The sequence below is a fragment of the Heterodontus francisci genome, unplaced genomic scaffold (genome assembly GCF_036365525.1).
Source record: "Heterodontus francisci isolate sHetFra1 unplaced genomic scaffold, sHetFra1.hap1 HAP1_SCAFFOLD_51_2, whole genome shotgun sequence".
NCBI lineage: Eukaryota > Metazoa > Chordata > Chondrichthyes > Heterodontiformes > Heterodontidae > Heterodontus > Heterodontus francisci.
In genome coordinates this window covers 32,427-104,515 of record NW_027141369.1, presented here as the reverse complement: position 1 = coordinate 104,515, position 72,089 = coordinate 32,427, and the positions used below count along the sequence as shown (strand labels likewise).

The 72,089-nt window shown below is 45.5% G+C and overlaps 3 non-coding genes across 3 annotated transcripts; all 3 read right to left on the bottom strand.

Moving 5' to 3' along the window:
- Nucleotides 1–28,702: 28,702 nt before the first annotated feature.
- On the bottom strand, nucleotides 28,703–28,774 carry trnat-cgu (transfer RNA threonine (anticodon CGU)). Its single transcript has one exon. It is a non-coding gene; the product is annotated as a tRNA-Thr (tRNA).
- A 6,948-nt stretch (nucleotides 28,775–35,722) lies between these two features.
- Nucleotides 35,723–35,811, bottom strand: trnar-ucg (transfer RNA arginine (anticodon UCG)). The gene is given in 2 exon segments: nucleotides 35,723–35,758; nucleotides 35,775–35,811. It is a non-coding gene; the product is annotated as a tRNA-Arg (tRNA).
- Nucleotides 35,812–59,610: 23,799 nt separating this feature from the next.
- Nucleotides 59,611–59,682, bottom strand: trnat-ugu (transfer RNA threonine (anticodon UGU)). Its single transcript has one exon. It is a non-coding gene; the product is annotated as a tRNA-Thr (tRNA).
- Between the last annotated feature and the right edge of the window lie 12,407 nt (nucleotides 59,683–72,089).

Sequence of the window (72,089 nt, the reverse complement as noted above, 5' to 3'; positions counted from 1 at the left end):
TCACATTTCCCCATATTATGCTCCATCTGCCAAATGTTTTCCCACTGACTTAACCTATCTATATCTCTTTGCAGACACATTTTGTCCTCCTCACAACTTTCTTTCCTACCTATCTTTGTACCATCTACAAATTTGGCAACAATATACTTGGTCCCTTCACTCAAGTTATTAATATAGACCATAAATAGTTGAGGCCCCAGCACTGTACCTGTGGCATTCCATTAGTTACAGTTTGCCAATCTGAATATGCTCCATTTATCCCCACTCTCTGTTTTCTGTGAGTTAGCCAATCCCATATCCATGTGTGGATAGTTTTCAGTTTGTATCTGTCAGTGCCTGGTACTACATGTGAGTTTTGGACTATTTCTCAATCTCTCAGTGCTACTATTTGTGTGTTAGGTTGCTTTAGATGACTCAGGCTGAGGTACTGTGAGTGAGTGCAATAATCAACCTATAGTTTTCAGCATCTGGCACTGAGCATGTGTTTCAGCATCACTTTATCTGTCAATATCTGGTCAATATCTATATATCATTATATAACCTTCCATCCCTGGGACTGTTTGCAAGTCTGGATTCATTCTACATAAAATGTCAGCACAGCAACAGGCCACTGATGTGGTTGGTTTTAAGCAGACAATATGTTTGAAGTTTTGCCAAGTATTAAATATCTGTCACTGTGAACATAATAGTGAAAGATAATGTGTCTTTCAATGTGATACAGGATTGATGTGCAAATGTAACTCAGGCTGTACTAATCAATTTGATCAGTGCCATTCAGTCTGAGGGAGACTCTTGGACTTGTGTGTAAAATGAGCTCAGTCTGGAATTGTACAGTATCTTCCATCTGACACTATGAGGTTTTAGGACTGGTATGTAATTTATAGCTCAGACTAAACTCATCAAATTTATAATGTATCTTTTAGTTTCACAATCCGGATGAGTTTTAAACTGGAATCTGAGTTTGTATCTCAGGTTATACTATATTTCAGAATCTCTCAATCTGATTATGCACTTGAGATTTTGACTTGTATCTAATGGATATGTCTGGACACATTATGGGAATTAATACTGATAATAAACTCATCATGACCTGTGTAAATATTGGATCTCAGAAGATGTTTTTTTTTAGAATTAGAATTAGAATTAGAATTAGAACATTACAGCGCAGTACAGGCCCTTCGGCCCTCGATGTTGCGCCGACCTGTGAAACCATCTGACCTACACTATTCCATTTTCATCCATATGTCTATCCAATGACCACTTAAATGCCCTTAAAGTTGGTGAATCTACTACTGCTGCAGGCAGGGCGTTCCATGCCCCTACTACTCTCTGAGTAAAGAAACTACCTCTCACATCTGTCCTATATTTATCACCCCTCAACTTGAAGCTATGTCCCCTCGTGTTTGCCATCACCATCCGAGGAAAAAGACGCTCACTTTCCACCCTAACTAACCCTCTGATTATCTTATATGTCTCTATTAAGTCACCTCTCCTCCTCCTTCTCTCCAACGAAAACAATCTCAAGTCCCTCAGCCTTTCCTCGTAAGACCTTCCCTCCATACCAGGCAACATCCTAGTAAATCTCCTCTGCACCCTTTCCATAGCTTCCACATCCTTCCTATAATGCGGTGACCAGAACTGCACGCAATACTCCAGGTGCGGTCTCACCAGAGTTTTGTACAGCTGCAGCATGACCTCGTGGCTCCGAAACTCGATCCCCCTACTAATAAAAGCTAACACACCATATGCCTTCTTAACAGCCCTATTAACCTGGGTAGCAACCTTCAGGGATTTATGCACCTGGACACCAAGATCTCTCTGTTCATCTACACTGCCAAGAATCTTCCCATTAGCCCAGTACTCTGCATTCCTGTTACTCCTTCCAAAGTGAATCACCTCGCACTTTTCTGCATTAAACTCCATTTGCCATCTCTCAGCCCAGCTCTGCAGCCTATCTATGTCCCTCTGTACCCGACAACATCCTTTGGCACTATCCACAACTCCACCGACCTTAAAGTCATCTGCAAATTTACTAACCCACCCTTCTACATCCTCTTCCAGGTCATTTATAAAAATGACAAACAGCAGTGGCCCCAAAACAGATCCTTGCAGTACACCACTAGTAATTAAACTCCAGGATGAACATTTGCCATCAACCACCACCCTCTGTCTTCTTTCAGCTAGCCAATTTCTGATCCAAAGCTCTAAATCACCTTCAACCCCATACTTCCGTATTTTCTGCAATAGCCTACCGTGGGGAACCTTATCAAACGCCTTACTGAAATCCATATACACCACATCCACTGCTTTACCCTCATCCACCTGTTTGGTCACCTTCTCAAAAAACTCAATAAGGTTTGTGAGGCACGACCTACCCGTCACAAAACCGTGCTGACTATCTCTAATGAACTTATTCTTTTCAAGATGATTATAAATCCTGTCTCTTATAACCCTTTCCAACATTTTACCCACAACCGAAGGAAGGCTCACAGGTCTATAATTACCAGGGCTGTCTCTACACCCCTTCTTGAACAAGGGGACAACATTTGCTATCCTCCAGTCTTCCGGCACTATTCCTGTCGACAATGACGACATAAAGGTCAAGGACAAAGGCTCTGCAATCTCCTCCCTAGCTTCCCAGACAATCCTAGGGTAAATCCCATCTGGCCCAGGGGACTTATCTATTTTCCAAAATTGCTAACACCTCCTCCTTGTGAACCTCAATCCCATCTAGCCTAGTAGCCTGAATCTCAGTATTCTCCTCAACAACATTTTCTTTCTCTACTGTAAATACTGACACAAAATATTCATTTAGCACTTCCCTATCTCCTCTGATTCCACACACAACTTCCCATTACTATCCTTGATTGGCCCTAATCTAACTCTCATCATTCTTTTATTCCTAATATACCTTTCGAAAGCCTTAGGGTTTTCCCTGATCCTATGCGCCAATGACTTCTCGTGTCCACTCCTTGCTGATCTTAGCTCTCCCTTTAGATCCTTCCTGGCCAGCTTGTAGCTCTCAAGCGCCCTCACTGAGCCTTCACGTCTCATCCTAACATAAGCCTTCTTCTTCCTCTTGACAAGCGCTTCAACTTCTTTAGTAAACCACGGCTCCCTCGCTCGACAACTTCCTCCCTGCCTCACAGGTACATACTTATCAAGGACACGCAGTAGCTGTTCCTTGAATGTTATTGAGGTTAATTCTGTAACTTTGAAACAGGAACAATGTGTCAGTTCTATGTGTGTTTAATTTGTAGCTGAGGTTGCACTATTGTTCGATTGACACACTGATAATTTGATAGTGGGTGAGAATTTGGACTGGGATTTGTGTATCTACCTGTCAGTGGTACTGAGTTGGGGTGACATGGAAACAACGTCTGTCTCTCCTGCTCTATTTGATTGATGGATTGAAAATGTGTCTCTGGAACTATTTCTGCCGTCTGAGACTGTGGAACTGATGACCTGTCTGTGTCTCTGCGCTCTGTGAGTGATAATGTACGGACTGTGTGTGAGAAGGAGCTGGTGACTCTCTTCCTTGTAACTTGGTGGAGGAAACATCACATTTATTCTGGTTCATTCAATTATTTGTCTGTTTGAACAAAAGTATGTTTGTAACTAAAATACAGGTGAGATCAAAGATACAGAGTTTTAATGAATTTAATCTCTCAAATAATAATGAGCCCCCACAAAGGAAGCCCAGTCATACAAATATTATCATTGTTTGACTGCATTGCAGTAACAGGTTCATCCCATTCTGTCTCCATCCCCCATCGACACAAAACCCGAGAATGGCCTCTCCCTTCCCCCACTCACTCCATGTTCCGGGACCAGTTCCAGCTCCAATCCGCCTCTTACAAACAGCCCCCGCCTGCCCCTGAACTTGCCCCGTACTCGATGCTGATCTCTGAGTCAATCTGCGGACACGCTCCCAAAGCGATGTGCTGCTGGAAGGAGGCTGCTGTTTGCTCCCTTTCCCAGGGACTGGGATCTCTCCATTCGCGGCTGTTTTAAACCATCTTCTTCCGCTCACAGGCAGTGCTGGGGGAGGGGAGCGCTGGCGTCGATTTCTGCAACAATTCCGCAAACAGAAACATGGAAAATTTCCGGCGCAGAATGAGGCCATTCGGCCCATCGTGTCCGCGCCAGCTCAAAGAGAGCGATCCAGCCTGGTCCCGCAGTTTATTGTTATTGGACAGTGAAGTGTGGAAACAGAAACGGACAGTCAGAATGTGGGGAGTTACACAAAGAGAATCTATTATAGGCACCAGGTGAGAAGTGTGAAGGACACATTTTAAACAGCGGCTGTTTGGTTTCGCTTGAATGGTTAGACCATGAGAGCGAGAACTGGAAATCTGACCTGTGTAAAAGTCCCTGCTCCGTCGGTCAGTCCCATTCATGGCCCAGTAGATTGTTTCTGGATGTCATTTAATTGTTGTAAAACGGCCAAAGCCTCTGGTATGCAGTAGCTGGGGGCTGAAGGACTGCAGTGGAATCAGACACTGACTGTTTGTATTGCTGGGTTTCCTTTGTGATTGTTCACAATGATTATTCATTGAATAATTATTTTGGTCTCTCTTGTAACTTCCACCACACCTCTTCCTGAATTATAATAAATACTTTTTCTTTCTACAGGCAAATACTTGAAGGAAGCAGAATTAATATGCAGCCGGCTTCTCACACACAGTAAGTACAGTATCATTCAGAGAAAAAAGAGACTTCAGTCCCACAATCACTGCCAGCAGTACTAGTCAGACTGGCACTGATCCCAAGTTCCAGAGACTAACAGTCAATCCAACAGTCACACAGAGCATGACAGACTGAAGTTGTTTCCATTTCACCCCAACTCTGTCCCACTGACAGGTAGATACATCAATCCCAGTCCAAAATCACATCCACTGTCAGATTGCAAGGCACTGTGTCACTCTCACAAGACAGCAGCCTGAACTACAAATTCAATGTCAGATAGAACAGACAAACATTACCCGATTGTAAAGTACAGAATTAATCTCAATAATGTAACCAGACTGCAGACTGAGCTACATGTTACACACCACTCCACAAATCTCACAAATAGTCAGGCTGGAAGACACAGTATTAATTCCATTACTGCAAACTGAATGCACTGTTATCTACCAGGACATAAAACATATTGTAAAATGAAAGGACACAGACCTGAAATGTTAATTGTGTTTCTCCCTCCACAAATGCTGCCTAAACTGCTGAGTATTTCCAGCATTTTTGTTTATTTCAGATTTCCAGCATCTACAGCCTTTTGATTTTATTTTAGAGTTAAAGAAACATTGCATTTTTTTATTTATTTAGAGATACAGCACTGAAACAGGCTCTTCGGCCCACCGTGTCTGTGCCGACCAACAACCACCCATTTATACTAACCCGACAGTAATCCCTTATTCCCTATCACCTACCTGCACTTGGGGCAATTTACAATGGCCAATTTACTTATCACCTGCAAGTCTTTGGCTGTGGGAGGAAACCGGAGCACCCGGGGAAAACCCACACAGACACAGTGAGAACTTGCAAACTCCACACAGGCAGTACCCAGAATCGAATCGGGGTCTCTGGAGCTGTGAGGCTGCGGTGCTAACCACTGCGCCACTGTGTCTTCTCGAGACACCCCTTGAGAAGTGAGACTTTTTGCCCAGAGATGGGGCTCTGTGAGGTGAGAGTGACTGCCCTTGACATCAAGGCAGCCTTTGACGTGCATGGCAACAAGGCAGCCCTAGCAAAACCAGTGTAAATAGAAATCAGGGCAAAATGCTCTGCTGTTTGCAGTCATACCTGGCACTAAGGAAGATGGCTGTGGTTGTTCAGGTTAATCATCTCAGTCTCCGGCCATTACAGCTGGAATTCCTCAGAGAGGTGTTCTAGGCCCAACCATCTTCAGCAGCTTCATCAACAACCTTCCCTCCATCACAAGGCCAGAAGTGTGGATGTTTTCTGATGATTGCACAATGTTCAGCACCATTCATGACTCCTCAGATACTGAAGCAGCCCGTGTCCAGATGCAGCAAGACCTGGACAACGTCCAGGCTTGGGTTGATATGTGGCAAGTAACATTGGCATCAGATAAGTGCCAGGCAATGACCATCTCAAACAAGAGAGAATCTAATCATCTCCCCTTGATGTTCAATGGCATTACCATCACTGAATCCCCCACCATTAACATTGACCATTGGTTACCATAGATCAGAAACTGAACTGGACCAGCCATATAAATGCTGTGACTGCAAGAGCAGGTCAGAGGCTACGAATTCTGCGGCGATTAACTGACCTCCTGTTTCCCCACATCCGTCCACCATTCACAAGACACAAGTCAGGATTGTGATGGAATACTGTCCACTTGCCTGGATGAAGGCAGCTCCAACAACACTCAAGTAGCCTGTTTGATTGCCCACATCCACCACCTTCAATCTTCACTCCATTCACCACTGATGCACAGTGGCAGCAGTGCGTACCAGCTAAAAGATGCACTGCAGCATCACACCAAGGCTTCTTCGACAGTACCTTCCAAACCCAGAACCTCCACCACCAACAAGGACAAGGGCAGCAGATGCATGGGAACACTACCACCTGCAAGTTCCCCTCCAAGCCACACACCATCCTGACTTGGAACTATATCACCATTCCTTCACTGTCGCTGGGTAAAAATCCTGGAACTCCCTTCCAAACAGCACTGCTGGAATTCCTGCAGCTCAAGGACTGCAGCGGCTTAAGAAGGCAGCTCACCACCACTTTGTCAAGGGCAATTTGGAATGGGCAATAAATGCTGGCATAGCCAGTGATGCCTGCATCACACTAACAAATGAAAAAAGTGAGGAAATAGTGAAGGGCTTTTATAGAATACACAGAGACACGTTTCCACTTGTGGTGTCTGAAACGAGCCAAAAATATAAAATCGACATTCATAAAACCAATGAGGAATTCATAAAAAATGTATTTACGTAGTGAGTGGTTAGAATCTGGAATTTGCAACCACAGGGAGAGGTCGAGGCAAATAGTATTGATGCATTTAAGGGGAGGTGGAACAACTGTATGGGAAGAAAGGAATTGAGGGACATGCAGAGTGGGCTTTATTTTTGTTTATTTGTGCATATGAAGCAGGGTGGCTGGAAATATGTGTAGAGCATAGAGAAGTTGGGACGATCCCAGTGCAGTGTTTTGTCTAGATGGATCTGCCCAGAATACTTGTGATGCAGGAGCTGGGAGCTTCAGTACTTCAGTGGAGACAGATACTGACACTGGTTTTCATTTGTGGGTGTTTTTAATGATTATTAATTGCGAAATTAAATTCACCTCTTTGATATTTTGCACCTCCCCTGTTCTTGAGTTAAGACATATTTTTTCTTCATGCAGGCAAATACTTGAAGGAATAGTGATGAATGTGATGGTTGCTGCACTCGAGGCACAAGGAACAGTGCAGCCAGCTCCTCTCACACACAGTAGGTACATTATCACTCAGAGTACAGAGGGATAGACAGTTCATCAGTTCCCTAGTCTCAGACTGCAGAAGTAGTCAGGCCCACATTGATCCCGAGTTCCAGAGACACATTTTCAATCCAACAATCAAACAAAGCAGGAGAAAAATAAGTTGTTTCCATTTCACCCCAATTCAGTCCCATTGACAGTCAGATACATCAATCCCAGGTCAAAGTCACCCTCATTAACAGATTGAAATACAATGTGTCAATCTAAATATAATGCAGACTTCGCTATCAATTAAATATCAGATAGAATTGGCACACGGTATTGATTGAATGGCACAGAATCTCTTGTAATGCTGTACCCTGAGATTTAAATTAAATACCATACTCAAAGCTCACATCCATTCATGATAAAGGATGTTTAAACATCCCCATAGTGTCCCCTGAGATACAAGTTACATACAAGTCCAACATTCATTACAGTGAAAGTTTCTAAGGTGCTGAAAGATATTGTAACCTGAGACACAAATTAGATACCAGTTCAGAACTCACCCACACTGTGAAATGGAAAGATACAGAATCAATTCCATTAGTGTAGATTGATCTAAATATTATATACCATTCTAAAAACTCATACAATATCAAACAGAAATACAGTATCAATTCCATGAGTGTAGATTGATCTAAACATTGCCAGTCCAAAAATAAAACAGTATTAGATTAAGTAATGCTGATAGAAAGTGCAAACTGTGATGTAAATTAGATGCCTGAACTCACCCAGACTGCGGAATTTAAAAATACAGTCGACTGAGATACACATTATTTACCAGCCAAAAACATCTCAAACATTATCAGAGTGAAATAGATTATCAATTCCATTTGTGTAGACTGAAATCCACAGAACAAACCAGTAAAAAATCTCATACAGCGGTATGGTGGTTTTGTGGTGACATTACAGGACGAGTAATCCTGAAGCCTCCACTAATGGTCCAGAGAAACAAGTTCAATTTCCATTACAACAGCTGGGTAATTATAGTATCATAGAATCAAAGAAAGTTTAAGGCACAGAAAGAGGCCACTTGGCCCATCGTGTCTGTGCCAGTTGAAAAACTTTCCACCCATTCTAATTCCACCTTCTAGCATTTGGTCTGCAGCCCTGCAGATTACAGCACTTGAATGTATATCCAAACTTCTTTTGAATGAATTGAGGCAGTGAGTTCCAGACCCCCACCACCCTCTGGCTGAAAAAAACTTTTCCTCATCTCCCCCGTAATCTTTCTACCAATCACTTTAAATCTATTTCCCCTAGTCACTGACCTCTCTGCTAAGGTAAATAGGCCCTTCACTTCAACTCTATCCAGGCACCTCAAAATGTTGTATGTTTCAATGAGATTTCTCCTCAGCCTTCTCTGTGCCAAGGAGAACAGCCTCAGCCTATCCAGTCTTTCCTCATAGCTGCATTTTTCCAATCCCGGCAACATTCTCGTGAATCTCCTCTGTACCCTCTCTAGTGCAATTACATCCTTTCTGTAATAAGGTGATCAGAACTGCATACAGTATTCATTGTGGCCTGACTAATGATTTATACAGTTCCAGCATAACCTCCCTGCTCTTAAATCTATACCTCGGCTAATAAAGGAAAGGATTCCATATGCCTTCTTACCACCTTATCCACCTGTCCTGCGACCTTCAGGGATCTGTGGGCATTTACTCCAAGGTCCCTCACTTCCTCTACACCTCTCAGTACTCTCCCATTAATTGTGTATTCCTTTGCCTTGTTTGACCTCCCCCAATGCAGCAACTCACACTTCTGAATTGAATTCTATTTGCCATTTATCTGCCCATCTGACCAGACCATGAAGATCTTCCTGCAGCCTGCAGCTATCCTCCTTGCTATTTACCACACAGCCAATCTTTGTGCCATCTGCAAACTCATACCCCCTACATTTACATCCATGTAGACTACATCAACTGCACTACCCTCATCTATCTTCCTTCTTAATTCTTCAAACTTTCGATCAAGTTGGGCAGACAAGATCTTCCCTTAACAAATCCATGCTGACTATCCTTGATTAATCTGTGCCTTTCGAAGTAACATTTTATTCTGTCTCACAGAATAGATTCCAATAATTTGCCCAATACTGATGTTAGACTGACTGGCCTGTAATTATTTGGTCTCCCTCACTCCCTTTTTAAACAAAGGTACAACGTTAGCAGTCCTCCAATCCTCCATCACCACACCTGTATCCAGTGAGGTCTGGAAAATGATGATCAGTTCTTCTGCTATTTCCTCTCTTGCTTCTTTTTAACAGCCTGAGGTGCATTCCATCCGGCGCTCGTGATTTATCAACTTTCATATACACTAATCCCATTAATATGTCCTCTCTCCCTCTGTATGAATCACATCCATACTTCACACCCCTCTTCCTTATCTACAATATATGCATCTTCCCCCTCTTTTGTGAAGACAGATGCAAAGCATTTATTCAGAACAATGTCAGCATCTGCTGCTCTACACATAGGTTACCTTTTTGGTCTTTTCTGTGCCCTACTCTTTCCTTATTTATCCTTTTACTCTCAATGTATTGATAAAACATCTTTGGGTTCACCATGATTTTGATTGCCAATATTCTTTAATGCTCACGCTTAACTTTCCTAATTTCAATGTTGATTTCCCCCCTCCACATTCTATACTCCTCTCGGCTTTCTGTAGTATTCAGTTCTCTGTGTTGGGCATAAACTTTCCTTTACTGCCTTATTATACCCGTAAACTGCTTGACATCCATGGGGCTCTAGATTTGGCCTTCCCACCCTTTTTCTTTGTGGGAACATGTTGACTCCGAACCCCTTGAATCTCCCCTTTGAATTCTTCCCACTGCTGTGACACTGATTTACCGTCAAGTACCTGTTTCCAGTCCACTTTCGGTAAATCACTCTCCAGCTTAGTAAAGTTGGTCTTGCCCCAACTGAGAACTCTAACTCCTGTTCTGTCCCTGTCCTTTCCATAATTATATTAAAACTGACTGAATTATGATCACTACCACCAAAATGCTGTCCCACTGCCACTCCTTCCACCTGCCCCTCTTCATTTCCTAAAACTAAGTCCAAAACTTCACCCTCTCTTGTTGGACTTGCTACATATTGGCTAAAAAAGTACTCCTGAATGCACCTCAAGAATTCTGCTCCCTCAATTCCCTCTACACAAAAAGTATCCCAGTTAATGTTTGGGTGGTACAAATCCCCCACTGTTACTGCCCTATTGTTCTTGCACTTCTCAGCGATTTGCCCACATATCTGCTCTTCCATCTCCCTCTGACTGTTTAGGGGTCTATAGTACACTCCCAGCAGTGTGATTGCCACTTTTTTGTTCCTCAGCTCAATCTATACGGTCTCATTTGATAAACCTTCCAACATATCATCCCTCCTCACAGCTGTAATAGTTTCTTTGACCAAAATTGCCACTCCCCCTCCTTTTTTATCCCCTTCCCTCTCACGTCTGAAAACCCTGTAACCAGGAAAATTGAGATTCCATGCCTGTCCCTCCTTTAGCCATGTTTCTGAAATAGCTATGATATCATACTGCCATGTGTCTAACTGTGCCCTGAGCTCATCTGCTTCATTTGCTATACTCCTTGCATTGATTTAGATATCGTTGAGCACTGCCAACATTTTTTGTTTTGAATTTTCTAATCAGTGTTTCCTCTCTCTTCCAGACTCCATTAATTTTCTGCCTGCCATTTTTATTTCTGATTTTGTCCCATCTGACTCTACCTTCCAGTCCCCATCTCCCTGCCAAACTAGCTTAAACCCTTCCCAACAGCACTAGCAAAACATCCTGCAAGGAACTCCGTCCTGGCTCGGTTCAGGTGCAACCCGTCCAACCTGTCCCAAAAATCTAAAGTCCTCCCTCCTGCACCATTTTTCCAGCCACACGTTCATCTGTCTTATCCATCTATTCCTGTACATTCATCTGTCTTATCCATCTATTCCTGTACTCACTTGCACGTGGCACTGGGAGTAATCCGGAGATTATTACTTTTGATGTCCTGCTTGCTAATTTCTTACCTCACTCCCTAAGTTCTGACTGCAGCACAACATCCTTATATCTACCTATGTTGTTGGTTCTGATGTGGACGACCACTGCTGGCTGTTCACCCTCCCCCTTCAGGACGCTCTGTAACTGCTCAATGACATCCTTGACCCTGGCACCAGGGAGCCAACACTCCATTCCTGGATTCACGTCTCTGGCCATAGAAACACCTGATTGTTCCCTTGACGATTGAATCACCTATCACTATGGCTTTTCCAGTCTTCCCTGTACTCCCCTTTGCAGCTGAGTCACCCATGGTGTCATGGACTTGGCTCCGGCTGCACTCCCCAGGTGAAGCATCATTGTCCTCTGTATTCAGAACTGAATACCTGCTGGAGAGTGAGACGCACTCGGGGTGTCCTGCACTACCTGCCTGATTCTTTTTGACTGCCTGGTGGTCACCCATTCCCTCTCTCCCTGCATACACTTAAGCTGTGAGGTGACCACATCTATAAACAAAGAACAGTACAGCACAGGAACAGGCCATTCGGCCCTCCAAGCCCGCGCCGATCTTGATGCCTGTCTAAACTAAAACCTTCTGCACTTCAGGGGACCGTATCCCTCTCTTCCCATCCTATTCATGTATTTGTCAAGATGCCTCTTAAACATCGCTATCTTCCCTGCTTCCACCACCTTCCCCGGCAGCAAGTTCCAGGCACTCACCACCCTCTGTGTAAAGAACTTGGCTCGCATATCCCCTCGAAACTTTGCCACTCTCGCCTTAAACCTATGTCCCCTCGTAACTGACTCTGCCACCCTGTGAAAAAGCTTCTGACTGTCCACTCTGTCTCTGCCACTCAGAACTTTGTCAACCTCTATCATGTCGCCCCTCCACCTCCATTCTCAGTTTTGGGAAAAATAGATGACTGTATCAGTAAGTAGAAAAAGTTAAAATATGTTGTGACCAGTGGAGAAGTGTGATGAGAATAAACAGATGCTCCTCTGATTTCAACTACGCAAGCATTTGTGATCTGGCTCTGTAGCTTAGTTGGTTAAAACACCTGTATAATAAACAGAAGAGACTGGGTTCAACTCCCAGCAGAGCCTTATTTCACATTTGTGATATGCTTTAGAAGTTTCCTTATCAATCATTTATATCTCTGTTTTGTGAACTTGAACTTGGAATTCAAATTACATGATGAATTTCAGTCACAGGAGAAAACAGCCTTTGTGAAGGATGTGAGTTGGGAATGGCTGTTCCTCCTTGTCCAGCAATTCAGTGCTGATACGCCAAAGGCAACTTCTTTGATACAAATTTGTTCACGGTTACATTCAATCTGGAAAACAGCTCGACATTAATCTCACTGAAGGAAAGTGTGACTGCGTTGTATATTTCAGAGTGTTTGTGTCGTTATGTGTTGCTTTTAACCGAGACTGGGGACATGACGCAAGTGGGAGGGTTGATCCGAGGTTTGGAATATTTGTCAATCAGGAACAAGAAAAATCAAAGGAACCAAATAAGAAAACCTATGTCTCGTGGGTATTGAGAGACGGTGAGAAGATATTAAACTTTGTTCCATTCAATCCGGCTGCGATGAACTTTGAATTTTTCCGCCTTTTATAAACATTATTTGAAGGGTCTCTGTAACAATGTTCAGTGTTGATGAGAGTGGGGTCTGGGTGAGCAGCTGCTGAGTGTGACAGGGTCAGGACTGGATGCAGGAAGTGCTCTGACTCTCTCTCTCTCTCTCTCTCTCTCTCTCTGATGGCTTTGAGTTGATTTTCAAGTGTTTGAATAAATGAAGGAAGTTCCCTCCACCCATTTGTTTGGACAGACAGTGTAGTATAAGGATGTAAAGGGTTAATGCTGAAGACAGTGGGATCAACCCCTCCCACTGTCAGAGTGGTGATGTAACAGTCACATGAGATGAGGTTTGGGAGAAGAGAGAGCAGCACCAAGGATACTAGCTTAAGAGGTTTGATGAATGTGTATATAGTATTGTGTAAATTAGAAAAGAGTTCTTCGTTCTTTCAGCAGGAAATGTGTCCACAAAATATTCAGGAGTCGGAATGCAGATATTAACTCCAAGTGACAGTTCTGGGTTCATTTAACAAAAAAAAGGTAGAGAATAATATTGCTCACTGATTGAAATCCCCCAGTGAGGAGACAGTGAAACAGGTGATCTGTTGGGGCATCCTTCGATCCAAGGTTTCGGCAGCATTTAATCTCCCTTTTTGGTGAAATTCTCTGTTATTTGCATCTTTTTTTAATCAGCTTTCATGGGTGAGTGAAAAACTCAAAAAAACTGAACCGTTCCATTCTTCCTTCTTCCCATCAGTTTCTCTTTTCTGTCTCAGATCAATATAATGATGAGAATCCCAATTTAATCTGCTGTTTCTGGTGTTTTATCCATTCCAATCAAAATTCAACATTCCAATCAAATCTATTTGTTATTCCACAATGTCTCTCCATGTGTTTTATTCTGTTGTATTCTCTCACAGTTTGTTTGATGATCAATGTTACATCTCACTCTCTGTTCTGGTGAAGATCAGAAGCAGTGTTATCTGTTTGCAACACCCGACAAGTCGGCCTGAGGCTGTGTCTCGCCGATCATGTGGAATTAGGAACATCGAAACATAGGAGCAGGAGTCGGCCATTCAGCCCATCGAGCCTACCCCACCATTCAATATGATCATGGCTGATCATCCACTTCAATGCCCTTTTCCCCACACTTTCCTCACATTCCCTTATGTCATTTGTATTTAGAAATCTATCAATCTCTGCTTTAAACATACTCAATGACTGAGCTTCCACAGCCCTCTGGTGTACAGAATTCCAAAGATTCACAACCCTCCGAGTAAAGAAATTTCTCCTCATCTCTGTCCTAAGGAGCTTCCCCCTTATTTTGAAATTGCGTCCCCTGGTTCTCGACTCCCCAACCAGGGGAAACAACATAGCTGCATCTACCCTCACTGTCCTTTCAATATTTTGTGGGTTTCAATGGGATCACCTCTCATTCTTCAAAACGCTAGAGAATACAGCCCCAGTTTCCCCAATCTCTCTTCATAGGACAATCCCACCATCCCAGGAACAAGTTTGATGAACCTTCATTGAACTCCCTCCATGGCAATAATATCCTGCGTAAGGTAAGGAGACCAAAACTGTACACAGTACTCCAAGTGCAGTCTAACCAAGGTTCTATACAATTGAAGCAAGAATTCACTACTCCTGTACTCAAATCCTCTTGTGATAAAGGCTAACATACTATTAGCCTTCCTAATTGCTTGCTGCACCTGCATGTTAGCTGTCAGTGACTTATTGACATGGACACCCAGGTCACCCTTATATTCTATACCTCAGTTAATAAAGGAAAGGATTCCATATACCTGCTGAACCACCTTATTGACCTGTACTGCTACTTCAGGGATCTGTGGACATTCACTCCAAAGTCCCTCACTTTCTCTGCACCATTCAGTGTTCTCCCATTAATTGTGGATTCCTTTGCCTTTTTTGACGCGTGCTCTCACTGTTCCCTGCTCTCCGAGTGAACTCATGCTCCCTCTCCTGGGCTCTTTATGCTCCACTCTGCTCTCACTGTTTCCAGCTCTCTTAATGTATCAATATTTATTTGCCTTGTGTTTAATTCAAAATATGGATTAACTGTATTTTACAGTTGTAGGTTTTATTTGGTAGTCCTGTACAAGTTGTGGATTGGTATTTAATATTTAGCTCTGTGAAAACGATTGTGAATGAAAATATAACTTTCAATCTTATACATGGGCTGGCCTGCAAGCTCCAAGTCCTTCATTTTGTAGTAATGGAATTGATACTGTATCTTTCAGTCTTAATCTCTGTGGGATTTTTGAACTGGTATGTAATGCATAACTTGGTCTAACGTTCTGATGTACATTATTGGGATTCAAAGGATGATAGGAAATTGGGGCATTAGACCATTCAGCCCATCAAGCCTGCTCCAATATTCAAACAGATCGTGACTGATCATCTATCTCTACGCCATTTTTCCCTGCTATCTCCATATCCCTTGATCCCGTTAGTATTTAGAAATCTATCGATTTCTGTCTTGAATATGTTCAATGATTGATCTTCCACAGCCCACTGGGATAAAGAATTCCACAGATTTCTCACCCTCTGAGTAAAGAAATTCCTGCTCATCTCAGTCTCAAATGGCCTGCCCTTATTCTGAGACTGTGTCCCCTTGTTCTGGACTCACTAGACAGAGGAAACATCCTATCCATATCTACCCTGTCACACCCCATAAGAATTTTGTAAGTTTCAATGAGATCACCTTTCATTCTTCGAAACTCCAGAGAATTTCGGCCCAGTTTCTGCAGTCTCTCATCATAAGACAATCCCACCATCCCAGGGGATTAGTCTGGTGAATCTCTGTTGCACTCCCTCTGTGACAAGTCTATCCTTCCTTCAATAAGGAAACCAAAATAGTACAGAATACTCCAGGTGCAGTCTCAGCTAGACTTTATACAATTGAAGCAATACATGTTTAACCATGTACTCAAATACGCTTTCAATGAAGCCATCATACCATTTGCCTTCCTAATTGCTTGCTGCACCTGCACACCAGCTTTTAGTGTCTCATGAACAAGGACACCCAGGTCCCTTTGGACATCGACACTTCTCAACCTCTCACCATTTAAGAAATACTCTGTCTTTCTGTTTATTCTACCAAAGTGGAGAACTTCACACTTATTTACATTATATTCCATCTGCCATGTTCTTGCCCATTCACTTACCCTGTCCAAATCCCCTTGAAGCCTCCTTGCATTCATTCTGTACCTTTCAATGAGGTAAATTGTGTCTGTTCTGTTTCAAGTTTTATATTTAAAATGTAACCATGGTGACAGACTTTATTTAGATCTGATAGTGAGTTTGTTTTTATACTGTGATTGATGTATCAACCTGTCAGCTGTACTGAATTGGAGTGAAATGGAAACAACTTCTGTCTGTCCTGCTGTTGTTTGACTGTTGGATTGAAAATGTGTCTCTCGATTTTGGGATCAGTGTCTGTCTGACTACTTTTATTTGTTCCAGTGGAACTGATGAGCTGGCAGTATCTCTGTGCTTTGGGAGTGATCCTGTACCGACTGTGTGTTGGAACGAGCTCGCTGCACTTTTCTTTGTGTCCAAGAATCACCACATCCAGTCAGGTTCCTTCATGTATTTTCCTGCAGGAATGAAAGAATTGATGAGGTAGAAGATACAAAAACGATCAATGTAATCGTCCCAATTATAATCATTATGAACAATCGCAAAATGAAAACCAGGAACACAAACAGTGTCAGTGTCTGACTCCACTGCAGTACTACAGTATTCAGCTTCTGTTTACCAGGTGTTTGCAGTGGTTTTACAAGGTGTTCGTGACATTCAGAAACAACACAAGCCCTGAACTGCTCAATGACTGGGACTGTCCGATAGAGCAGTGACCTTCACACAGTCACATTTCTATTTCAACGAAAAAACCAGCAGCCACTATTTAAAATGTGCCTTTCACACTTCTCACCTGTTATCTGCAATATATGTTCTTTGTCTAACTGTCCACATCGTTATTTTGCAGCTATTTTCCCCCCACTGTTCACAATCCAACAAACAGTGAGAGACTGGAACTAAAGCAGGAAAATTCCCTCTCCTTTGGGTGGTGAAATTGTCAGTGATTTTCAATCGTGATTTCTTCCCATTGTGTCTCCCTGAGCCTGTACAGACACTGTCCGAGAATGAACTCTCCCTTCCCCGTGTCCCCGGCTTACTCCATGTTCCGGGAGCAGCTCCTGCTCCACAGTGTCTGTTACAAACACTCCCCGACTCCCCCTCAACTTCCCACCACTCAATGCTAATCTCTGAGCACATCTGCGGACACGCTCCCAAAGCAGTGGCTGCTGGAAGCAGATGCTGTTTGTTCCCTTCCCCCGGGCCCGGGAAGTCTCCATTCGCAGCTGATTTAAAGCATCTTCCCCTGATTGAGTGAATGGCCTCACAGACTGGGTTGGGGAAGGATGCGCATGCGCTCCACTCCTCATTGTGACGTCCCACTGGGGGGCGGGGTTATGTCGCGCGTGCGCAGACCTTTGCAGCAATTCAGCATTCAAACATCAATGGGAACTTTCCCCATTTCACCCTCATCAAAGTCCCAAAGAAAGTGAAGAGGGGCTTGGACTGGAGGGAGGGAGGGGCGGGGTAGGGGGAACCTAGAACCCAGAAAGCTGCCCACTTGCCCCATTTGGATGCTCAATTTGCGGTCATTCCCTGCAGGGGGTTTGTTATTATTGAGCCCCTCCTGGTAAAACAATCCGATAGAAAGAGGGGAGAAAGGAGGGAGCCGGTGTGTGTGCTGGGACCTTGCAGAATTCATTTCAGCAGCAAAAGTCCCGGGTTATATTAACCCGAGTGAAACACGCTGTCAGTGAGAGGAAAACCGAACGGCCCTTTTCATCTTTTCATTGGAAACAAAGTAGATCCGGAAGTGCGGCGAGCAGAGCAGACACACAAGCTCAATGACAGGAGAGCTCGGCCGTCCCTGAGTTTCAGCTCCCAGCTCTTACATTTCCTCATCCACACTGTCTTTACTGTGGATGTTCAGGGGTTCCTTGTCGGATCTGAGGACTGTATCCATGAAACATTCTGAGTCAGGAGATCCACACACTCTCTGTTATTAAGATTTATGGGCAGGAATGTTTCAAAACTTTGTCTATTAAATCATTGTATTATTCACAGAACGAATGAGGCAATCGGTTCATGATTCAGACCTTGAACTTGGTTTGGGTAGACCGAAAACTGAGAGGTTCAGCACCTTTTTACTTCTTCAGTATTGGCTGTGTGGCCTAATGGATAAGGCGTCTGACTTCGGTGTATTTAACAAGGTTATCAGAAGATTGTCGGTTCGGGTCCTGCCGCGGTCATTTTGGGCGATCAGTGTTTAGCACCGCAGCCTCACAGCTCCAGCGACCCGTGTTCAGTACCTGTGCGCAGTTTGAGTTCTCCCTGTGACTGCGTGGGTTTCTTCGCACAGCCAAAGACTTGCAGATTGATAGGTAAATTGGCCATTGTAAATTGCCCCCAGTGCAGGGAGGTGGGAGAAGAATGGTGGGGCTGTGATCGGGAATATGGGATTCATGTCAGATTAGTATAAATGGGTGGTTGTTGGTCGGCACAGACTTGATGGGCCGAAGGGCCTGTTTCAGTACTGCATCTATTGATAAATAACTGATTTTTTTGATGAAGTAACAGAATGGTTGATGAAGGGAAAGCAATGGATGTTGTCGATATGGATTTTAAGAAAGCGTTTGACAAACTACCACATAAAAGGCTGGGTAACAAAACTCAGGCTCCTGGAATAGGAGGGTCAGTATCTGCTTAGATTAAAAAATGTATGAAATATCAAGAAAAGCGAGTTGTGGCATTTAGTTGTTTTTCAGAATGGAAGATGGTGAACAGTGATGTCCACAAGTGTCAGTGTCAGGACCACCATATATATAAATGACTTGAATATTGGAATCAAAGAATCACAGAATTGTTACTACAAATTCACAATGCTTCCAATTTTCGTATCATCCATAAACTTTGAAATTCTGCCCTGTACACCAAGGTTTAGGTCATTAATATATATCAGGAAAGGCAAGGGTCCCAACACTGACTCCTGGGGAACTCCACAACAAACCTTCCTCTCGCCCGAAGAACATCCATTGATCACTACTCTTTGTTTCCTGTCACTCAGCCAATTCCATGTCCATGTTACTACTGTCCCTTTTATTCCATGAGTTATAACTTTGTTCACAAGTCTGTTGTGTTGCATTGTATCAAACTCCTTTTGAAAGTCAATAAAAGCAAAATACTGCAGATGCTAGAAATCTGAAATGTAAACAAAAACTGCTGGAAATACTCAGCAGGTCTGGCAACATCTGTGGAGAGAGAAACAGAGTTAATGTTTCAGGTCAGTGACCATTCAGATGCTGCCAGACCTTTTGAAAGTCCATGTAGACCACATCAACAGCATTGCCCTCATCATCCCTCTCTGTTACCTCATCAAAAAGCTCCAGCAGGACAGTTAAACATGATTTTCCCTGAAGAAATCCATGCTGTCTTTCCTGAATTAACCCACATTTGTCCATGGGACTATTAATTTTGTCCCGAATTATTCTTTCGAGAAGTTTTCCCACCACCGACATTGAACTGACTGGGGAGTGAGACGAGGTGAGTTGCTTTCGCAGAGAGCCAACATGGGTTCGTCAGGCCGAATGGGCTCCTTCTGTGCTTTAGCCATTCTATGATTGTATGATTCTAGCAGCAACTGTTGGTGGAGAGGCAGTGATGCAGGAATGGGTTGACAGAAAGGGGAAAGTCTGGGCTGGTGTGTGTTTGCAGCATTTGCAGCTTGTGTTCGGGTTTGTGAATAAAGGTGATTTGGAAGCTGTGTTCCAAATTGAAGTGTTTATTGGAAGCAAGAAGTTGATGTCAATGAAGAATAAAACGTGTTAAGATGAAGGGTGGTGTGATTGAGGATCGCAGTAAATATATTGTTGGTGAATTATTTGTGTTAATAAACTTCCACTGCACCCTCTGCTGCAGGCTGCTGTTTATATCCAGCTGTGTATTAGTGCTGTGTGTTAACTAGATACATGTTTGTTTCAACGCTGTTTATAAAGCAATAGCATTGCACTCAAACAGTCCCAGACATAGCAACACACGTACAAAAGCAAAATACTGCAGATGCTGGAAATCTGAAACATAAACAGAAAATGCTTGAAATAGTCAGCAGGTCTGGCAGCATCTGTGGAGAAAGAAACAAAGTTAATGTGAGCGAAGGAAACAGACCTGAACTGTTAACTGTTTCTCTCTGCACAGATGCTGCCAGACCTACTGAGCATTTCCAGCATTTTCTGTTTTTATTACAGCAACACCTTTGATCAGCAGGAGCGGTGATAGTGCGAGCCAGGGGGCAGCCGGGAAGGTACGTTTCACTATCAAGTACTTACCTGGCAATTCGGCGGACGCGGACACGGGGACTGCTGGGTAAGTGAACTTCTATATTCGGGCAGTGGCTAAACCCGAAACACTACACGTGTCGTGTCTCCCACCCATCCTCCTCCTCCAACCAAAAAAAAGGACTCTTGTGTGGAGGGTTTGGTAAGGTAAGGTTTTCCTTTATATTTTTTTATTCTCTGTCGTCAATTTGGAGCAGAGGGGATGGAAGCTAGGGCAGTTGCATACTCCTCTTGCAGGATGTGGGAGGTAAGGGTCACCACTTGTGTCCCTGCTGACTTCACCTGTGAGAAGTGCACCCAACTCCAGCTCCTCACAGACCGCGTTAGGGAACGGGAGCTGGAGCTGGATGAACTTCGGATCATGCGGGAGGCAGAGGGGATGATAGAGAGCAGTTATAGGGAAGTCCTGACACCCAAGTCACAGGATAAAGGTTGCTGGGTGACCGTCAGGGGAGGGAAAGTGAATAGGCACACAGTGCAGGGATCCCCTGTGGCCGTTCCCCTCAAGAATAAGTATACCGTTTTGTATACGGTTGTGGGGGGGGACTTACCAGGGGAAAGCCACAGCGGCCAGGTCTCTGGCACTGAGCCTGGCTCTGCGGCTCAGAAGGGAAGGGTGGAGAATAGGAGAGCGATAGTGATAGGAGATTCAATGGTTAGAGGAACAGACAGGAGATTCTGTGGTCACGAACGAGACTCCCGGATGGTATGTTGCCTCCTGGGTGCCAGGGTCAGGGATGTCTCAGATCGAGTCTTTCGGATTCTTAAAGGGGAGGGGGAGCAGCCAGAAGTCGTGGTACATATGACATAGCTAGGAAAAGGGATGAGGACCTGAAAAGCGAATATAGGAGTTAGGTTGGAAGCTAAAAGGCAAGACGAGCAGAGTAGTAATCTCAGGATTGATACCGGTGCCACGTGCTAGTGAGGCTAGAAACAGAGAGCGAGTGCAGCTGAACACGTGGCTACAGAGCTGGTGTAGCAGGGAGGGCTTCAGTTATGTGGATCATTGGGATACCTTCTGGGGAAGGTGGGACCTGGACAAGAAGGACGGGTTGCATCTGAACTGGAGGGACACCAATATCCTGGGCGGGAGGTTTGCTAGAGCTCTTCGGGAGGGTTTAAACTAGTTTGGCAGAGGTATGGGAACCGGAACTACGGATCAGTGGATGGGGTAGCTGTTGAACAGGCAGATACAGAGTGCAGAGAGTCTGTGAGGAAGGTTAGACAGTTGACAGGGCAAAGTTTCAGCCAGTATGATGGGTTGAAGTGTGTCTATTTTAATGCAAGAAGTGTCAGGAATAAGGGTGATGAACTTAGAGCATGGATCAGTACTTCGAGCTACGATGTTGTGGCCATTACGGACACTTGGAGATCACAGGGGCAGAAATGGATGTTGGATGTTCCCGGGTTTGGATGTTTCAAAAGGAATAGGGAGGGAGGTAAAAGAAGTGGAGGAGTTGCATTGTTAATCAGGGATAGTATCACAGCTGCAGAAAGGGAGGTCATCGAGGAGGGTTTGTCTACTGAGTCATTATGGGTGGAAGTCAGAAACAGGAAAGGAGCAGTCACTTTATTGGGAGTTTTCTATAGACCCCCCAATAGCAACAGAGACACGGAGGAACAGATTGGGAGGCAGATTTTGGAAAGGTGCAGAAGTAACAGGGTTGTTGTCATGGGTGACTTCAACTTCCCTAATATTGATTGGAACCTCCTTCGTGCAAATAGTTTGGATGGAGCAGTTTTTGTCAGGTGTGTCCAGGAAGGTTTCCTGACTCAATATGTAGATAAGCCGACTAGAGGGGAGGCTATGTTGGATTTGGTGCTTGGCAACGAACCAGGCCAGGTGGCAGATCTCTCGGTGGGAGAATATTTCGGTGATAGTGATCACAACTCCCGGACCTTTACTGTAGTCATGGAGAGGGACAGGAGTGGACGGGATGGGAAAATATTTAATTGGGGGAGGGGGAATTACAATGCTATTAGGCAGGAACTGGGGTGCATAAATTGGGAACAGATGTTCTCAGGGAAATGCACGACAGAAATGTGGAGGTTGTTTAGGGAGCACTTGCTGCGACTGCTGGATAGGTTTGTCCCGATGAGGCAAGGAAGGGATGGTAGGGTGAAGGAACCTTGGATGACAAGAAATGTGGAACAGCTAGTCAAGAGGAAGAAGGAAGCTTACTTAAGGTTGAGGAAGCAAGGATCAGACAGGGCTCCAGAGGGTTACAAGGTAGCCAGGAAGGAACTGAAGAATGGACTTAGGAGAGCTAGAAGGGGACATGAAAAAGTCTTGGCGGGTAGGATTAAGGAAAATCCCAATGCGTTCTACACTTATGTGAGGAAAAAGAGGATGGCCAGACTGAGGGTAGGGCCGATCAGGGATAGTGGAGGGAACTTGTGCCTGGAGTCGGAGGAGGTAGGGGAGGTCCTAAATGAATACTTTGCTTCAGTATTCACTAGTGAGAGGGACCTGGACGTTTGTGAGGACAGCGTGGAACAGGCTGATATGCTCGAACAGGTTGATGTTAAGAGGGAGGATGTGCTGGAAATTTTGAAAGACATGAGGACAGATAAGTCCCTGGGGCCAGCCGGGATATACCCAAGGATATTACGGGAAGCGAGGGAAGAGATTGCCGCTCCTTTGCCGATGATCTTTGCGTCCTCACTGTCCACTGGAGTAGTACCACATGATTGGAGGGTGGCAAATGTTATTCCCTTGTTCAAGAAAGGGAATAGGGATAACCCTGGGATTTATAGACCAGTCAGTCTTATGTCGGTAGGGGGCAAATTATTGGAGAGGATTCTGAGAGACAGGATTTATGATTAGTTGGAAAAGCACAGTTTGATTAGAGACAGTCAGCATGGCTTTGTGAGGGGCAGGTCATGCCTCACAAGCCTTATTGAATTCTTTGAAGATGTGACAAAACACATCGATGAAGGAAGAGCAGTGGATGTGGTGTATATGGATTTTAGGAAGGAGTTTGATAAGGTTCCCCATGGTAGGCTCATTCAGAAAGTAAGGAGGCATGGGATGCAGGGAAAGTTGGCTGTCTGGATACAGAATTGGCTGGCCCATAGAAGACAGAGGGTGGTAGTAGATGGAAAGTATTCAGCCTGGAGCTCGGTGACCAGTGGTGTTCCGCAGGGATCTGTTCTGGGACCTCTGCGCTTTGTGATTTTTATAAATGACTTGGATGAGGAAGTGGAAGTCTGGGTTAGCAAGTTTGCCGATGACACGAAGGTTGCTGGAGTTGTGGATAGTGTGGAAGGCTGTTGTAGGTTGCAACGGGACATTGACAGGGTGCAGAGCTGGGCTGAGCAGTGGCAGATGGAGTTCAACCTGGAAAAGTGTGAAGTGATTAATTTTGGAAGGTCGAATTTGAATGCAGAATACAGGCTAAAAAACAGGATTCTTGGTAGTGTGGAGGAACAGAGGGATCTTGGGGTCCATGTCCATAGATCGCTCAAAGTTGCCACCCAAGTTTGATAGGGTTGTTAAGAAGGCGTATGGTGTGTTGGCTTTCATGAACAGGGGGATTGAGTTTAAGAGCCGCGAGGTTATGCTGCAGCTCTATAAAGCCCTGGTTAGACCACACTTGGAATATTGTGTTCAGTTCTGGTCGTCTCATTATAGGAAGGATGTGGAAGCTTTAGAGAGGGTGCAGAGGAGATTTATCAGGATGCTGTCTGGACTGGAGGGCATGTCTTACGAAGAAAGGTTGAGGGTGCTGGGGCTTTTCCCATTGGAACGAAGAAGGATGAGAGGTGACTTGATAGAGGGGTACAAGATGATGATAGGCATAGATAGAGTGGATAGCCAGAGACTTTTTCCCAGGGTGGAAAGGGCTATCACCAGGGGGCATAATTTTAAGGTGATGGAGGAAGGTTTCAGGGAGATGTCAGAGGTAGGTTCTTTACACAGAGAGTGGTGGGTGCGTGGAATGCACTGCCAGCGGTGGTAGTAGAAGCAGATACATTAGGGACATTTAAGCGTCTCTTGGATAGGTACATGGATGATAGTAGAATGAAAGGTATGTAGGTAGTTTTGATCTTAGAGTAGGTTAAAGGTTCGGCACAACATCGTGGGCCGAAGGGCATGTCCTGTGCTGTACTGTTCTATATTCTAGGTTCTCTAACACAGGTGTTGGGAGGCTCAGCCTGGCTACGCAATGTTACAAGGACGCTGAGTGACACCATCGACAACGGGACAGAGAGAAAAACACACAGAAAACTAATAGACTGTGAGGAAATAAAAGTGAGGAACGGAGAGAGAGAGACAGACAACGAAACTGAGATGGAGAAACAAGGCATTTGTATGATTGTGTTCTCCCTGTTGTGTAACGGTATTTCCTGTTGTGTAAATATGTTTTCTGTTGTGTAAAGATGTCCCCTGTTGTTGTGCAAAGGTTTTCCCTGTTATTGTTTTATTTTCTGTTGCTGACCGTCTCCTCACTGTGACCATTTGTCCTGGTTTTATTGTGGCCAACATCACCATCTGGTGGTGGAGAGGAGGCTCTGCAGGAAGGGGGTTGACAAAGTGGGAGAGACTCGGCTGGTCCGTGTTTGCAGCTTGTGTTCGTGTGAGCAAAAGTGGGTTGTTACTGATTGATGTGTTCACGAGAAGGAAAAAGCTGATCGCAATCGAGCGCATCTTGTTATTATGGGGAAACACTTGATGTTTTGAAAGTGAACTGTTTGTCTTCCGACCAAACATAAATAGCAGAGAATGGTTTCGATCCATCGACCCAGCACGCTTCCGCTGCGCCACTCTGCAAACTGCTGGTTTAAATTTTAGCTGCCTGTTCGTGAAATATGTTCATTTCCCCAATGTTTTTATAAAAATAGGATTGGAGTCGGATTTCTCAAGAATCCCGGACTCAGCAACACACGTGCTGACGGACTCACCCTCACTGCCCAATGACACAAGGACACAGAGTAACAGCACCGACAATGAGGCAGGCAGAGAAAGACACACAGAAAACCGGGTTGAGATCATTCGGACCCAGAAGGGAACAGACAGAGAAAGACACACATAAAACCAGGAAGAGATTATCAGGACGCAGAAAGGAACAGACAGAGAAAGACACACAGAAAACCAGGAAGATATTATCAGGACTCAGAAAGGAACAGACAGAGAAAGGTACTGAGCAAACCAGCAAGAGACAGCGAAAGACTGATGACTTATGTAATTGTGTTCTCTGTTGTGTAAAGATGTTCCCTGTGTTCTTTTAAAGATATTTCCTGCTGTGTAATATGTTCTCTGTTGTGTCACTGTATTCGCTGTTGTGCAAAGATGTTCTCTGTTATTGTGTAAAATGGGTCCCTGTTGGGTAAAGATCTTCTCAGTTGTGTAAATATTATCCATCTTGTGTAAAAGTGTTCCCGGTTGTTTAAATATGTTCCCTGCTCTGTAATGTAGAGCTGAGTCTGCACTAATGGAATTGCTACAGTATCTTCCAGTCTGATACTGTATGAGGGCTGGAATATGATCCAAAGCACAGTCTATACAAATTGAATTGCTATTGTATCTTTTAGTTTCACAATCCAGGGGAGTTTTAAACTGAAATTTCAGTTTGTATCTCAGGTTATGCTATCTTTCAGATTCTCTCAATCTGATGACGCACTGGAGATTTAGACTTAAGAAAGGATGTACTGGCATTGGAGGAGTTCAAAAGCGATTCACTCAGCTGATTCCTGGGATGAAGGGGTTGACTTATGAAGAACGGCTAAACAGGTTATTCATTCGTGTTTAGAAGAATGAGGGGTGATCTTTTTGAAACGTACAAGATTCTGAGGGTGCTTAACAGGGTGAAGAAGGGTCTCTGACCTGAAACATTAACTCTGCTTCTCTCTTCACAGATGCTGCCAGACCTGCTGAGTATTTCCAGCATTTCTTGTTTTTATTAACAGGGTCGATGTTGAGAAGATGTTTCCACTAGTGGGGGAATCTCAAAATAGGCGACATAGTTACAGAATAAGGGGACACTCATTTAAACTGAGATGCAAAGGAATTTCTTCTCTCAGAGGGTAGTGAATGTCTGGAATTATCTACCCCAGACAGTATTGGAGGCTAAATCACTGAAAGTATTTAAAGAGGATGTAAATAGATTTTTGAAATATTGGAGAGTTGAGGTCTATGAAGAGCTGGCATGAAAGAGGAGTTGAGGTCTGGGGCAGATCAGCCATGATCTTACTGAATGGCAGGGCAGGCTTGAGGGGCCGAATGGCCTACTCCTGCTCCTATTTCTTCTGTTCTTATGTTATGTTATATCTAATGTATATGTCAGGATGCACTATGGGAATTAATACTGAAACTTATAAACTTATGTGTGTAAATATTGGGCTGATATTTAACTTGAATCTCAGAGTACACTATTGTGGTTAATTCTGTAAGTTTGAAAAGGGAACTCTGTGCCATAATGAAAACAAGAAATGCTGGAAATACTCAGCAGGTCAGGCAGCATCTGTACAGAGAGAAGCAAAGTTAACGTTTCAGGTCAGTGACCTTTCAGATGCTGCCAGACCTTTTGAAAGTCCATGTAGACCACATCAACAGCATTGCCCTCATCAACCCTCTCTGTTACCTCATCAAAATCTCCAGCAGGACAGTTAAACATGATTTTCCCTTAAGAAATCCATGCTGGCTTTCTTGAATTAACCCACATTTGTCCATGGGACTATTAATTTTGTCCCGAATCATTCTTTCGAGAAGTTTTCCCACCTCCAAAATTGAACTGACTGGGGAGTGAAATGAGGTGAGTTGCTCTGACAGAGACCAAAACAAGAAATGCTGGATTCACTCAGCAGGTCTGGCAGCATCTGTGGAAAGAGAAGCAGAGTTAACGTTTCGGGTCAGTGACCCTTCCGCAGATGCTGCCAGACCTGCTGAGTGAATCCAGCATTTCCTGTTTTTGTTTCAGATTTCCAGCATCCGCAGTATTTTGCTTTTATTTTAGTGCACTAACAGAGAGCCAGCACGGGTTCGACAGGCTGAATGGCCTCCTTCTGTGCTGTCGCCATTCTATGATTGTATGATTCTAGCAACAATTGTTGGTGGAGAGGCAGTGATGCAGGAATGGGTTGACAGGAAGGGGAAAGTCTGGGCTGGTGTGTGTTCGGGTTTGTGAATAAAGGTGATTTGGAAGCTGTGTTCCAAATTGAAGTGTTTAATGGAAGGAAGATGTTGATGCAAATAAAGAGTAAAACGTGTTAAGACGAAGCGTGGTGTGATTGGGGATAGCAGTAAATATAGTGTTGGTGAATTATTTGTGTTAATAAACTTCCACTGCGCCCTCTGCTGCAGGCTGCTGTTTATATCCAGCTGTGCATTAGTGCTGTGTGTTAACGAGATAAATGTTTGTTTCAACGCTGTTTATAAAGCAATAGCATTGCACTCAAACAGTCCCAGACATAGCAACACACGTACAAAAGCAAAATACTGCGGATGCTGGAAATCTGAAACATAAACAGAAAATGCTTGAAATATTCAGCAGGTCTGGCGGCATCTGTGGAGAGAGAACAAAGTTAATGTGAGCTAAGGAAACAGATCTGAACTGTTAACTGTTTCTTTCTCCACAGATGCTGCCAGACCTACTGAGCATTTCCAGCATTTTCTGTTTTTATTACAGCAATACAGGTGTTGGGAGGCTCAGCCTGGCTACACAATGTTACAAGGACGCTGAGTAACACCATCGACAACGGGACAGAGAGAAAAACACACAGAAAACCAATAGACAGTGAGGAAGCAAAACTGAGGGACAGAGAGAGAGACAACGAGACTGAGACGGAGAAACAAGGCATTTGTATGATTGTGTTCTCCCTGTTGTCTAAAGGTATTTCCTGGTGTGTAAATATGTTTTCTGTTGTGTAAAGATGTCCCCTGTTGTTGTGTAAAGGTTTTCCCTGTTATTGTTTTATTTTCTGTGACTGACCGTCTCCTCACTGTGACCATTTGTCCTGGTTTTATTGTGGCCAACATCACCATCTGGTGGTGGAGAGGAGGCTCTGCAGGAAGGGGTTGACAAAGTGGGAGAGACTCGGCTGCTCCGTGTTTGCAGCTTGTGTTCGTGTGAGCAAATGAGATTTGTTACTGATTGATGTGTTCACTGGAAGGAAGAAGCTGATTGCAATAGAGTGCCTTTGGAAGCATCTTGTTATTATGGGGAAATACTTGATGTTTTGAAAGTGAACAGTTTGCATTATTACGAAGCATAAATAGCAGAAAATGGTTTCGATCCATTGACCTCTGGGTTACGGGCCCAGCACGCTTCCGCTGCGCCACTCTGCTAACTGCTGTTTTAAATTTTGGCTGCCCGTTAGTGAAATATGTTCATTTCCCCAATGTTTTTCTAAAAATAGGATTGTGGTCGGATTTCTCAAGAATCCCGGACTCAGCAACACACATGCTGACGGACTCACCCTCACTGCGCAATGACACAAGGACACGGAGTAACAGCACCGACAATGAGGCAGGCAGAGAAAGACACACAGAAAACCAGGAAGATATTATCAGGACTCAGAAAGGAACAGACAGAGAACGGTACTGAGCAAACCAGCAAGAGACAGCGAAAGACTGATGAACACCACTTGGAGGGAGCACTGAGGGTGGCAAGGGTCCAGAATGTAGTCTGGCTGGGGGATTTCAATGTCTATCACCATGAGTGGCTCGGTAGCACCACTACTGACCATGCTGGCCGAGTCCTAACGGACATAGCTGCTCGATTGGGTCTGCGGTAGGTGGTGAGGGAACGAACAAGAGGGAAAAACATACTTGAACTCATCCTCACCAATCTGCCTGCCGCAGATGCATCAGTCCATGACAGTATTGGTAGGAGTGACCACTGCACAGTCCTTGTGGAGATGAAGTCCCGTCTTCACCTTGAGGATACCCTCTATCGTGTTGTGTGCCACTACCACTGTGCTAAATGGGATAGATTTTGAACAGAACCAGCAATGTATAACTGGGCATCCATGAGGTGCTGTGGACCATTAGCAGCAGCAGAATTGTAGTCAACCACATTCTATAACCTCATGGCCCGGCATATTCCCCCACTCTAACATTACCAACAATCTGGGGGATCAACCCTAATTCAATGAAGAGTGCAGGAGGGCATGCCAGGAGCAGCACCAGGCATACCTTGAAATGAGGCATCAGCCTGATGAAGCTACAACCCAGGACTACTTTCATGCCAAACAGCAGAAGCAGCATGTAATAGACAGGGCTAAGTGATCCCACAACCAATGGATCAGATCTACACCCTGCCACATCCAATGATGAATGGTGGTGGACAATTAAACAACCAACAGGAGGAGGTGGCTCCACAAATATCCCCAACCTCAATGATGGGGGAGCCCAGCACATCAGTGCAAAAGATAAGGATGAAGAATTTGAAACAATCTGCAGCCAGAAGTGCTGGGTTGATGATCCATCTCGGCCTCCTTCTGAAGTCCCCAGCATCACAGATGCCAGTCTTCAGCCAATTCGATTCACTCAATGTGATATCAAGAAACGACTGAAGGCACTGGATACAGCAAAGGCTACGTGCCCTGACAATATTCCAGCAATAGTACTGAAGACTTGTGCTCCAGAACGTGCCGCGCCCCTAGCCAAGCTGTTCCAGTACAGGTACAATACTGGCATCTACCCGGCAATGTGGAAAATTGCCCAGGTATGTCCTGTACACAAATAGCAGGACAATTCCAACCCAGCCAATTGCTGCCAAATCAGTCTACTCTCAATCATCAGTATCGTGATGGAAGATGTCATCGACGGGGCACTTGCTTTGCAATAACCTGTTCAGTGACTCTCAGTTGGGTTCCGCCAGGGCCATTCAGCTCCTGACCTCATTACAGCCTTGGTTCAAACAAGGACAAAAGAGCTGAACTCAAGAGGTGAGGTGAGAGTATCTGCCCTTGACATCAAGGTAGCATTTGACTGAGTATGGCATCAAGGAGCCAGAGCAAAACTGGAGTCAATGGGAATCAAGAGGAAAACTCTGCACTGGTTGGAATCGTACCTAGCACAAAGGAAAATGGTTGTGATTGTTGGAGGTCAATCATCTCTGCACCAGGACATTACTGCTGGAGTTCCTCAGGGTAGTATCCTCGGACCAACCTTCTTCACTACTTCATCAGTGACCTTCCTTCAATCATAAGGTCAGAAGTGGGGATGTTCACTGATGATTGCAAAATTTAGCACCATTCGCGACTCCTCAGATACTGAAGCAGTCCATGTAGAAATGCAGCAAGACCTGGACAATATCCAGGCTTGGGCTGATAAGTGGCAAGTAACATTCGCGCCACACAAGTGCCAGGCAATGACCATCTCGAACAAGAGAGAATCTAACGATCTCCCATTGACATTCAACGGCATTACGATCGCTGAATCCCCCACTATCAACTTCCTGGGGGTTCCCATTGACCAGAAACTGAACTGGAGTAGCCTTATAAATAGTGTGACTACATGAGCTGGTCAGAGGGTAGGAATCATGCGGTGAGTAACTCACCTCCTGACTCCCCAAGCCTGTCCACCATTTACAAGGCACAAGTCTGGAGTGTGATGGAATACTATCCACTTGCCCGGATGGGTGCAGCTCCAACAACATTCAAGAAGCTCGACACCATCCAGGACAAAGCAACACGCTTGATTGGCACCCCGTCCACAACATTCACTCCCTTCACCACTGACGTACAGTGGCAGCAGTGTGTACCATCTACAAGATGCACTGCAGCAATGCACCAAGGCTAGTCCTTCCAAACCTGCATCCTCTACTGCCTAGAAGGACAAGGGCAGCAGATGCATGGGAATACCACCACCTGAAAGTTCTCCTCCAAGCTACACATCATCCTGACTTGGAACTATATCGCCATTCCTTCCTTCACTGTCGCTGGGTAAAAATCCTGGAACTCCCTTCCTAATAGCACTGTGGGTGTACCTACCCCACATGGACTGCAGTGGTTCAAGAAGGAAGCTCATCACCACCTTCTCATGGGCAATTAGGGATGGACAATAAATGCTGGCCTGGCTGGCGACGTCCACATCCCATGAAACAAATAATTAAATACAATAACAGCTCATCTCAATTCCTAGTATTTCTAAATCCCACCAGTCCAACATAAGCTGAACAATTATTGCATGTTGTGATTGACGGTCTGGTCTGTAAACTGCACTGGATCACAGATTGCTGACATTTGCTAACTGGAAGTGAAAACTGCAAAATCGGGACAGTAGTTCACATAGTCTGTCAGTGTGAAAGAATCAGGCAATGTGAGGTAATAGAATTTGTCTGTAAATGTTACACTCATATTGCTTTATATTTTTATATTGAAAATAAAAGTAATCATTTCGTGAAAATGGTGACATGTTGTCCAAACTTTGGTAGCCAGTTGTTTTCGTCTTGCACTCAGCAGGGCAATCCACAAGAATACCAATTTAAGGGAAAACAACAACTTTCTTCTGTATGAGAAGAGAGTGCTGATTGGTTGGCAAGTGAACTCTGATTGGTCGAGGCATTGCCATTCAGAATGCATCAGTTTATGGTAACTGACAGATAACTGCCCAGCTTTGTCTGAAATTTAAACCAGGCAGCTTGACTCTGATTGGTCACGGCATTGCCCTGTAGAATGAGCCAGTGAATGGATGTCACTTATTTTGTTTAGCTGAAACTGGCACAACATGTGTGCATGTTCTTTCTGTCTGCAAAGAACAGGGCCCGGTGTATTAATATATGTAGCTTACAGTACACACCAGTGCACCACACTGCGAGCCCTACTGACAGTCTTAAATCGGTTGTCAGTGTAATTCTTAGCACACTGAGAATTATTTAGCAAATGTTGTCCTTTTGTGGAATCACATCTCATGTTGGATACTGTGTTTTGAGTTTTGCAAGCACGGGTTGGTTGGGTTGGGCACATTGCGAACAGCGGAAGGGACATGTTATTTGATACAATCCACCAGTTTTGGGATGTACGGTCTAGAAACCTAGCATCACACTGGTATTCAAATTCATATATCACGTTACCTATTTGTGTGATAGGCAGGATGTCTCTTTTGCTTGACAGCAGCATCCTGTTAGTGGCGAACACCACACTTGTTGCTCCTGCATAGTAACAGCAGGAAACAGCTCGCTTCACCTGTTACTCAAATACTGGGGATATATTACCCTTCCAGGGTAATTTGAGGGAGACTGGGCACTTTTCAGGGCTCAAAATGACGTCCTTCAGCCCGTTTTATATGTTTGTGTGATATACAGTGAGAAATGATCTGATCAGTGTAGCCATTGTAATGCAGGATGTCTTTGATTCGCCCTATTTCAGCATCAAGCTTGCATGGTGAGCAAATGGCTCAGCCCTATTTATGACGTTGTCGATAAGACCAATTTTATAGCGCGTGGAACTGTAATAATCCCAACGCGTGTATTGACCAGTGAAGGTAGGTTTGCGGTAGACCGTGGAAGAAAACCCCTTAGCAGATTTCTCAACTAGTACATCAAGGAAAGGGAGCTCATTTGACTGCTCCATTCCAAAGGTGAATTTGAGTGTCGGATGGAGCCCATGAAGACGTGCAAGGAAATTATTTCATGCAGCTGCGGATTCAAATTTAGCAAACGTATCATCTACATATTGGAAATATGCAAGCGGTCGGAGGTTAGGTGTCATTCCCTTAAAAACAGTTTTGTCATGGAATCCAACAAAGATGTTTGTGAGAGCTGGGCCTCGAGGGGATCCCATGGCAACACCAGCAATGCATGGTGTCAATAAAACTGAACTCAACTGTGCAAGTTGCCGAGTTCATAAGTTCAATGAATACAGATTCACACAATGGTGACGGGTATAGATCACCATGATATAGCACTGCAGTGCAAATATCTATGGCTTCCTGAAGTGGTACATTGGTGAATGGGCTAGCAATGTCGAATGACACATGGACACGGCATTGCTATCGATATGCAAGTCCTGTATGGTCTTCGCAAATGTGAAGGAATCCTTCACTGTGCATGTGGAGAACTTGCTCAAAAACTGGTTGGAACAATTTGCCCAACCATTTGGCAAATTCATTTCAGGAAACTATTTACATTACTTCAAATAAAGGAAACACAACGACACAAAGAATTGAGCACAACGCTGAAAGTTTCACAGCAAATAGTCAAGTGGGAAAAGGATGAAATACAGAAAGAAAAAGCCTAAAATACTGAAAACACTCAGCCAGTCCGGAAACAACTGTGGAGAAGAGAAGCTCGGGTTAGTGGTCCAGTTCTGTGACCCTTCTATAGACCTGAAACATTGCTCCTACCTTCCTCTCTCCACAGATACTGCTGGAACTGCTGAGTGTTTCCAGAATCTTCTGTTATTATTTAGATTTCCAGTGTGTGCAGTATTTCTCTTTTTGAAAATAAAATATTCCCTGAGAGGAATGGAACTTTACATAAAAAATTGGAGTAGGCCATTCGGCCCATCGAAATAGCTCTGCCATTCAATAAGATCACAGCTGATTTCCTACATCAACTCCATCTTACCACACTAGCACAGATCCCTTGATTCCCTTAGTATCCAAAAACCTATCGATCTCTCTCTTGGATATACCCAACGAGCATCCGCATCTCCAGAGTCACAGAGAGATACAAACACTGAAAAAGGCCCTTCGGCCCACCGAGTCTGTGCCGACCAACAACCACCCATTTATACTAATCCTATACTAATCCCATATTCCTACCACATCCCCACCGACCCTATATTTCCCTCCCACCTACCGAAACCAGGGACAATTTAGCATGGCCAATTTACCTACCAACAAGTCTTTTGGCTTGTGGGAAGAAACCGGAGCACCTGGAGAAAACCCACACAGACACAGGGAGAACTTGCAAACTCCACCTAGGCAGTACCCAGAATTGAACCCGGGTTGCTGGAGCTGTGAGGCTGCGGTGCTAACCACTGCGCCACTGTGCCGCCCATAATGTGTGATCTCACCAAGGCTCTGTCTAATTGCAGTCAAACGTCTTTATTCTTATAAAAACTCTTCACAATGTTGAACACAACTATTAACTGCCATTCTGCTCTAAGAAGAAGGACCCCAGCTTCACACACCCCAGACCCCTATTCTTTCCACATTAGCTGAATTCCTGCATTTCTGATACCATTCCAGTAAATCTCCTCTGCACCCTCTCTAAGGCCTTGACATTCCTGCTAAAGTGTGGAGCATGGAATTAGACACAACGCTCTAACTGAGGCCTATAACCAGTGAGATTTCTAAAGGTCCAGCATAAATTCCTTGTCTGTGTCCCGTACTCCCATTTCTGGTTTCTGACTCAATGTCGGCTCTGAGCTGTTGAAACTGCCTGAATAAATATTTCCACCCAACAAAGCGCTCGGAATGTGAGAAGGGACAAAGTGAGTGACCAAGTACATCAACTCCAAGTAAAACTCCACCATGTAGTGAAAACACTCGAAACACAACGGCTCTTTTAAGAGCCACCCACAATCGCTCTGAAAAAACTGCACCAACATCTATCTAGAATTGGTTTATTTCATTGGTTTTAATGCTCAGTAACTCTCTGGAACTTTCTCACTGTCTTTGTGTTTTCTGTTTCAATCTGGTATGGAGATTCTGGGAAGATGAGTTTCACTGCCTGGGAGGATCTTTGTGGTTTTCCTGCAGAAACACAAAACTAAGTCTCTTTTCAGAGTCACCCACCGCCTCATAGGGACAGCAGTGACCTGGGAACGGGAGCTGGGGTGTGTTTTATGCCGGAAATATCAGTTAATGATTTATGTTGTGCTCTCGTTATATTCCAATCTCTGAATTGAGCCTTTCCACCACACCAGGGTTATGGGGAGAGTTTTCATCGTTTCTTTTCTAAACGTACAGACGATGTTATAAAGTTGCTGATTTACCCAGATGGCGGATTCTCCCCTCACAGTGAAAAGTAACATCACACCTTCACATTGTTTTATAATTGAATAATTAGTCAAATGGAATTATTTGTGATGTTATTTCCCCCGAGACGGTGTTTCCTGCAGTGAAACTGAGCAGTTTCAGCTCAGTCATTCAGGGACCTGGAATTCCTGCAGTTTGAACCCGCTGTTACCCCAGCCCACTTCTGATTGGTCACCCTCTTCTCATAAAGTCAGTGACAGCACATGAGGAGGCCATTCGCCCCATTGAGTCCATGTCGGGTTTCCAATCTGTTCAGTCCCCGACTCAATCCCCAAATCCCTGCATAATCCCTTTGGGTCAAAATGACCGTGGCAGGACTCGAACCTGCAATCTTCTGATAACATCATAGAATAGACCGAAGTCAGACGCCTTATCCATTAGGCCACACAGCCATTAGCTTACATGAATGATTCGATCAGAGAATCTCGAAGCACAAAATACAAAAAATCATTGGTTGAACCTGTCAACCTGGCAGAATATTTGAATTTGTGAAAGCCGCCAATTTCACTGTGGAAAAGAAGTGATCGACTGGAAAAGTACATAAAAATCTATTTTCCCGTAGCGGTTTAAATAAACTTTTAAAACACAATTTTGCTTTTACCGACTCAAATTGCTGGTGCTATTTTATGAACAGCTTTATGTTGCCAATTTTTGTCAACTTCTCATCCGTAACTGACAGTAAAAGACTCCGTTCAGCAATCTTTCACGCGACAAATAACTCAAACTCGGTGTGGAAGTAATAAATTACAGACTATTGGTAATTCCCCTTCACACAGGCTTCAGGGGGACAGTGAGAAGCCACTGAAATAGTTGCTTCATCCTTTTAAAAGGTTCCCATTCTGTCCTGTTACTGACATGTTGGAATCAGATTTGTATTTAACAAGATATTTCTGTGAAAACAAAATCCTCAACAGACCAGCTGGGAATCTGGGAATCACTGTAGTAAAATTTTGATTGAGAAGACGGGACCGTCTCACCAGCAGCCGGGTTACATTCCCCGCACATCCTTATACAGTGAGCAGCTCTTTCCCTCGAGAAATAGACAGCAGCAGTTGGAAGTTCAGTAAAAGGATCGGTTCATTGAGACAAGTTTCTGACTGACAGGTGGTGCTGAATATTAATACAAGAAGGTCCTGGAATGGGAAACAAGTGTCCAGAGTAGGGTCTGAAATCAGGACAGGGAAATGGCCAGCACTGACACAGATCATTTCATTATTACATTGATATCTGACTGTCGATAAGGAGAAGCGAGTTAAACACATGATGGTGAAAGGAATGGAAGATGATGCTGGTTGTTCTAGATGAAGAGGGATAGACAGAGGTGTGGGTACAGCAGACTTCAGACAGTAATCAGCCCTTTCAGATACTGTGGGTGGATCTGAAAAGAGCCTTTGGGATAGGGAGAAAAGCTCTTTGTTTAAAAACCCTCAAATAGCTACCTTGTAATTGGTCAGGTTACTAATGTTTTAGTTAGTGTAATTTATGAATAATTACTAATTAGAAAGTGCTGTTTGGACAGAGTGTAAAGCTGTGAGTTGATGTGTGAGGGACTACACTGACTGGGGGAAGGAGGTGCTCTTTGGTCTCTTCTGCCTTTTCAGCATCCATGGTACAGGGGAAGATGCTGATCGGTGAGTAACTGGTAAATTATTCTACTTATTACACTTATTACACGAGCAATAATGAGTTTGTAAAGCTAAGTAATGGCAGGGCAGCTCGAAAAGTAAAAGTTCTAAATTGGGGGAAGGCAAATTTTACAAAACTGAGAGGTGATTTGGTGGATGTGGACTGGATACAACTACTTGAAGGAAACCCAAAGATGTTTTATCAGTCCATTAAGAGCAAGAGGATAACTAAGGAAAGGGTATGGCCTATCAGAGATGTACAAGGGAACTTCTGTGTGGATCCAGAAGATGTGGGCGGGGTTCTTAATGAGTTTTTTGTCTCTGCCTTCACAAAGGAGAGGGATGATGCAGACATTGTAGTAAAAGAAGAGGAGTGTGAAATATTAGATACGATAAGCATAATGAGAGTGGAAGTACTAGAGAGTCTGACATCCTTCAAAATGAATAAATCACCAGGGCCGGATGGTTTGCATCTGAGGTTGTTAAAGGAAGCCAGGGAGTAAATAGTGGATGCGCTGCGGATCATCTTCAAATCCTCACTGGATATGGGGGAGGTGCCGGAGGATTGGAGCTCTGCGAACGTTGTACTATTATTTTAAAAGGATGTGGTAAGTCTGACCTCAGTGGTGGGTAAATTATTCGAATCAATTCTGAGGGACAGGATAAACTACCACTTAGAAAGGCACGGATTAATCAGGGATAGTCAGCATGGATTTGTTAAGGGAAGGTCATGTCTCACTAACTTTATTGAGTTTTTTGAGGAAGTAACAAGGAACATTGATGAGGATAGTGCGGTGGATGTGGTTTACATGGATTTTAGTAAGGCATTTGATAAGGTCCCACATGGCAGTCTGGTCAATAAAATGAAAGCCCATGGGATACAGGGGAATGTGGCAGGTTGGATCCAAAATTGACTCAGTGACAGCAAACAAAGGATAGTCGTCAACGGATGTTTTTGCAAATGGAAAGCGGTTTTTCGTGGCGTTCCACAGGGCTCAGTGTTGGGTCCCTTGCTGTTTGTGGTGTATATTACCACACGGGCAGCACAGTGGCGCAGCGGTTAGCACCGCAGCTTCATAGCTCCAGCGACCCGGGTTCAATTCTGGCTACTGCCTGTGTGGAGCATGCAAGTTCTCCCTGTGTCTGCGTGTGTTTCCTCCGGGTGCTCCAGTTTCCTCCCACATGCCAAAGACTTGCTGGTTGATAGGTTAATTGGCCATTATAAATTATCCCTAGTATCGGTAGGTGGTAGGGAAATATAGGGGCAGGTGGGGATGTGGTAGGAATATGGAATTAGTGTAGGATTAGGATAACATGGATGGTTTGTGGTCGGCACAGACTCGGTGGGCAGAAGGGCCTCTTTCAGTGCTGTATCGCTTCAAAAAAAAATTAATTATTTGGAATTAAATGTGGGAGCTATGATTGGGAAATTTGCTGATGACACAAAAATTGGCCGTGTAATTGATAGTGAGGAGGATAGCTGTAGACTTCAGAATGATTTGAATGGATTAGTTGAGTGGGCAGAAAAATGGCAAATGGAATTCAATCTGGAGAAGTGTGAGGGAATGCATTTGGGGAGGGCAAACAACGCAAGGGAACACTCAATGAACGGGAAGATATTGAGAGGGGTAGAAGAAGTGAGAGACTTTGGAGTGCATGTCCACAGGTCCCTGAAAGTGACAGGACAGGTAGATAGAGTGGTGAAGAAGGCATATGGAATGCTTTCCTTTCTTGGTCGACAAAAGCAGGGATGTAATGCGAGAACTGTTTAAAACGGTGGTTTGGCCATAGCTGGAGTATTGCGTACAGTTCTGGTCATCACATTACAGAAAGGACACAATTGCTGTGGAGAGAGTACAGAGGAGATTTACAAGAATGATACTGTGGGTGGCTCTGAAAAGAACCTTTGGGTATTTGATAAAATCCTGGCAGATTGCCTTGGTTTTGGTGCCCGGAGCGCTGGTTTTCTTGGGCAGCAGAATGCCCTAGATATTAGGCAGCACCCAGCCCTGAGTGATGGTCACCCCTCCCAGCAGTTTGGTGAGCTCCTCGTCATTCTGGACAGCCAGCTGCAGGTGTCTGGGGATGATGCGGGTCTTCTTGTTGTCCCGGGCCGCGTTACCAGCCAACTCGAGGATTTCAGCGGTCAGATACTCGAGCACAGCAGCCAGATAGACCGGGGCTCCGGCACCCACACGCTCAGCATAGTTGCCCTTTCTCAGGAGCCTGTGAACATGGCCCACCGGGAACTGCAGTCCAGCCCGGGAGGAGCGAGACTTGGCCTTGGACCGATCTTTCCCGCCGGTCTTTCCTCTTCCAGACTTTTCTTTTCCAAAAATAGACTTGAGGACATTCCGTGCAGACCACTGCCTGATGGATTGGTGGTCAAAGGTGTTTTTCCACAACAACAGTTCCACGAAGGCACAGTCCAACTGGATGGAGCGTTCCGTGGCAATGTGACCAGATCCATCCTTCGCAACACCGGGGTCAGATAGAACCTCAGCACGTAGTGACACTTGGTGTTTGCATACTGGGGCTCTACGCACAGCTTGATGCAGCCACATACTAAGGCGGCCATCAGGTTGAGGGCGACGTTGAGTACATTTTTACGCCTTTATCCAGAGGTTTGAACATCGTGTCCCTCCAGACCCGGTCCATTTTGCATCTTCAGATAAAGCGGGAAATGGCTCGGGTGATCGCCACAGCACAGGAGTGGGGTATGGGCCAGGCCTGTACCTCTTACAGCAACAAAGTGAGCACCTTGCACCTGATGACCAGTTTCTTACCCATAATAGAGAGTGATCGCTGCTCCCACTTGCTCAGTTTATGTTGTACCCTGGATACTCGCTCCTCCCAGGTTTTGGTGCACGTCCCGGCCCTTACAAACCATATCCCCAGCACCTTCAGGTAGTCTGACCTGACAGTGAAGGGGACAAAGGATCGGTCAGCCCAGTTCCCAAGGAACATGGCCTCGCTCTTGCCATGGTTAACATTGGCTCCCGAATCCAGTTCGAACTGGTCGCAGATGCTCATCAGTCTGTGAATGGACAGCGGATCCGATCAGAATACAGCAACATCATCCATGAACAGGGAGGCTTTGACCTGAGTGACTCCACTGCCTGGGATTGTCACCCCTCTTATGCTCGCATCCTTCCAAATAGACTCAGCAAAGGGTTCGATAGAGCAAACACACAAGGCAGGGGAAAGAGGACAGCCCTGTCTGACTCCAGATTTGATTGGAAACTTTCTGATTCCCACCCAATTTTTTGGACTGTACTACTGATGTTTGTGTAGAGCAGTTTGATCCAATTGCAGATTCCCTCCCCAAACCCCATTTTGGAGAGCATATCCATCATGTATGTGTGCGATATGCTGTCAAAAGCCTTCTCCTGGTCCAGGCTGATGAGGCAGGTGTCCACCTTCCTGACCCATACATAGGTGATCGTATCCCTGAGTAGCATGACACTATCAGAGATCTTCCTGCTGGGTACAGTACAGGTCTGGTCAGGGTGAATCACCAACTCCAGAGCAGAGTTGACTCGACTGGCGATGACTTTGGACAGAACCTTGTAGTCTACATTAAGCAGTGAGATGGGCCACCAATTTCTGATTTCTGCCCTCTCCCCCTTCTGCTTGTAGATGAGGGTGATGATGCCTTTCCTCATGGATTCTGACATGCTGCCGGCCAGGAGCGTACTCTCGTACACTTCCAGCAGGTCTGGGCTGACCCAGTACCACAGGGCCGAATACAACGCAACTGGTAAGCCGTCGCTTCCGGGAGTTTTCTTCGTCTCAAAAGACTTGATGGCCTTTGTCAGCTTGTCCAGAGTTAGCGGTTTGTCCAGATTCTCCTGCATGCTGTCATCTAAGACCTCTGTGATGGATGACAGGAAGGACTGGGAGGACGTGCTGTCCATAGACTTCACGTCTTACAGCCCAGCATTCAAGGATTTGCTAATCCTTAGTATGTCAGACTGCGAAGTTGTGACCGAGCCATCCTCTTCCTTCAAGCTGCTGATCACAGAGCTCTCTCTGTGTACCTTTTGGAAGAAGAAACGCGAGCACGTCTCATCCTGCTCAATGGAGCAGACTCTGGACCGGAGGATGATCTTGGAGGCCTCCGTGGCAAAGAGTGAGGCCTGCTGGCTCTTCACCTCTTGGAAGTCCTCCTTGACCTCAACCCCCATCGACTGCAGCCAGAGCAGATTTTGCATTCTTTTCTGGGGTGTGGACATTTCCCTCTGTCTCTCTCACCCTCTGAACACCTTTGGACATAAAGAACCTCTTGATGTTCTCCTTGATCACTTCCCACCAGTTCACCGGATACTCAAAGAGGGTCTCACTGTTCTCCAACTTTTTCAATCTCTTTTGAGTTCATCAATGTTCTCTGGGGTTAGCAGTGTAGCATTGAGCTTCCATGTCCCCCTGCCAACCCGCTGGTCATCCTGTAAGTGACAGTCAACCAGTAAGAGGCAGTGGTCGGAGAAGAACACCGGCTTGACGTCGGTGGATCTGACCGTGAAAGCAGGGGACACATACAGGAAGTCAATCCTGGAACGGGCAGACCTGTCCGATCTTGACCAGGTGTATCTACGCTGCTCTCTGTCTGCAGGTTTGCTGAAGACATTGTGCTGTTTGGCATTTTATACTGTTTCCTTTAAGAATCTGGGCGGAGCGTCCAGTTTTCTGTCGTCACTGCCAGATCGTCCAGCTGCATCAATGATGCAGTTGAAGTCACCTCCAAGAATGATCGGCCTGGATGTCGCCAGCAGCAGTGTGAGTTGCTGGAGGATGGTCAGCCACTCGCTGTATTGGACCGGGGCATATACGTTGCTGAACTGGAGCGGAGCATTGTTGTACATTACATCTGCTACGAGAAGGCGACCGCCCACCAGCATCTTAACTTCAGAGATGGTTAAGTTGCCTTCCCGCAGCAGAATCCCCAGGCCGGAGGAACAGGAACCATTTCCTCTGGACCAGATCGATGACCCATGGGATCACCATCGTGACCATTGCCTGTAAGTGCTGCGGTGCAGGATTCCACACTCCTGACGAAACAGTACGCCAGCTTTGACCTTTGCGAAGTCATCCAAGGTTGAAACACATCACGTGGTGGATTTAACACAATGCATGTTAATCGAAGCAATCTTTATATCCACTATAAAGTTGGGTGTTGCTGACCACACCAGGTGTCCTTGCTAGTCCCGGTCCTTGAGTATGTTCCTGCATACCCATAGTGTACGCAAGCAGTTTCACATTCGTTGAGCCCAGAAACCCCTCATGGTTATTCATGAGGGTTTTGTTCCACTGGGGTGACATCGGCGGGTGGGGGGGCGGGTCTTGTAGGCAGCAAGGCTTGGGTTGTCCTCCATTGTTGGTGTCTTTCCCCTCGGTCCCTCCTCGAAGACATGACTGTTCCTGACTTCCCGGAGCTGGGGCTGGAGTGCGCAGGATACTTCGCTGCTCTCGGTCTCCCGGAGCTGGGGTGCACTGAGCATCTCCTTGGGTTCCATGCTTTTGGTTTGGGGTGCGCTGGGCGTGTCACAGCTTCCAGTGCCCCGGAGCTGGGGGGCTTTATCTTCCAGCTCCTTTGAGTTCTGCTGCTTCTTTTGGAGGTGCCATCGTTCCGGCCCTTCCTCGTCCAGTGAGGAGGAGCTGCTGTAGTCTGTCTCAGACGGTAGCCTCCTCTTGCCACTGGTTGGGTGTTGACCTGTTCTTTTTTTGGAGGTTTTTTCTTTGTGGTCTTCCTTTGTACCACCTGCCACTGACCTGTTTGTCCATCTGCTGCCTCCTCCTCCATTAATTCTGTCTGTGGAGGAGGAGTTTCCAGGCACGGAGTAGGTGTTGGGTCACTGGTTGCAGCTGCCTCCCCTTTCTTCTCTTTCTCAGATAGACTTTCATCGCTGTGGGGAGGATTGCTTGTTTCCCTCCCGGCACCAGACATGTTCACCGTTCCTTAACCCGGTCTTTCCTTGATCCTTGCTGCCTGAGCATAACTGAGGCAGCGTTTGGGCAGGTTTTGTAGAGGTGGCCTGCCCCACCTCACAGGTTGCAGTACTTACAATGATTACAGTCCTTGGTCTGATGGCCTTCCTTCTTGCAGTTCTTGCAGACGACTGTGCTGCAGTTAGCTGCCACGTGACCAGATTTGCCGCAGGTACGACAAACTCTGGGCTGCTCCGCATCGACCATGAAGCTTCGACTTCCCCCGAAAGCGAAGCTGGAGGGAGGATGGATGATGGCTCCGTTGGCATCGACCTTCAAGGTGACCTTGACCTGCCACGAGCTGGCCAAATCCAAATGGGTCCTTGACATCAGTGCTGCCGCCGGCCACCTCGACATACCTGGTGAGGAAGGTGAGTACATCCACGACAGGAACATGGGGGTTGTAGAGGTGGCTTCTCACCACCCGGTCACGTTGCGATGGCAGTGTGAAGAGCGGCTCCACTGTGAGGATTGACAGCGGCGCCTGGTTTCCCTTCTCCTTGAACACCTTCAGGAACTTGCTGCATCCGCCATGTTCTTGGACGTCACGTCAAAATATCCACTGCTGGGGAAGTCCTGCAGGCAGAAGATGTTTACAGCTTGGAATCCACAGCAATCAATAAGGATTTTCTTAATGAAGAAGGTACGATCAACCAGTGCATCTCCATCATTATCCTTCACTACCACCCGAACGATGTTACACACTCCCTGGCCTGAAGTTACAGAATTGGTTACAGCCATTTTACTCAAAAACCTACCTGAGACAGGATCATGGTCTCTCCCCTGCTCCTCTTCCAGACATTTCCACAATCTCACAAATACTTTCACAAAGAGTGAGGAATTCCTCCCGCACTTCCCAGCTTTACCTTCTGGAGGAATGCAGTCCGGCTACTTCTGATTGGTTACTGTCTTCTGAGTCCCATTGGCTGGTTCATGTCACCAATCAGGGAGCTGCTATTTCGCCGATCATCAAAGGGCAATGAGAAAATTGAGCGGAGATTGACAGTGGCAAATTGTCAGAGCTGAAATCCATTCACAAATTTGAAAAGCCCGCAAAAATATTTGTGAAACAAGGAACAGCTGAAATATAATAAATAATATCGTCTAAAGAGTAAAATGTATTTCACTCTCTCCTTATATTGTGTTTCTCCTCATTGTCCGTCACAGATACCAGACTTACTTTCCTTCCAGGGGCGGAGCGGAGAGGAGTGGACCTGTGGGGAGAACGCCAAGAGCAGAACCAATAAATTGAGCCCAAGGATCGCGGCCCAGTCACTCACCTTCCGGGAGAGGACTGGACCTGTGGGGAGAACACCGAGAGTGGAGCCGATAAATTGAGCCTGACAATCGCGGCCTAGTCACTCACCTTCCAGGTGAGAAGCGGAGAGCAGTCCAGGCACGCCGGAGTTTGAAAACAAAGGAGCTGTGATGTCACAGGAAGGCTGCAAGGTGATTGGTTGGTGAGTATCTGCTGTTCGGGAGTTACTCTAAATAGCTGGGTAAGTAACTAAAAGTAAAGGGAAAGGTCTACAGTTTTTTCAATAAAGGAGGTCGTGTTTTTTGGGGGAGAATCAAGGTCCCTAGTGTAAATAATTTAATTTTTGGGTAATTTAAGGGGATAAATTAAGGGTAAGTTATGGCAGGGCAGCTCAGCAATGTGGAGTGATCCTCCTGTGCAATGTGGGAAGTCAGGGACACTTCAAGTATCCAGGACGAACACGTGTGCAGGAAGTGTCTCCAGCTGCAGCTACTCGAAATCCACGTTTCGGATCTGGAGCGGCGGCTGGAGATACTGTGGAGCATCCGCGAGGCTGAGATCATCATGGATAGCACGTATAGGGAGGTGGTCACATCGCAGGTAAAGACTGCTCAGGTAGAAAGGGAATGGGTCACCACCAGGCAGAGTAGAAGAACTAGGCAGGCAGTGAAGGAGTCCCCTGGATCCATCTCCCTTTCTAACAGATTTTCCACTTTGAATACTATTGGGGGAGATAGCTTCTCAGGGGAATGCAGCAAGAACCAAGTCTGTGGCACCACAGGTGGATCTGCTGCACAGGAGGGGAGGAAAAGGAGTAGAAGAGCTATAGTGATAGGGGATTCTATCGTAAGAGGTACAGATAGGCATTTCTGTGGCTGCAAACGTGACTCCAGGATGGTATGTTGCCTCCCTGGTGCATGGGTCAAGGATGTCACAGAGTGGCTGCAGGACAAGGGGGAGGGTGAACAGTCAGAGGTCATGGTACACATTGGCACCAATGACATAGGTAGAAAGAGGGATGAGGTCCTGCAACCAGAATTTAGGGAGCTAGATAGCAGATTAAAAAGCAGGACCTCAAATGTTGTAATCTCTGGATTACTCCCAATGCCACATGCTAATGAGTATAGGAATAAGAGGGTAGAGCAGATGAATGCATGGCTGAGGATATGGTGCAGGAGGGAGGGCCTTAATTTACTCGACCACTGGGTCTGTTTCTGGCAAAGGTGGGAACTATGCAAGTTGGATGGGTTGCACCTGAACTGGAACGGGACCAACATACTTGCTGAGAGGTTTGCCAGTGCTGTTTTGGGGGGTAGCGGGGGTTTAAATTAATTTGGCAGGGGTGTCGGATACAGAGTGGAGGTACAGTAGGGGGTTAAACATAGTCAAATTTAAAAGAGAAACTGAGTCAGTCTGGAAGGCAGAGCAAATATAGACCTGTTACGGCACAAGTGAAAAATGCAAGGCTGGATTGCATCTATTTTAATGCAAGGAGTCTTACTAATAAGGCAGATGAATTGAGGGCGATGATTAGCACATGGGATTATGATCTTATTCCTATCACAGAGACATGGTTGAGGGAGGGGCTGGACTGGCAGCTCAGTATTCCAGGGTACAGAATCTACAGGCAAGACAGGTGAGGGAGTAAAAGAGGAGGTGGCATTGCACTGTTGATCAAGGAGTCAATTACTGCAGTAAGGAAGGATGATATCTTAGAAATTCCTCAAATGAGGCCATATGGGTAGAACTTAAAAACAAAAAGGGGACAATCACTTGGCTGGGAGTGTACTACAGGCCTCTAAACAGACAGGAAGAGATAGAGGAGAAAATATGTAGGCAAATCTCAGAGAGGTGGAAGAATCTTCTTCTTCTTTGGCCTCCTTGTCTCGAGAGACAATGGGTAAGCACCTGGAGGTGGTCAGTGGTTTGTGAAGCAGCACCTGGAGTGGCTATAAAGGCCAATTCTGGAGTGATAGACTCTTCCACAGGTGCTGCAGATAAAATTGGTTGTCAGGGCTGTTACACAGTTGGCTCTCCCCTTGCGCTTCTGTCTTTTTTCCTGCCAACTGCGAAGTCTCTTCGACTCGCCACATTTTAGCCCCACCTTTATGGCTGCCCGCTAGCTCTGGCGATCACTGGCAACTGACTCCCATGACTTGTGATCAATGTCACAGGACTTCATATCGCGTTTGCAGACGTCTTTTAAGCGGAGACATGGACAGCTGGTGGGTCTGATACCAGTGATGAGCTCGCTGTGCAATGTGTCCTTGGGGATCCTGCCATCTTCCATGTGGCTCACATGGCCAAGCCATCTCAAGTGCCACTGGCTCACTAGGGTGTATATGCTGGGGATGTGTTGGAGATACGGTCCTGCCACCTGATGCCAAGGATTCTCCGGAGGCTGCGAAGATGGAATGAATTGAGACGTCGCTCTTGGCTGACATACGTTGTCCAGGCCTCGCTGCCATAGAGCAAGGTATTGAGGACACAGGCTTGATACATTCGGACTTTTGTGTTCCGTGTCAGTGCGCCATTTTCCCACACTCTCTTGGCCAGTCTGGACATAGCAGTGGAAGCCTTTCCCATGCACTTGTTGATTTCTGCATCGAGAGACAGGTTACTGGTGATAGTTGAGCCGAGGTAGGTGAACTCTTGAACCACTTCCAGAGCGTGGTCGCCGATATTGATGGATGGAGCATTTCTGACGTCCTGTCCCATGATGTTCTTTTTCGTGAGGCTGATGGTTGGGCCATATTCGTTGCAGGCAGCCGCAAACCTGTCGATGAGACTCTGCAGCCACTCTTCAGTGTGAGATATTAATGCAGCATCGTCAGCAAAGAGGAGTTCCCTGATGAGGACTTTCCATACTTTGGTCTTCGCTCTTAGACGGGCAACCTGCCACCTGATCTTGTGTGGAGGAAAATTCCTTCTTCTGAAGGGTTGAACGCATGTGAGAGCAGCAGGGAGAAGAAGATCCCAAACAATGTAGGTGCGAGAACACAGCCCTGTTTCATGCCACTCAGGATAGGAAAGGGGTCTGATGAGGTGCCGTTATGCTAAATTGTGCCTTTCATATTGTCATGGAATGAGGTGATGATACTTAGCAGCTTTGGTGGACATCCAATCATTTCTAGTAGTCTGAAGAGATCACGTCTGCTGACGAGGTCAAAGGCTTTGGTGAGATCTATGAAAGCAACGTAGAGGGGCATCTGTTGTTCACGGCATTTCTCCAGTAGCTGGTAAAGGGAGAACAGCATGTCAATGTTGGATCTCTCTGCTCGAAAGCTACACTGTGCTTCAGGGTAGACACGCTCAGCCAGCTTCTGGAGCCTGTTTAAAGCGACTCGAGTGAAGACTTTCCCCACTATCCTGAACAGGGAGATTCCACGGTAATTGTTGCAGTCACCACGGTCACCCTTGTTCTTATAGAGGGTGATGATATTGCCATCGCGCATGTCCTGTGGTACTGCTCCCTCGTCCCAGCACAGGCAAAGCAGTTCGTAGAGTGCTGGAAGTATAGCAGGCTTGGTACTCTTGATTATTTCAGGGTAATGCTGTGCTTCCCAGGTGCTTTTCTGCTGGCTAGAGAATGAATGGCATCACTGAGTTCCTATTTTGTTGGCTGTACGTCCAGCTCATCCATGACTGGCAGAGACTGGGCTGCATTGAGGGCGGTCTCAGTGACAACATTTTCCCTGGAGTACAGTTCTCGGTAGTGCTCCACCCAGCAGTCCATTTACTTCCATTGGTCAGTGATTGTGTCCCCTGATTTAGATTTGAGGGGGGCGATCTTCTTGATGTTTGGCCCAAAAGCTCTCTTAATGCCATCATACATTCCTCGGATGCTTCCGGTGTCAGAGGCCAGCTGCATATGACTGTATAGGTGTTGCCAGTAGTCATTTGCACAGTGCCTGGCTGTTCTTTGTGCAGCGCTTCTGGCTGCTTTAAGAGCTACGGATGTCAACTCGCTGGGGGCTTTCTTGTAGTTCAACAGTGCAATGCGCTTAGCGGCTATGACAGGTTCCAGCTCTTCAAAGTGTGATTGAAACCAGTCTGCATTCTGCTTCACACGTTTGCCATAGGTGATCATAGCTGAGTCATAGATGGCAACTCTGATGTGGGCCCACTTGGTCTCTGCATCCCCTGTCGGAGTGTTTTGAAGGACTTTATCAAGTGAATTTAGAAACTTACGTAACAGCTGTGGATAAGAAATTCTGCTAGTGTTGATGCGCGGGCGGCCCTTCCGCTTGGAGTGATGCAGCTTCTTTGGTTTGAGTCTAACCTTGCTGCATACCACACACTGCACACCACACACATCCTTGTCCACTCAACACAGTATTGGACTAGCAGTAAAGTAAGCTTGTCTGCAGCTTGCTGTGAAATGGCATGAGACTGACATCTCTTGGTGTGAAGTAGAACTGCAAGAGGGAAATTGATTGATTATAAAAAGCTCGGTGGGAATGTAAGCTGTGAGGGGGATACAAAGGGCCGGATTTTATTTGGTTCACTCCCCCCGAGATTCCGGCCCTGCTCCAATTCTGGTCTTTTGAGCATCGCTGATTTTTATCGCTCCACCGCTGGCAGCTGTGCCATCAGCTGTCCAGGCCCGAAGCCTGAGATTTCCCTCCCTGAACTCTCCGCCTCTCGACCTCTCTTCCCTCCTTTAAAACACTCATGGAAGCCTACTTCTGTGACCAAGCTTTTGGTCATCTGCTCTAATACGGTCTTGTGTGGCCTGGGGTCCAATTTTTCTTTCCGACACTCCTGTGAAGTGCCATGGGACGCTGTATTACGTTAAAGGTGCTCTACAAATTTACACACAAGTTGTTGTTGTTTTTGGTCTGGAATGTATTGCCTGAGAGGATGGTGGAAGGAGACTCAATCGTAAGGTTGAAAAGGGAATTTCGATAAATAGTTGAAAGGAAATGAAAGAGCTGCCACAGGCACGATGGGCCGCCCTGGTTGTAGATGTCGTCGTCATCCTTCCTTCCATGTGAGATGATGGACTTGCAGCAAATCCATTGGTGATGGGATAGTTTCCCATGGTGCACTTTGTCCGATAGCTGAAGAGGTCAATCTGTGAGAGGCAGGTTCTTCCACAAGTGCCACATATGAGGTGGGATTATCAGGTGTCGCTGTTTTCCATGTTGGCACCTGCTGTCAAGTTGCTGTCGTCACTGATTGTCATGGTGACGCACACACCAGTCCAGGGGTAATATCACCATTTCCCTCTGTTGTTGGCCAGTGTCTCCCATGTGTGAAAATCGATGTTTCGGGCCTTCATGTCCTGCTTGCAGGCATCCTTGAAGTGGGGCTTTGGGCATCCAACTGGTCTTCTGTCTCCGGCGACCTCCCCTTGGGAATGTGTCATCTTCCATCCTGCGAATGTGCCTGAGCCAGCAAAGTCACCTCTGCTTGACGAGTGTGAGCATACTCGGGAGATTTGCTTTTGAAAGCATTGTTACATTTGTGATTTTGTCCAGTGTTTATTTGCGCAGTGTCTCACTGTCTTTTGCACAACTGCCTTGGCTAATTTCAAGTCATATAATGTTCTGGCTGCTGGTTTCATGTTGTGCGTCAGGTCGGTTCTGCTTTTTGCTTCAATAACAGATGTCATCTCTGCTGAGTAGGTGGGGAAGAGACAGTTGCCCACCTCCTTCTGGAATGTGTCTTTGCAAAGCAGGTGTGGAAAGAGATGCAGCGGTTTTTGTTGAGGTTCATCCCAAGCAGCTCTGTAACACAGGAGTCTGTGCTCTACGGGCTGTTCCCAGGGACGCACACTGAGACAAACATCAACTGCTGCTGGAGGACCATCAGTTCGGTGAAAGACACTCTTTGGTCTGCCCTACACTTGCTGGTCTTCCAGCGCAAAAAGTTGTCCACGACCGAGTGTTGCAGACTGGCACATTCCAAGGTCCAGGACTACGTGCTGAGGGACACACTAAAGCTTGGGGTAGCCGCTGCAAAGGCTCAATGGGGAAAGACCATTGTGTAAGTTCCTCCCGACAGAGTGAACTAAGGAACTGGACCCATGGGAAACCCCTCAGGCTGTATACACCAAATATGGTTTTGCTGTAAAATGTACATGGCAGGTATAATGGAATGGAAGGGTTGTGAGGCAACTCACTCCTGTGTTGAAGAAAACTGATTTATTTCACACTTTTTGAAATCTCATAGAGTCATGGAGAGATACAGCACTAAAACAGGCCCTTTGGCCCACCGAGTATGAGCTGACCACCAACCACCCATTTACACTAATCCTACATTAATCCCATATTCCCTACCACATCCCCACCTTCCCTCAATTCTGCGACCAGCTACCTACACTCGGGGCAATGTACAATGGCCAATTTACCTTTCAACCTGCAAGTCTTTGGCTGTGGGAGGAAACCAGAGCACCCGGCGGAAACCCACGAGGTCACAGGGAGAACTTGCAAACTCCACACAGGCAGTACCCAGAACTGAACCCGGGTCGCTGGAGCTGTGAGGCTGCAGTGTTTTTTTCCAGATTTTTATGAATAAAGTATATTTTGGAAAAACAAAATTCTTAATGAAGTAGGCGCAGTCGATGGGTGCACCTCCTTCACTATCTTTCACCGCCACCCAAACGGTGTTACGCACCCCCTGGCCTGGATCTCTGGTGTTGGTTGCAGCCATTTTTACTTGACGTTTTCCTGGGACAAGTACTAAATCCTCAACTGACAGGGAAACCACCACCACGGTAGATCTTTAATCCCAAAGGGCGGAATGCCCTAAATACGGTGCTGAAACCACCTCCCACCCCCAAAAAAACACAAAAACAGCACCTGCATTATCAAACGCCACTGATCACGGTCTCTCCCCTGCCAGCTAAGTCCAAGCATTGAGGTGGAGAAGTGCGTACTTGGAGCTGCGAAGAAACGATCAGGAGTGTTCATAGCAAAAAATATTTGGGAGCAGAAACACTGTCCAGCAACAGCGAGTAAATTCTATTTTTGATTCATATAATCAGGGGTGAGTGCAAAAGCAGACCCCCAACTATCACAAATTCTGCAGTTGAGTATCCCACATTTGAAGACATCGCAGGCATCAGCAAACCCACAGTACAATAGGTTAGCCTCATCCTGGGAGAACTTTTTTCTTTATTTCCAAAATATACTTTATTCATAAAAATCTGTAAAAATTACATTCCCAAACAGTTTAAAACAGCATCAAGTCAAAAAATACAAACAGTGCAAAGGTGATCAGTTTCCTTCTATACAATCATGAGTTGCCTCACAACTCTTCCATTTCATTGTCATTTTACATTTACAGCACACAGAATTTTCCCGATACAGTTCGAGGGGTTTCCCATGGATCCAGCCCCTCAGTTCAGCTTGGTGGGGGGACCTTACACTGTGGCCTTTCCCCATTGAGCCTTTGCTGCGGCTGCCCCAAGCTTAAGTGCATCCCTCAGCACGTCAGCACGTAGTCCTGGAACTTGAAACGTGCCAGTCTGCAACATTCCGTCACAGACAACTCTTTGCACTGGAAGACCAGCAAGTTTCTGGCAAACCAAAAGGCATCTCCCGCTGAATTGATAGTCCTCCAAGCAGTTGATGTTTGTATCAGTGTGCGTCCCTGGGAACAGTCTATCGAGCACAGACTCCTGTGTTATCAAGCTGCTTGGAATAAACCATGACAAAAACCACTGTATTGCTTTGAACTTTTTTTTTTATTTCCAAAAATATACTTTGTTCATAAAAATCTGCAAAAATTACATTGCCAAACAGTTTCAAACAGCACCAAAAAATACAAACATTGCAAGGGAGATCAGTTTCCTTCCATACTATCATGAGTTTCTTCACAACCCTTCCATTTCACTATTGTTATGCCAATTACAGTTTCACATTTACAGCAAAAGAAAATATCAACAAAACAGTTCAACGGGTTTCCCATGGATCCTGCCCCTCAATTCAGCTTGGTGGGAGGAACCTTAATTTTTTTTATTTCCAAAATATACTTTATTCATAAAAATCTGTAAAAATTACATTGCCAAACAGTTTCCAAACAGCACCAAAAAATACAAACATTGCAAGGGAGATCAGTTTCCTTCAATACTGTCATGAGTTTCTTCCCAACCCTTCTGTTTCACAATTGTCATGTCAATTACAGCTTTACATTGACAGCAATTGAGAATATTAACGATACAGTTCGAGGGGTTTCCCATTGATCCAGCCCATCGGTCCAGCTTGGTGGGGGAACCTTACACTGTGGTCTTTCCACATTGAGCCTTTGCTGCGGCTGCCCCAAGCTTCAGTGCGTCCCTCAGCACGTAGTCCTGGAACTTGGAATGTGCCAGTCTGCAACATTCGGTGGTGGACAACTCTTTGCACTGGAAGACCAGCAAGTTTCGGGCAGACCAAAGGGCGTCTTTCACCGAATTGATAGTCCTCCCGCAGCAGTTGATGTTTGTCTCGGTGTGCGTCCCTGGGAACAGCCCGTAGAGCACAGACTCCTGTGTTACAGAGCTGCTTGGGATGAACCTTGACAAAAACCACTGCATCTCTTTCCACACCTGCTTTGCAAAGGCACATTCCAGGAGGAGGTGGGCGACCGTCTCTTCCCCATCACAGCCAACGCGGGGGCATTGTGCGGAGGGGCGAGACTTCGGGTGTGCATGAAGGATCTGACGGGGAGGGCCCTTCTCACCACCAGCCAAGCTACGTCTTGGTGCTTGTTTGAAAGTTCTGGTGATGAGGCATTCCACCAAATGACTTTGACGGTCTGCTCGGGGAACCATCCGACATGATCCACCGTTTCCTTTTCCCGTAGGGCCTTGAGGACATTCCGTGCAGACCACTGCCTGATGGATCGGTGGTCAAAAGTGTTTTCCCGCAGAAACTGCTCCACGAAGGATAGGTGGTACGGCACCGCCCAACTGCATGGAGCGTTCCGCGGCAATGTGACCAGGCCCATCCTTCGCAACACCGGGGACAGATAGAACCTCAGCACGTAGTGACACTTGGAGTTTGCGTACTGGGGATCTACACACAGCTTGATGCAGCCGCACACGAAGGCGGTCATCAGGATGAGGGCCACGTTGGGTACATTTTTCCCGCCCTTGTCCAGAGATTTGAACATCGTGTCCCTCCGGACCCGGTCCATTTCCCTGCTGCTGGAGGACCATCAATTTGGTGATAGACACTCTTTGGTCTGCACGAAGTCTGCTGGTCTTGCAGCTCAAAAAGTTGTCCACGACCGAGTTTTGCAGACTGGCACATTCCAAGGTCCAGGACTACATGCTGAGGGACGCACTTTTATTAAGGTTGTTAAGATAAAGGTTATTTCTCTTCAAAGGTGATCAGATGGCGAGAGAGAGACAGAGGGAAATGTCCCGACTCCAGAAAAGAATGCAAAATCTGCTCTGGCTGCAGTCGATGGGAGTCGAGGTCAAGGAGGACTTCCAAGAGGTGAAGAACCAGCAGGCCTCGCTCTTTGCCACGGAGGCCTCCAAGATCATCTTCCGGTCCAGAGTCCTCTCCATTGAGCAGGATGAGACGTGCTCACGTTTCTTCTTCCAAAATGTACACAGAGAGAGCTCTGTTATCAGCAGCTTGAAGGAACAGGATGGCTCAGTAACGTCTTTGCAATCCAACATAGCGGCACAGTGGCGCAGTGGTTAGCACCACAGCCTCACAGCTCCAGTGACCCGGGTTCAATTCTGGAGACTGCCTGTGTGGAGTTTGCAAGTTCTCCCTGTGTCTGCGTGGGTTTTCTCCGGGTGCTCCGGTTTCCTGCCAAAAGACTTGCTGGTTGGTAGATAAATTGGCCATTATAAATTGCCCCTAGTATAGGTAGGTGGCAGGGAAATATATGAACAGGTGAGGATATGGTAGGAATATGGGATTAATATAAATGGGTGGTTGATGGTCGGCACAGACTCGGTGGGCCGAAGGGCCTGTTTCAGTGCTGTATCTCGAAAAAAATATTAAGGATCAGCAAATCCTTTAATGCTGGGCTGTGAGACGCGAAGCCCACAGACAGCACGGCTTCCCAGTTCTTCCTGTCATCTATCACAGAGGTCTTGGTTGACAGCAGGAGGGAGAGACTGGACAAGCCGCTAACTCTGGACGAGCTGACAAAGGCCATCAGGTCCATCGAGACGAGTACATCTCCCGGAAGCGACGGCTTACCGGTCGAGTTGTACTCGGCCCTGTGGGACTGGGTCGGCCCAGACCTGCTGGAAGTATACGAGAGTATGCTCCTGGCCGGCAGCATGTCAGAATCCATGAGGAAAGGCGTCATCACCCTCATCCACAAGCGGAAGGGGGTGAGGGCGGAAATCAGAAATTGGCGGCCCATCTCACTGCTTAATGCAGATTACAAGATTCTGTCCAAAGTCATCGCCAGTCGAGTCAAGTCTGCTCTGGAGCAGGTGATTCACCCTGACCAGGCCTGCACTGTACGCAGCAGGAAGCTCTCTGATAGTCTCACACTACTCAGGGATATGGACATCTGCCTCATCAGCTTGGACCAGGAGAAGATTTTTGACGGGATATTGCACACATTCATGATGGACGTGCTCTCCAAAATGGGGTTTGGGGAGGGAATCTGCAATTGGTTCAAACTGCTTTACACAAACATCAGTAGTGCAGTCTCAATCAATGGGTGGAAATCATAAAGTTTCCTGATCCAATCTGGAGTCAGACAGGGCTGTCCTCTCTCTCCTGTCTTGTCTGATTGCTGTATCGAACCTTTTGCAGAGTCCATTAGGAAGGATGCAGGCATAAGAGGGGTGACAATCCCAGTCAGTGGACGCACTGAGGTAAAAGCCTCCCTGTACATGGACAATGTTGCTGTCTTCTGCTCGGATCCACCATCCCCTCGCAGACAGATGAGCATCTGCGACCAGTTCGAACCAAAGTCAACTATGGCAAGAGTGAGGCCATGTTCTTTGGGAACCGGGCCGACCGATCCTTTGTCCCCTTCACCATCAGGTCAGACTACCTGAAGGTGCTGGGGATACGGTTCGGAAGGGCCGGGGCCTGCTCCAAAACCTGGAAGGAGCGAGTGACCAGGGTGCACAATAAACTGAGTGTGTGCGAGCAGCGATCTCTCTCCATTGTGGGTAAGAAAATGGTCATCAGGTGCGAGGCAGTCTCGTTGTTGCTGTACGTGGCGCAGGTCTGGCCCATACCCCACTCCTGCACTGTGGCAGTCACCCGAGCCATTTTCCGCTTTATCTGGAGATCTAAAATGGACCAGGGCGGGAGGGACACGATGTTCAAACCTCTGGACAAGGGCGGGAAAAATGTACCCAACGTCGCCCGCATCCTGATGACCACCTTCGTGTGCAGCTGCACCAAGCTGTGTGTAGAGCCCCAGTACACAAACACCAAGTGTCACTATGTGCTGAGGTTTTATCTGTCCCCGGTGTTGCGAAGGATGGGGCTGGTCACATTGCCGCGGATCGCTTCATCCAGTTGGACTGTGCCGTACCAGCTATCCTGCGTGGGAATGTTTCTGAGGGAAAACAGCTTTGACCACCAATCCATCAGGCAGTGGTCTGCACGGAATGTCCTCAAGGCCCTACGGGAAAAGGAGATGGTGGATCCGGTCGGATGGTTCCCCGAGCAGACTGCCAAAGTCATTTGGCAGAATGCCTCATCACCAGAACTTTCAAACAAGCACCAAGATGTAGCTTGGCTGGTGGTAAGAAGAGCCCTTCCTGTCAGATCCTTCCTGCATGCCCGAAGTCTCGCCCCCTCCACATGCGGCCCTCGAGGTGGCTGCGGTGGGGAAGAGGCAGTTGCCCACCTCCTTCTGGAATGTGTCTTTGCAAAGCAGGTGTGGAAAGAGATGCAGTGGCTTTTGTCGAGGTTCATCCCAAGCAGCTCTGTAACACAGGAGTCTGTGCTCTACGGGCTGTTCCCAGGGATGCACACCGAGATAAACATTAACTGCTGCTGGAGGACCATCAATTTGGTGATAGACACTCTTTGGTCTGCCCGAAACCTGCTGGTCTTGCAGCGCAAAGAGTTGTCCACGACCGGGTTTTGCAGACTGGCACATTCCAAGGTCCAGGACTACGTGCTGAGGGACGCACTAAAGCTTGGGGTAGCCACTGCAAATGCTCAATGGGGAAAGACCACTGTGTAAGGTCCCCCCGCCATCGTGAACTGGGCAGCTGGACCCATTGGAAACCCTTGTGCTGTATACACCAGATATGGGTTTGCTGTAAAATGTCCATGTCAGGTAAAATGGAGTGGAAGGGTTGAGAGGCAACTCACTCCTGTATTGAAGAAAACTGATTTCCTTTGCACTTTTTGGAATTTCAACTTGGTGCTGTTTTGAACTGTTGTAAAATGCATCTTTTACAGATTTATATGAATAAAGCATATTTTTAGGAATAAAAACCTGGGGATTCATATGCATAGTTCTTTGAAGGTGGCAGGACACATTGAGAAAGTAGTTAGCAAAGCATATGGGATCTTGGGCTTCATAAATAGAGGTACTGAGCACAAAAGTAGGGAAGTTATGCTGAACCTGTATACATTTCTAGTTGGGCCACAACCAGAGAATTGCATCCAGTTCTGGTCAACACACTTTTAGAGGGATGTGAGTGTCCTTGAGAGGGTGGAGGAGATTTAACAGAATGGTTCCAGACATGAGGGATTTTAGCTGTAAGGTTAGGTTGGAGAAGCTGGGGTTGTTCTCCTTGGAGCAAAGGAGATTGAGGGGAGATTTGATAGACATGTACAAGATTATAATAAATATGACAGGTTTAGATAACTTACAGGGCGATGGGGATAGAGCGGGGGAATGGGACTGAATGGATTGATTTACATGGGCTTGATGGGCAAAATGACTTCCTGTACTGTAGTGACTCCAGGACTCAATGACTCTCTCTCCTTCTCTCTCTCTCTCTCTCTCTCTCTCTCTCTCTGTGTGTCTATCGCTTTACCTCTCTCTGCCTCTCTCTCTCTATCTGTCTTTAGCTGGTCCTCTAACTTTCTATTGCACTCTCTCTCTCTTTTTTTTCACTCTCTCTCTCTCCATTACACACATATTTGTCAATCACATGTCAAAGAAGGAAGCGTAATGAAGGAATGGCTGCGCCCTTGAAAATGTTTCCAGGAGAATCGTTAAATGTTTAAAGTTTCTGTAGGGGGTTTGACCTGAGATGGTGAGACACAAGGATGTGAGGTTATTAAAGTCTGCACCAAATGTAATAGGGAATAATTTTCTTCACTGGTGAACCCAAAGGAACAAATATGGCACAAGAATGAGAAAAGTCAGAGGATTGAGAAACATCCAATGGTTCTTCACATATTCAAGTCAGCAGACCCACAGAAAAACAGTAGGTTGAGAGTTCAGATCCAGTGATAGACTGGACAAATATCGAGCCAGTGCTTTTTTCTTTATAAACCTGACATCTGTCCACTTGGCTATTGCACCTCGTCTCGATGTATCTGATAATACTGATACTATTTGTATTCCACAGTTGCTTTGAAATCACAGGCAATATAAATGGATTGGGAATGTCAATGGTCAGGAACCATTAATGGATTGGGAAAGTCAATGGACTGGAAAATATCAGTGGATTGGGAAATTCTATAGACTGAGTTATTTCAATGGATTGGGACAGTTCAGTACATTGTGAAACATCAATGGATTAGGAAACAGGAATTAAAGGGACAGATGGAGTTCAACCTGGAAAAGTGTGAAGTGATTCATTTTGGAAGGTCGAATTTGAATGCAGAATACAGGCTTAAAGACAGGATGCTTGGGAGTGTGGAGGAACAGAGGGATCTTGGGGTCCATGTCCATAGATCGCTCAAAGTTGCCACCCAAGTTGATAGGGTTGTTAAGAAGGCGGATGGTGTGTTGGCTTTCATTAACAGGGGGATTGAGTTTAAGAGCCGCGAGGTTATGCTGCAGCTCTATAAAGCCCTGGTTAGACCACACTTGGAATATTGTGTTCAGTTCTGGTCGCCTCATTATAGGAAGGATGTGGAAGCTTTAGAGAGGGTGCAGAGGAGATTTACCAGGATGCTGCCTGGACTGGAGGGTATGTTTTACGAAGAAAGGTTGAGGGTGCTAGGGCTTTTCTCATTGGAACGAAGAAGGATGAGAGGTGACTTGATAGAGGGGTACAAGATGATGAGAGGCATAGATAGAGTGGATAGCCAGAGACTTTTTCCCAGGGCAGAAAGGGCTATCACCAGGGGGCATAATTTTAAGGTGATGGAGGAAGGTTTCGGGGAGATGTCAGAGGTAGGTTCTTCACACAGAGAGTGGTGGGTGCGTGGAATGCACTGCCAGCGGTGGTAGTAGAAACAGATACATTAGGGACATTTAAGCAACCCTTGGATAGGTACATGGATGATAGTAGAATGAAGGGTATGTCGTTAGTTTGATCTTCGAGTAGGTTAAAGGTTCGGCACAACATCGTGGGCCGACGAGCCTGTACTGTGCTGTACTGTTCTATGTTCTATGTTCCAGATGAAAGGATTGCATTAATCAATGGATTAGAATGTGGAGAGGCAGGAGAAAATGATGCCATTTTAAGTAGGGGGCCGGGGGTTAGTAGAAACAGACCAGGGCTATTTTACTCTCTATCTCATTCCTTTCTTCTATCTGGCTCATTATCACATCCTCTCTCTCTCAGAGCGGTGGGAATCACTGGAACCCACACTTGTTGCTCAGGTTGTTTGGTTCCGGGAAAATACAAGGTCCACATCAGATTGACAGGAAAGATAAATGTGATTCAGGGCCAATCATTTTCCTTTTGGTGATGTGTGCTCAGCCTTGTTATTTCAGCAAAGGCAGCAGGAAATGCAAATCCTGAAGAGTTTTGATAGAGTGAAGAAGGAGAAAGTGTTGCCAGTGACAGAAGGGTCAGTAACCAGAGGAAACACATTTAAAGTAATTGACAAAAGAATTAGCGTTGTGATGAGGAAATTGTTTTTTCAGCAGTGTGTTGTTCTGGTCTGGAATGCAACCCTGAAAGGTCAGTGGAAGCAGATTCAATGGGAACTCTAAATGGAATTGTATATATACCTGACATGGAAAATATAACAGGGCAATGGGGGAAAGGACAGGAGTGTGGGATGTGGGATTAATAGAATAGCTCTGTGAAATATCAAGCAAATGCACAGTAATAAGGTTCAGTGCTTGGACCTCAGATATTTTCACTCCATCAATGGCAGAGAAGGCTCAAGGGACCATGTGGTTACTCCTCATGTTCTTCCCAGTGTCCAGGATAAAGTGTAACATCACACTGATTTCCAGATGGCTGAAACAAATGCAACAGACATCTATTCTGGAAACATAACATTTAAAGTGAGAAACTAATCATGAGGCATGTACGGGGATTGAACCCGTGATCTTCAGTTTACAAGACTGACGCCTTACCACTTGGCCACCATGCCTTCTGTTAATGGACACCTGAGGCTCCAGAGGAGGATTTGTGATTATTTTTCAATTTGGTTGAAACAGCATCGAGAAACATGCACAGAAATCAAGAGGGATTGTGGAATGGGTAACAGATCAGCCTCATTTCCATCATCAGCATCATGAAATCTTCATTCAGACATTCCATTCCCATCCTCAGCTTTTCTCACATCTGTACAATAATATAAGAGTGGACATTGGGTTGTTACTGGGCAGATTATATAAATAGACTGTGTGCATCATCACAGGAAGTGATGTAATATAATCTGTCCGGCACCTCATGGAGAGTTGTAGATGAAACCTTCAATGCAAGATGTGCAGAGTAAACTCAGGTTATTTTAACCGTCAGATTCTTATAAATTGTGTACTAAGCCTTGACAGATATCAGAACATTATATGGGGGCTGCAGTAAACCAAAGCGAAGATGGAGAAATCTTTGCCTGTACCTTTGAAAAGGTCACTGGACTGAACCAAGCCGAGGAGTGGCCGAGATGTTTCCAGAACTTTGCAAGGTATTGTACTGCATCGGGTCTCGTGCAGAAGCCAGACATGGAGCAGGTCAGTACGCTATTGTCTGCAATGGAGGGAGTGTGCAGGCAACATCCTCATGAAGAACAGAAGGCTACGTGTGAAGAAGTTATTAAGACACTCAAGACCTATTTTAATTGAGGAAAAAAATGTCATCGTGGAGCCAAAGTTAAAACGCTGAATTTGCTGACAACGCAACCACCAGGTGACGCTGTACTAGCACATGCGCAAATGCAGCCTCTTCCACTGAAACGGCACTGTCTGTGACATTCAGGCAGCTGCCAGGATTAAAGATGGAGCGACTCAATTTATCACAGAAAACAACTTCGACCTAAAAATCCCCTCAAAGGTTGCCATCGCCGCCTCCATCCCACCCTCAACAGTCCCCCGCTCCCTCTTGCGCATTCGCCAGTTATCCAGTACCAAGTCATCTTAATTCACCTAAAGTGAATTACTTTCGGAGCAGTGACTGTCATTTCATAAGCAAATATGGCACAGTGGCACAGTGGCGTGCACTGTAGCCTCACAGCTCCAGCCACCCGGGTTCATTTCTGGGTACTGCCTGTGTGGAGTTTGCAAGTTCTCCCTGTGTCTGCATGGGTTTTCTCTGGGTGCTCCGGTTTCCTCCCACAAGCCAAAAGGCTTGCAGGTTGGTAGGTAAATTGGCCATTATAAATTGCCCCCAGTATAGGTAGGTGGTAGGGAAATGATGGGATGTGGTAGGAATATGGGATTAGTGTAGGATTAGTATAAATGGGTGGTTGATGGTCGGCACAGAATCGGTGGGCCGAAGGGCCTGTTTCATTGCTGTATCTCTAAAAAAAAAATCTACACAAAGGACACGTTTTGGTTGATAGTCGGAGAACGTCGCACTGTTTGAAGTCTCATTAGAAGGACAGCACCTCTGACAGTGCTGCACACCCTCTGTAATTCAGTGAGGTTTCATAGAGTCATAGAGTTATACAGCACAGAAACAGGCCCTTCGGCCATCATGTCCGTGCCGGCCATCAAGTACCTATCTATTCTCATTCCATTTTCCAGCACGTGGCCGTAGCCTTGTATTCTGTGGCGTTTTGAGTGGTCATCTAGATACTTCTTAAATGTTGTGAGGGTTCCTGCCTCTACCACTCCTTCAGGCAATGTGTTCCAGATTCCAACCACCCTCGAGGTGAAACATTTTTTCCTCAAATCCCCTCTAAACAGTGCCATCCCATTCTCCGGACGATCATTCCCCGTTTCCCCCCATCCCACTCTCTGACTGCTCACTCCCCGCTTCACCCACCACCACCCCCATCCTGCTCTCTGGCCGCTCACACTCCAGGCCATGGGCTCTGCCGCTTCCCTCCTCTCGGCCACTCGCTCCAACATTGCCCCATCACCCCTCGAGGCTCGCCTTGCTTTATCGGGTGGTGCGGTGAAGAATGATCGAATGTTGGAGCGAGAGGCCGAGAGGAGGGAAGCAGCATGGCTTAAAGCTAGTGTCTGGAGGGACGTGGGGGGGAAGCGGGGCGTGAGTGGACGGAGAGAGGGCAGTGCGGTGGTGGGGGGGGTAGCAAGTGGCCGGAGGGCGGGGGAGCGGGGTAGCAAGGAGCGGGCAGCGAGCGGCCTGGAGTGAGTGGTCGAGTGGGGGGAGAGAGTTTTCCCGCACATGCGCCACTTTGTCCTGGAAGACGTAGGCTGAGCATGCACAGCATCTCAGAGCGCAGGAGACTGTTTGTGCATGTGCGAGCTTGGAGCGCTGTGATGACGTCGGCTGGCTGCTGCATTGTCAGGAATCACTTTGAATTTAATAAGCATACAAAACAGAAAGGGGAGAGTATTCATTCATTTTTCAATGACTTGTACAATCTCACGGAGGATTGTGAATACAGCAACTTAAGAGAAGAGCTGAATGGAGACAGGATTATGTTCGGGGTATTAGACAACACCTTTTCAGATCATCTACAGTCCAGGGCTGATCTCACATTAACGAAAGAGTTTCAATTGAGCAGACAAACAGAGGTTAGAAAGTTTAACCAATCCGTTGTCCGAGGGGACAGGGAGAGTCTGATCTCGAGAGTTGCAGACTCAATTGAATTTGTTAAGAAAGCAAAAGGAAAAATTAGTGGTAAAAGACAAGAAAGGCGGGAAGAGCATCTAGTGGTAGCTGCAACCAATTGCAGTAGGTGTGGCCGAGAGAGACACAAGTGGGAAAACTGCCTCGCCAAAGAAGCTGAGTGTTTTTCCTGCAGAAAGATGGGACACTTTCAGTCAGTGTGTGGCAGTAAAATACCAGCGGTGAATATAATTAAAGGGAGATCCCGAGAGAGAAAAAACATTCATGAAGTACAGGATATCCAAAGTGTGGAAATACATTTCTCAGGTGAAATCCAGGAAACAAAGTGAGAGTTGCTGGACGACAGAAATTCTGAAATATTTTAAGACAGAGGTAGATAGATTCTTGATAAACAAGGGGGTGGAAGGTTATCGGGGGCAGGTGGGAATGTGGAGTTGAGGTTGCAATCAGATCAGTCATGACCTTATTGAATGGTGGAGCAGACTCGAGGGGCAGAGTGGTCTACTCCTGCTCCTAATTGGTATGTTTGTATGTCAGAAAACATGTTCTGGATACAATGAGAACTATCATTTGTTTGGAAATGGATTTGAACCCCCTTTTATCAAAAGGTTATTGAGCTTTAATTTTTCTACAATTAACAGGCAAATCCTTGTGGAGTTGAGATTGACAGAAACAATGGGCTGGATTCTCTAGATCCCTCGACGTCAAGATCTGTGGTGGGGGTGGGGTGGGAGCCGCTTGAAGATGGCCCCGGATGAGGCCCGCCACGGACCTCAACGCCGGCAGGGCCTGGCTCAATATTGCCGGCGACGGCGAGGCCTTGTGGGGGACCCCCACCGCTCGGCAACGGGACCACAAACCTGCATTAATTATTATCCCATCACTTCCTGATATCCTGCTGCGATCTTCAGCCCAGTGACTGGCACTGCCGTGCCTTCGGAGCCCCATCCGGGGAAATGAGGTGCAACACTGATGGGGAGGGGGCAGAAGGTAAGTTTCTCAGTGTGAGGGTGGGGGGACGGAGTCAAATTAATGTCATGGGTGTAGGGGATGGTGGGAAGGGTTATAGTTTACAGTTTGTGCAGTTTTGGGCGGAAGGTCAGATGGTAAAGGTAGGTTTTGGGAAGGAAAGGGCAAATAATTAATTTAACTGTTATTGGGGGGATGGGAGAGAGGCAAAAGCAATGTATTTATTTCATTTCATTTAATCTTCCTTTAAATATTTTCCAGTAGGACTAACAGCCCTTTAAAAATGGCTGACACTCCAGTACAGTACTGAGGCAGTGCTGCACTATCAGAAATGCTGTTTTTCAGGTGAAACAGAAAACTGAGGATCCCTCTGCCCTCTCAGGTGGATGTTAAAGGTACCATGGCACTATTTCAGAGAATAGAAGGGGAATTATCTCTGGGGTGCTGGTCATTGTTTAACCCTGAATCATCATCACTAAAAAGCAGATTATCTCGTTTTTATCACATTGTTGTTTCTGGGAGCTTGCTGTGCGCACATTGGCCACCATGTTTCCTGCATGACTACAGTGACTACACTTGGAAAGTCCTTCATTGGCTGTAAAACACTTTGCAACGTCCTGTGGTCGTGAAATGCAACTCTTGCTTTTTCCATTGTTATCAGTGTCATTGTGATCAAAAGATAGGATTCGTGAGCACAAAATTTAAATCAATTTTGATTAAAATAATGTAAAAGCATCTATATTTTTGCACTGTACTTAATAATCTCCATCTTCCTATCCTTACAGAGTGCAATGTCATCGACCCTGAAATTGATTCCACAATCTCATGGAATCACAGAGTCAGAGAAAGTTGAAGGCACAGAAAGAGGCCACTTGGCCCATCGTTTCTGTTCCACAGACAATTTCAGCCCTGTTCAGATGAAAGGTCACAGACCAGAAACGTTAACTCTGTTTCTCTCTCCCCACAGATGCTGCCAGACCTGCTGAGTATTTCCAGCATTTTCTGTTTTTATTTCAGATTTCCAGCATCTGCAGTATTTTGCTTCTGTGTTACTTTGAAAGTTAAAACTGACCCACCTGTCTACAATTCACACTGGGGTCTCCCATGAAATGATTCTGTATAATGTTGTTATAATGAATACAGACTCTGAGCACAGAGCTTCCTGTGGGGAATTGGGGATCTGAAAACCTGACTGCAGGAATTTCCACTGGGAGCACAAATTCACAAAATCTACCTTTTATATATCGATTCATTTTAATTATCCTTCTGGAAAATTATTTTGAAGCAATTTAAACATCAACCCACAGCTCCATGAATGGGTCAATTATGAGGTCATCCTCTGACAGGTCATGTGACAGCTGGAGCCACAAGACATCAGAACCAGATTTGTGACTGGATTAAAACCCGGAATCCTGACCCAATGGCTTTTCAAATAAAGCTGTTGCTAATTGAAAACACAGCAGTTAAAATTTCTGCCTGACCATGAGGGGAGCTAGGGAGAAATTTACAAAACTCAATCCTTCAACAAAATAGTTCAAAAATCATTAACATAGAAATCATGTGAGGACTCATATGCAGTAGAGAAACAAGCAGAATACAGAAAGTACAGAGGAGAGCTGAAAAAGGAAATGAGATCAGCAAGAGAATGTATGAGAAAAGATTAGCAGGTCACATAACTGGGAACACTGAAGTCTTTTACCAACATATAGACAGACAATGAAAGGGTGGGTCAATTAGGAGATCCTGTGGAGGCAGAGGGTGTGGCTGAGGTACTAATTAAGTACATTTCATCTGTCATCACAAAATGAGCGGATGCTGTCAATGTCACAGGAAAGGAGGAGGAAGTGAGAAAATTGGACGAAATGAAAATAGATAAAGAGGAGACAATTACAAGGTTGGCAGCTCTCACAGTAGAAAAGTCACCCAGTTTGAATGGGCTGCATCCTGGGTTGCTGAGGGAGGTAAGGTTGGAAATAGCGGAGACTCGCACCACAATCTTTCAATCCTCCTTGAATATGCGAATGATGCCAGAGAACTGGAGGAATCTCTTCAAGATTCCACATGAATCAGTGTCCATAATTCAACTTTGCATATTTAAAACATGTTTACAAAAACAGTAGAAGTACTCTCATAACATAAAAGCAAAATACTGCAGATGCTGGAAATCTAAGACAAAAACAAAAAATGCTGGAAATACTCAGCAGGTCTGCAGCATCTGTGGAGAGAGAAGCAGAGTTAACGTTTCAGGTCAGTGATTTGGCACGCTCCATCCTGCCGGACTGAACATTAAATTCAATCATTTCAGAGCATGACGGACCCCACCCCCACCCCCCCAACACACTTTTTTATGTTTAGTTTTTCCTTTTTCTTTGGTTAATTTATTTCATTTTTTTGTAGTTTGGTTAGTTTGTTTCTACTGTGTCTAGCCATTGTTTCTGTTTTTTAAAAAAATGTTTAATGTTTGTGTTCGGAGTGCTTTGTGCATTACAGTCAATTCACACCTTCTCTGTACTAACGCTTTGTCTTTCAGCACACCATTGAGCACTGTTCAGCACTGTTTGCCTTTGTTCCATGCCCCTCTGGTCAGTTATTCTCTGTGACCTTGTCCAATCAACACCTCTTTTGTTATCTCTTGCCCCACCCCCAGCTTTACTTGCTTAAAACCTTTTATATTTCTAATATTTGTCAGCTGTGATGAAGGGTAACTGACTTGAAATTGTTAACTCTGCTTCTCTCTCCACAGATGCTGCCAGACCTGCTGAGTATTTCCAGCATTTCCTGTTTTTACTCTCATAGCACAGTTAACCTGTTTTTTCTCTCTCTGTTCATATTCTGTCTCAGTGTTTGGATCTCTCACTGTTTGGATTGAGAATTGAGCTTGTATCAGTCCTGCGATGGACAGATCTGCTGAATTTTACCAGCATTTTCTGTTTTTTCTTCATTTCAGATCAGAATTTCTTATTGAAACACGGGGAATGCTGTTTCAACTGCTCCAGGGATACTTTCATGAGTTGCTGAAACATTCTAATTCCCATTCCCACACGGAACGAAGCCAGGCAGGAGGGGATACCTGTGACTCAATGATCAGACATTGCAGCTCATGAAGTGTGTTTTCTGATGGTCGATGGGTTCCTGTGTGAAGTTGACACGGGTTTGGTTTTTCTCCCTTGCACTTTGACCCTTCAGTTAGTGCTTTGTGTTCAGCTGTTTCAGGTGATGTTACTGAGTCAGGAATGTTGGTCAGGACAGTGCGAGAATTCCCTGTGATTCTTTCAATCGCGCTGGGGAATCTTTAACATCCACCAACAGGGCCTCATTTAATTGTCACTTCAAAAACCTGCTGGCAATTATTGCTCAGGATTACACTGAGCTGGGACACTAAGGATATTCAATTAATGAAATCAGTACTTTAAACTGAGAGCAATAGTCCCTCCCACATCCTGATACCTTAGGATTTCTGAACTTTAATTACTGCTTCATTCCTTGGTTTGTGGGCTGGTTCAGCACCTGTAGACATTTGAGGCACTCACAGGCACTGGTAATCTCTAGGCTTAGAGTCATAGAATCATAGACAGGTTACAGCACAGAAGGAGGCCATTCAGCCCTTTGTGTCCATGCCAGCTCTCTGCAAGAACAAGCCAGCTAGTCACACTCCCCCGCCTTTGCCTGTAACCCTGCATTTTCTTTTCTTCAGATAATTATTAAATTCTCTTTCAAAAGTCATGATTGAATCTGCCTCCACCACACTGTCAGGCAGTGCAATCCAGATCTTAACCACTCGCTGCATAAAAAAGTTTTTCCTCATGTTGCCTCTGGTTCTTTGGCCTTTCACCTGAAATCTGTGCCCTCTGGTTCTTGACCCTTCTGCCAATGGGAATAGTTTCTCCCTCGCTACTCTGTCCAAACCCTTCATGATTTTGAACACCTCTATCAAATCTCATCTCAACCTTCTCTTCCCAAAGAAGAACAACTCCAGATTCTCCAAACTAGCAGAAGGTTTTCTATTTCTACTGGAAAATGGGCAGAGAGAAAGAGTCTGAGACAGAGTTCACAAGAGAGAGAAAAAAGTGGTTTGTGTCTGTGAGAGAGAGCAAGACAGAGGGAGGGAGAGTAACTGTCTGTGTGTGAGAGAGAACACAACCCAGTCCCAATATAATTGCTCTTTCTTGATACTATTCGATAAACTCAGACCCTGCCCAGACACCGACAGCTTCTCTCCCTCACTGCTGTTCCCTGCCCTAATGGTGCAGAAATCCCCTCTCATAGTTGCACATTAAAACTGGTCTCACTGCTGTTCCCTGCCCTGACTGTACAGAAATCCCCTCTCATAGCTGCACATTAACACTGGTCTCACTGCTGTTCCCTGCTCTGACTGTACAGAAATCCCCTCTCATAGCTGCACATTAACACTGGTCTCACTGCTGTTCCCTGCTCTGACTGTACAGAAATCCCCTCTCATAGCTGCACATTAACACTGGTCTCACTGCTGTTCCCTGCTCTGACTGTACAGAAATCCACTCTCATAGCTGCACATTAACACTGGTCTCACTGCTGTTCCCTGCTCTGACTGTACAGAAATCCCCTCTCATAGCTGCACATTAACACTGGTCTCACTACTGTTCCCTGCTCTGACTGTACAGAAATCCCCTCTCATAGCTGCACATTAACACTGGTCTCACTGCTGTTCCCTGCCCTGACTGTACAGAAATCCCCTCTCATAGCTGCACATTAACACTGGTCTCACTGCTGTTCCCTGCCCTGACTGTACAAAAGTCCCCTCTCATAGCTGCACATTAACACTGGTCTCACTGCTTTTCCCTGCTCTGACAGTACAGAAATCCCCTCTCATAGCTGCACATTAACACTGGTCTCACTGCTGTTCCCTGCTCTGACTGTGCAGAAATCCCCTCTCATAGCTGCACATTAACACTGGTCTCACTGCTGTTTCCTGCTCTGACTGTACAGAAATCCCCTCTCATAGCTGCACATTAACACTGGTCTCACTGCTGTTCCCTGCCCTGACTGTACAGAAATCCCCTCTCATAGCTGCACACTGACACTGGTCTCAGGTGAATTTTGAGTGGTCATTAAATGATCCGACGATGGCGTGGCCTCGGTTAATAGCAGTTTGAAGCCGGATATCAGTTTTAAATTCCATCGGCTCATTCCAAAAACCGACCTTTAAACAAGTCAAAACACTGGAAACACACGATGGCTCATTCAACGTCTATGGAGAGAACAAAGACGTTTACTGTTGGGGTTTGGACAATGAAGAGAAACATAGGAACTTGATGAGGACATTCAGCCTTTCGAGTCTGTTCCACCATTCAATTAGATATTTGCTGATCTGTATATTAACACCATTTGTCTGCTTGTTTCTGTAACCCTTGGTACCTTACCTAACTCAAATCAATCATTTGTCAGAAATAAATAAGGAAACTGATTCATCGATTTTCTTAAAAGCAAAATACTGCGGATGCTGGAAATCTGAAATAAAAACTGAAAGTGCTGACAAGACTCAGCAGGTCTGGCAGCATCTGTGGAGAGAGAAGCAGAGTTAACGTTTCAGGTCAGTGACCCTTCTTCAGAACTGGCAAATATTAGAAATGTAAAAGATTATAAGCAAGTAAAGCGGGGGTGGGGCAAGAGATAACAAAGGAGAAGGTGCAGATAGGACAAGGCCACAGAATAGTTGACCAGAAAAAGGCAAACAATATGTTAATGGTGTGCTGAAAGACAAAGCATTAGTGCAGATAGGGTGTTAATGGACTGAAAAACTAAACAGCCACAATGACAAACATGAAAAAAACAGTGGGTAGGCACAGTAGAAACAAACTGAACAAACTAAAATAAAGTTTTCTTTTTTACTTTGCCGATGTCTTTGTCTATATTGTGGATCCTTCTTCAGACTGTCTTCTTTCACAATGTAGTTCTGACCTCTGGTGATGTTGATCGTAATCAGCTTCAACTTGCTGATAGTTTTGGAACTGAGCAGATTTTCTTTGCTTGTTTCTACAACATGGAACTCAGTCTGACATGTGGACCCCTGGGAGGATTTAAAAGTAACTTGGATGATCCCTAGCACTGGTGGAGGAGTATCTGATCCATGGGAGAAGATTTTAGATATCAGCTTGTTCAATTACAGTTTCTGTTTTCTCTGTTACTTGTGGAATGTCGGAGCATCCATCATGTTGATCATTGCTCCGAGTCAATTACTGCAGATATTGTCGAATTGCCTATGAACACATCACACATGGGCACGTGTCGGGACTTGTGGTCGTGAGCAACAAAAATCTTCTCTTGTGCTGCAAATATGTAATCTTCCTTCTGGCATTTAAATCTATGAATGTTTCCTGCAGGCTTCGATCAGCATACTGTAGTGAAATGTCCCATTTTTCTGCAAACTTTACACTTCTTCCCTCTCGAAGGACAAGTTTTGTAATAAGGATCCTCACCACTGCAATGATTGGATGTTTGAATGTGATTGTGATTTCTGTCTTGGTCTTCCTTGACCTTTCTCTGGGTTTCCTCTGTGTCCTTGTGTTTTGTGTGTTTCTCAGGGGAATCTCGTCGTCACGTTATTTGCCTCTTTCTCAGACTTCTGAGTCTCATCATGTAGTGGTCAAGAGTCTCGCACCATATTGTTTTGCTTGCCTGAAACATAAATTTCATAGTGAGGATTTGCCCTTTCTTGAAAATATCTTGTTAGAAAATGCATCGCAACATCATAATCATTTTCGGTTCCAGTGTCTCTGAGTGTATTGAAGGTATTGTCAACTTTTGGTCCAGCAGAGTGTAGGAGTAACGCTCTCTTTCTTCGGTGTGTATTGATAGCGAGTGCCATCATTAGGAGTTCAAGTCTTGTGAGCCATTTGCTCCAGTGTGGCCCTGGGTTGCTGTCTATCTCTGTAAAGGCTGGAAAGACTGGCGGTTGTTGTGTACACATGATGATCGTTATTTATTTAAATCTGGAATTGTCAATGTAAGTCTTCTGTATGTCCCTGGTTGTCTGTGTGATTACTTCTTTTTAATCCTCAATGTCAGAAAAATATAGTGTTGTGCTGTGTTCTTACGTCTACATTAAATGATGACCCCAGGCTTTATATTCAGATTCAATCCAAACAGTATTTATTGTCTTTCTTATCTACATGGCATGATCACAGGTCCCAGGTCTTTTTCTCATTGGTGTGTGTGTGCTCTCTCCAAGCCATGTTCGAATGTGTCTCTCAAAATGGTGTCTCCTTATATATGTATGATGATGTCATCTGTTGCATCAGTGGCTTGGTCTCTTAAAGGTACAGTTTCTTAAAGGTGAAGTCACCATTACACAACATTGCAAACAATGAGTCAGCCACGGTCGATAGAGTGTCAGGAATGAAGGTCAGAGGAGCAGACCAGGCTGGAAACACATAAAGAACGAGGGGCAGCCAATGTGAAAAACAGAGAATAAACAACATGGCATGGGTGGTGTTTACAATACCTCGAATCTCGGTTTGATTCTCTTCCAGGTCAGAGGGAATTCTAGTAACATGATGTCTATGGAATCACAGAATGACGAACAAAGAGACCATTTGGTCCATCATGCCAGTGTTGTCTCTTTGGTAGAGACAAATTACAATTAGTCCTGCTGCGTGGCTTTTTCCTGTAATCCTGTACATTTTCCCTTCCAGCATCTATCCATATCCCTTTTGAAAGTTACGATTGAATCTGCTTTCATCTCCCAATCAGGCAGTGCATTCCAGATCACAACACATTACTGTGTAACAAATGGTTCTTCATGTCACCTCTAGTTCTTTTGCCAATCACCTGATATCTGTGTCCTCTGCTTACTGGCCCTTTTGCCACAGGAAACAGTTTCTCCTGATTTAAAGTGTTGAGAACCATCATGATTTTGAACACCTTGGACAAATCTCTTCTGAACGTTCTCTGCTCCAAGAAGAACAACCTCAGCTTCTCCAATCTCTCCACAGAACTGAAATCCTTCACCCCTGGTATCATTGCAGCAAATCTCTTCTGTTCATTTCTTGCCCCAGAAATAATTGAAATGAAATGTTTCTAAGAAAATGCATGAACTAAATAAAAAGGAGAGAGAAATAAATGCTGAGCAAAATGGATATCAATGTTTGGAAGGTAAAAAGAGCAAAGAGATCGAAATTTTATTGTCGAGGAGTGAGAGGAATAAATAACACTTTGGAGATTTTGTCAGTGGATTTACTGATAAATTTGGGAATTGAGAGGAAGCTGGTTCACAGAGAAAAAACTGCCAACCCTGGGGAGGAGCTGACAACTGCATCCGTCCAATAAGAGACAGAGTAGAAGTGACAGTTCAGTTAGTGGAACAGGACACTTTTAATCTCAGGATTATGGGTTGGATGATCCACTGTGGGTGCCCGTGAAATTCCACAGGAGCTAATACAACACCTTGCTGTCAGTGGCTCCTTGGTCAACGGGTGTGATTCTTGTTTAAGGAGTGTGATTAATGAAAGTGTGAGCGATCCTAGGTTCAAATCACCAATGAGCTCTTGGCATTTTTAGTTTAATGTTACTGATTGCTGTCAGCCTTACGGAGCTGGCTTCAGGACCAGAGAACTGGATTCAAAGAGCTTGTCGACAAAATTGAAATTTACAAAATGTACAGATAGCCAAGTGAGAATATAAAGTTGTCGCAGTAATTGAGACCTGACTCCAAAAACAACAGGACTGGGTTCTGGAATGGAATGGAATGGAATTCTTCAGTGTTTCTGTTGTTTGGCTTGCATTGACTCATCGATTTTCTTGTTTTTCACTTTGTCGATGCCTTTGAATAATTGTGGATCCTTCTTCAGAGTGTCT